This window comes from Cryptotermes secundus, unplaced genomic scaffold (assembly GCF_002891405.2).
Source record: "Cryptotermes secundus unplaced genomic scaffold, Csec_1.0 scaffold124, whole genome shotgun sequence".
Lineage (NCBI taxonomy): Eukaryota > Metazoa > Arthropoda > Insecta > Blattodea > Kalotermitidae > Cryptotermes > Cryptotermes secundus.
This window is the reverse complement of record NW_019735462.1, coordinates 119,982-192,070: the sequence shown is the minus strand read 5'-3', so window position 1 is coordinate 192,070 and position 72,089 is coordinate 119,982. Positions and strand designations below refer to the sequence as shown.

General features: G+C 39.8%; 3 protein-coding genes across 5 annotated transcripts in view; 1 reads left to right on the top strand and 2 right to left on the bottom strand.

The window, feature by feature from the left end:
* Nucleotides 1-17,957, bottom strand: part of LOC111869281 (tyrosine-protein phosphatase non-receptor type 23) — a 40,145-nt gene extending 22,188 nt beyond the window's left edge. For both annotated transcript variants that reach the window (XM_023860676.2, XM_023860677.2), the window contains exons 1-9: nucleotides 17,776-17,957; nucleotides 15,325-15,527; nucleotides 13,328-13,505; nucleotides 8,287-8,431; nucleotides 7,931-8,043; nucleotides 5,184-5,360; nucleotides 2,714-2,955; nucleotides 1,076-1,208; nucleotides 793-927 (exon numbers count right to left, since the gene is read on the bottom strand). In XM_023860676.2, coding sequence (XP_023716444.1) covers nucleotides 793-927; nucleotides 1,076-1,208; nucleotides 2,714-2,955; nucleotides 5,184-5,360; nucleotides 7,931-8,043; nucleotides 8,287-8,431; nucleotides 13,328-13,505; nucleotides 15,325-15,527; nucleotides 17,776-17,862 — 1,413 coding nt within the window. In that variant the 5' untranslated portion in view covers nucleotides 17,863-17,957. The remainder of the gene's footprint in view (nucleotides 1-792; nucleotides 928-1,075; nucleotides 1,209-2,713; nucleotides 2,956-5,183; nucleotides 5,361-7,930; nucleotides 8,044-8,286; nucleotides 8,432-13,327; nucleotides 13,506-15,324; nucleotides 15,528-17,775) is intronic.
* A 90-nt stretch (nucleotides 17,958-18,047) lies between these two features.
* Nucleotides 18,048-21,443, top strand: LOC111869298 (protein transport protein Sec61 subunit beta). The gene is made up of 4 exons (XM_023860700.2): nucleotides 18,048-18,243; nucleotides 18,350-18,447; nucleotides 20,120-20,221; nucleotides 21,269-21,443. The coding sequence occupies exons 1-4, from the start codon at nucleotides 18,241-18,243 to the stop codon at nucleotides 21,354-21,356; spliced, it is 291 nt and encodes a 96-aa protein (XP_023716468.1). The 5' UTR covers nucleotides 18,048-18,240; the 3' UTR covers nucleotides 21,357-21,443.
* Nucleotides 21,444-25,382: 3,939 nt separating this feature from the next.
* On the bottom strand, nucleotides 25,383-54,823 carry LOC111869291 (transcription factor Sp4). 2 transcript variants are annotated; one of them, XM_023860688.2, is made up of 10 exons: nucleotides 54,648-54,821; nucleotides 53,944-54,441; nucleotides 53,368-53,623; nucleotides 51,193-51,404; nucleotides 50,025-50,258; nucleotides 49,104-49,783; nucleotides 43,483-43,651; nucleotides 41,367-41,486; nucleotides 34,012-34,107; nucleotides 25,383-26,674 (listed from the first exon to the last, which is right to left on the bottom strand). In XM_023860688.2, exons 1-10 carry the CDS (start codon nucleotides 54,705-54,707, stop codon nucleotides 26,534-26,536), a joined length of 2,466 nt encoding a protein of 821 aa, XP_023716456.1. In that variant the 5' UTR covers nucleotides 54,708-54,821; the 3' UTR covers nucleotides 25,383-26,533. The 2 variants fall into 2 exon arrangements, with proteins under 2 accessions (XP_023716456.1, XP_023716457.1); XM_023860689.2 differs by lacking the exon at nucleotides 34,012-34,107 and having other exon boundaries at nucleotides 54,648-54,823.
* Between the last annotated feature and the right edge of the window lie 17,266 nt (nucleotides 54,824-72,089).

Genomic DNA, 72,089 nt, shown 5'->3' with positions numbered 1-72,089 from the left:
AATTTTAAAATACAGATTACAGTGCATGAAATGCATTTTCTTAGTTTGGTGGCAGAATTTGGGAGCTGGAATAGCGCAGATGGTATAGCTACTGCCATGGGCTGGATGACTGAAAGGTTGAAGTTTGAGTCCCGGTAGAATCAAGAATTTTCTGTTATCCATGTTGTCCAAAAAGGCTCTGGGACCCACCCAGCCCTAGCCTCTAACCAATGGGTCAGTCAGCTCTTTCCCTGGGGGTAAAGCAGCCAGGGTGTGAAGCTGACCACTCACCTCCAAAACAATGCCAAGGTTAAGAAAGTGTGGATCTGTATATCCACTCCCCTATGCATCTTCAGGGCACAGTGCTTAATTAGTTAAGCACAGGGACAACTTTCCCTTTAGTAGCAGAATTTATAATCCATAATCAAGGCAAATATTAGTCAGACAGAACAAAAAGAAATGGGGAGACAAAAGAACTTAATAATATAACATGCCATTTCTTCAGCTGGGTACTGTTGCTTTCCTTCTCGGTGTCACAATACAAAGTAGTTAATGCATTAAAAAAGGAATAATACTCACATGAGGAAACTGCAATTTTTCCCATGTAATTAAAAAATTAGGGATGAGAATTCAAATCATACACAAAAGCCTTACTGCAATACCTGCATGCCACTTCAACAACCATGGATACTGCACATACTGGCAAGAATATGAAATAAACTGTGTATTGTTGGCTATTTTCTGTGAGGTCTGTGATAGAAAGGGCAGAAAAGTTATATTTTTACATACAACAGATAAACAAACTGAATATACCTGAATTAATTCTTTAATGTCTTGCAGCATGCCCTCAACATCATGATATGTGTCTGCTAGTTTGTTCATAGAATCCACAAGATTCTGAATGGTATTTGGCTTGGCACTAAGAGCTGCACATCTGTCAACTAACTCCTGCAAAGGAAAGTGTGGTCTTAACAATACATTTACAGCCGCTAAAGAGAACGTTAAGACCAAAAGAGGTACCAGTATGCAAAATTGCATTTTTAAACTCAGTATACTTTAACAATTCCTGGAATCATGGTTTAGTTTATGGGATTACCTGTGGCAGCCTGTTTGGCTCTGAGTAAATATTTAGATGATCAAGCTGAAGGGAGGTCATAAATGTTACCAATTCCTGGTCCTTCTCATCTATCATACCACCAACTCTCCGCAGCAGCTTGGCTTTCTCTTCACTGCAACATAAATGTTAATACCATCATGAAAAGAACAATAAACCTGTGAGATCTGAAGTTCTGACAGCAAGAGCTATGAGGATTCCTGTCTTCTGGGATGTGATAGACTGTTATTCTCATAGAAGTTTATAGACATTTCAAAAGAGCATGTTACCTCCATCTTCCTCTGAAATACTGATGAACTTCCACCAGAATACATGGTGTCACATCAAACACAGTAATCTATAACAAAATTATGTAGGATCGACATATAATCCACCAAGTATTAAACTAAAGCTGTTCCTGTGCTTAATTAATTAAGTACCAGACTACAAAGACATATGAGGGTGTGAATGTACGGCTCCACCATTCTTGACCTTGGCAATAGGTGTTCAGTGGTCACCATAATGTTCCAACTGCTTTACTCCCCCGCCAAGGAAAGAGCCCCTAGTACCCACTGGATAGGAGGCTGGGTAGGCCCCAAAGCTGGTCTGGACACTGCAGATAAGACAGAAATCTCTTGCCCCTGCAAGGAACTGAATGCAAGCCATCCAGCTCATAGGTAAAACTGTGCTAAATGGAAGAGTTACAAAGAAATTACAGAAAGCACAAAATTAAAGGAAAACTTTACCATTTACTCTGAGATATACTAAAGATATGGGAACATCCAGACAAGAAAAATAATTCATTTAGAAATGACATTTAGAAATGTTTCAATATATGAAGCAGAAACATGGGAATGGATAGCTGAAGACATTAGTATACTTTATAGCATAAGATCTTTATGTGGTACAAAAATAAATGTTTGGGTGTATTTAAAAACAGAACAATGGAAGATTGATTAATAAATCAGAAAATAAGATGGCATGGGCACATTTTAAAAACATACAAAGAAAGAATCCAAAAGAAAATTCTGACGATGGAAATAACGAGAAAATGCTCAAGATCTGGATGGGCCCAACAGATTAGGAAAGATGTCAGAAGGAAGAACATGGGACAAAACTGAAGAGAAGGAACGTTAGAGAGACAAGAAATGGTTGGAGGGGCTTGGTTGTTGGACAACTAACATATAAGTTGAAATGTCAAAGCAAGAAGGCAGAGAACACCAAAATATAGTATTAATTTTTCACGTGAATTGCACGTTCGGTTCATTAACTGAAGATTTTTAAATTGAGGATATAGGTTTTGCGGTTCTCACACCAGTGGTTATGAAGAGTACTATCGTCTGGAATATAACACCATGTATTCTGTTGAAAGTCAACTGAAGTATCAGAGGAACACACAGCTCCATCTTCAGGGTCAAAGAATAAGCCGTGCAAGATACTAGCGAGAAAACTTGCTCTGTTTGCCACCTGCTTTCATGCTGGTATCTTGTTTAGCTTGATCTCTGACACTGAAGATGGAGGCAATATGCTCCTCTGACACACTGGTATACTTACAATGAACTGCACAGTGTTATGTCCTAGAATATAGTATCTTTGTAAACCGAGGAGTTTGTGTACATCTTTACTAGAAAAAAATCTCACCTATAGAGTGAAGAAGCTTCATGTGCCTTCATAGGAACTAGACGAGCAAAAATGTCTGGACCTGACACCTCTGGATCATTCACATTGAAAGGAATCCCTTTCACTAAAGACGCTCCTTTTACATCAGGAAGTGAGTCTTTATCTGGCACCTCTTCATGGTAGATAAACTCATTTTCATTTTTTGCTGCCTTCTTCTTTCCTTCCACAACATCCATTGTGAAGGTAAGTGATTCATTTATAGCCTGAAGGAAAGGCACAAAATGAGAGAATCAATATAAACCAAAGTTACGAAGAGTTCTCTTGCTGCATATCTCCTATTAAAAAACTTCCTTACCCTGAAATCAGCCAAGTGAGGGGTCAAGATGAAGCAGGAAACTTCAGAACGTGTGAAATGATAATGTGCTGCCTAGTCAGGACTGTTGCACACCTGAGGAGACAGTGATGGATGTGTATGGGGCAATGGTAGGATGGTATTTAGCAGGGGGCAGGGAAAAACTCAGGAAAAATACCTGTTCATGTCATTTCATCCACCATGAATCTAATATGAAGTCACCTGGGATTAAATCTGGGCTTCCATATTGAGACGACAGAGTCTAACCCAGTGTTCCGCACCGGTGTGCCGTGGCACACTGGTGTGCTGTCACAAGGTGAAAGGTGTGACGCAAACTTTTACCTATTGTAAGAAATTAACTGTTGAATTTTATTCGTTTTATTTTATCCCAATTACCGTGTTTCATATGCTTGTATTTTATTCTCAGCCACTGCACTGATTAAATAAGATGATGCTTGTTTATTCTTTATTACATGCTATGATTTTTTATGTACAGTAATGTTGTATTCTAAGAAATTAAATGTAAATTATTTAATCACAGTTGTTGTTAAATCATAGTTTTCATTATTGATTTATTTTTATTTTTCTCGCATCTATGCAGCTTCTTTGATATGTTTGCTGCATGTTCTGTGTACATGCTTTTCCCTAAAACTGCAGGGATTAGCATGGGTTTTCCTGTCTTTTATAACGCTGTTTTGGTATTTGTCCGTGTTTGTTAGAAATTAGAGCTTCTTCAACTTTATGACTTTCTTCCTGTAACGATGCACCCACCGATTGTTGGACTTCATTTAAAATTATAAATATTTAAAAAATAAGTCGGTATAGTGTCACTTCTTCCATTTGAAGAGTAGAGATCCCGCGTTTTACAACTGTTTCAGTTCTATCACAGCCGTGCTCTGAAGTAGTTCGCAAATTTTGGGTGCTAGTTAGAGAATTACAGATGGGTCGTTTGAGATGTCCCCGACTGTATGGCCACTTGCTGACGGCAATAAAGTGGTGATGGACACAATTAAAGAACATTTAGAAATGCTGCAGCAGAAATTCAGTAAGTATTTTGGAGAGAGTGTACAAGATTTTGACTGGGTTCATGATCCATTTGTTGTGAATTCAGAACATCTTCTGATTAATATGCAAGAGGAACTCGCAAATTTAAAAGCAGACAGAACATTGAAACTAAAACTTCTCGAAGTGCCTTTGGATACATGATGGTTGGCAATAAGGAGTGGATACCCGGCTATCTCCAAGATGGAAGTTAATGTGTTATTGCCATTTTCAACTACATATTTGTGCGAACTGGGCTTCTCGACATTAACTGAAATTAAGACATCAAAGAGGGAGCGGCTCAAATACATCGATGAAGAAATGAGACTTGCGCTGTCAACGATTCCACCACGGATCAGTCACCAGTGTGCAGCTACGCAGGCGCAAGTATCACACTGAAGGTATGAGTAGAATTATTGTATTTACTTTAATAGTAATTGAAGTGTATTTTCTACACTCTACAGTGAATTGCAGTTCATTAATTGTTAATAAACGCACGAGTCAATTTCTGTTTAATGATAATAAAATAAAAATATAATAATATTATAGTAAGAAGTTGATCACGTTACATATTTATATTAATTGTCTGATATAATGCGTTTTTGAGGGGAATAACATTTTGGTGTGCCGTGTTGAGTCACGAATACTTCGCCGTGAGTAGAAAAAGGTTGCAGAACACTGGTCTAACCCACCTTAGCTATGGCAAAGTATCCTATTATCACCTGTATTTTTCATTCTCTGACAGCTAAAAGTAATATTTCATTAATTACTGTCCAGATACAAAAATGTTTCAAACAAAAGTTGCATGTCTTAATGGGATTATATTTTATGTCATGTACTAATTTCTTCTACAATCAGCAAATTTGAGAAATATAACTGCATAATTTTAACTCCATATATAGTGAGCATCAAACTGGATGAATATATATACACAATGAAATCCACCTAACAGCTTACAATGTTGCAGTCAGAAAAACATGACCTCACTATTACACATCTATTTTCACATACCTTGTGCAAGTAACAAATAAAAACTGTGATACATATAAATTACAGAACATCTCACTTTAGTTATAAATAAGGCTGATTTTCAGGTACCTCAATGTTATCCATTCCTTTTGACAATTTCATTGCCTCTTCCAGTTTCTCTGATGCTGCCTGATAATATGCCACCCTCTCACCCATTTTCTGTTGTTCTTCTGCCTGCTGTCCTTGGTACAGAAGTGACACGCATGAGTGATATGCTATTTTGAACTTCACATACCTCTTCCACTTCTGTCAAACATAATGAAGAGAACACAGTAATTAATTTTAAAGCATAAAATACAAAGCATATATCAATATAATTTCAAAAGTAAAGTGAACATATTATGTTCTACCCAGTAAAGGTAAACATAAAATTATCCCTGTACTTATATGTATAATTAAGCATTATGCCATGAAGGGATACTGAGCAGTGGAGGTATAGCTCCAGCATTCCTATCCATGGCACTAGATGAAGGTGAGTGGTCAGCTTCATGCCCCTGCAGTTTTACCCCAGAGGTCAGATCCCTGGTATTCACTGGATAGGATGCTGTGTGGGCCCCAGAGACAGTCTACACAGTATGGAGAAGAGAAAAATCTCTTGTCCCTGCTGGGACTCAAACCCCAGTCATCCAGCCCATAGCCTAGTCACTATACCAACTGATCTATCCCAGCATTAAAAAAAAACTCCATGGCCTGTAGTCCGCAAGCAAACTATACCGACCTAGCAACTGCCTCATGTCAGTGAAGTTAGCGCCAACTTTTGTGGACAGAGGGTCAGCGCAACGCAGCGCAACAGATCCTCACGCCTGTTAATCTCAGTTTCCTAGACTGGAGCAGCAATTTCCTTGAAACAGCCCCTCAATTATCCTCATGAGGTGGAGTGGACCCCATTCCAGACCCACTACTTCTCAGAAAATCTGGTAGTGCCAGGAATGGAACCCGGGACCTCTGGATCTGTAGCCAGGAACTCTGACCACTAGACCACAGAGGCGGTCCCCAGCATCACACATAATTTATGAAAGTGACACATACAGTAATACACTAGTCAATCACACCAAGAGATTCAGTCTCTTTTGTCACTAGTAATCACTTACTCTACACACACAGTATGCACATCTACACAGTGATCAGCATCAACACTGCAACTCACACAACATGGTATTTAGCAGAACACATACTCTGCCTGAAAGAACAATACATATCTTTATGACAAAAGTCTCTCAGTTCATAAAACCAAAGGTCAAAGTGTCAACGTTCAAGATGATGCACACATTACAAGGTTCATTTACTCACCAAGATACATTTGCAGCAACTATACGCTGACTGTAAAATATGGTACTTGTAAACTCAGCACACAACTGTGGCATGCATTCGAATTAGCTATGCCTACAGATCCATACAAAGGTATTCATATTTTCAGGTTCCATAAGTGGCTCTACTGATAATCCTGAACAATCACTCTGTGCATACTGGGCAGGTTGTGTAGTAATAATGTTATAGATTTATATTTGAAAGGTACTTGGCTCAAATCCATTTAAGGATTTTTGTGGTTTCCTTTAGTTTCTCCAGACAAATGTCCCAATAATACCTTGAAGTATTCCACAACAAGCAAGTAACTGGTCTTAAACATGGAGAGCGTAAAAGGTCTGAGTATAAACCTCATAAGCTGCTACATCATTCTATGTTTAATGAAAAGACGGTGCTAGGAAGTGGGCAAAGACAGCACAAGTCAACTGGAAAGCAAAGCCCTCTGATGGCAGAGATCATCAAACTTAGTAGCTGGGTCTACCTGCTATGTTCATTCTCACACCTGCATTTCCTTTGCAGAATTACACATCTTTGAAAAACAATCTTCTTCTTCACTTCTCAGCAAATCTCACAAATTCACCACAGTAAGGTAAAAAGGTAAAGTTGTTCCTGTGCTCAATGAATTAAGCACTATGCCATGAAGATGTATGGGGGAATGGATGCACAGATCCACATTTTCTTGGCCTCAGCACTAGCTGGAGGAGAGTGGTCAGCTTCATGCCCCTGCCGCTTCACCCCTGGGGAAAAAGTCCCCGGTACCCACTGCATAGGAGGTTGGGTGGACCCCAGAGCCGGTCTGGAAAATTTGGAGAAGAGAAAATTCTTGACCCTACTGGGACTCAAATTCTGACCCCTCAGTTGTCCAGCCCATTGCCAGTTGATATACCAGCTACACTACTACAGCTCCTCACAAATTCACCATTTCCAAAGGAGTTCACAATGTGAGATAACTCTTGATACAGCTATTCAGAAATGCTCTTTCAACTGCAGATATGTTGTAATATCAACAAACATGGGAATAGAGTTATGAATGGCAAACAGGTAAAGATTTGGAAGGAGGACGCTGTGATACACTTCAAGGTACAATCCAAAATTTTGTCTTCAGAAACTTTAGAAAATCAGGAACCTGTCACAACTTAACATGAGGGACAAGGCAGGAAATTTTAAAGTTACTTGGGTCACTTGTCAATATACAAATACCATCCTGTCTGTATGTAATTTAAATTTATATTCAGCATTCTTGACTTTTTCACTCACCTAAAATAAATATTCAGAAGTAAGTTTTCTGGTCAAACATGTGCATTCAGTCCTCAGAACATTATCAAGTTTGTTGGAGACAATTATTAAATTTTATCTTTGGTAGCCAAGTATATTGCCTCACCTGATAATACACAATACTGGTTCTTTGAAAATGTAATGCTATTATACAAAACTGAGATAAGTTAGAGAATTCTGTGCTATGATAATTAATTGTATAACTCCTATTTTTGTGCTACTATATGAGAACTTACCTTATAAATCTTGGTGCCTAAAGTTTCAGGGAGTGAACAATCTTCACTGCCACCTTGGTCTAGTGTGTTGAGTGCCAGATTATAGTAATCTACAATCTGAACAGCAACCTTGGCTGGAAGAAAATAACAAACTTTAATGGCGATTCAAAGAGAATCAAAATAATTAATGTAGTTCTAGAGGTTTATGACAATAGCCTTGCACGCACACACGCACGCACGCGCACACACACACACACACACACACAAAACTTCCTTTGGACGTTCTTCAGTGTCTGGTTAAAATATAAATACACTAGACCTAGTATTAAGAACTGGCTGTACGTAATGCAACATTAACATTTAAAAGTGAAACTCACCAATGATTGTTGCCTTCCTGTTATCCATCATGCTTTTCTCCAAAATGCACTCTTGTGCTTGAGCCAAACTAAGATGATACATAAACTGCATAACATCTGGGGCTAAATCAACACCTGCAGGCTGTGGAAATGTGTCTTTCAAGTGCTGGAAGAAGAGAAAAGATGCAGGCATAAATATTAAATAATTCGTATTTAAACACTCTGGAGAAAACCTATGATTTAGTTAGGAGGGAAGTACTGTACGATATTCTCATAGAGTACCCATGAAACTAGTTAGGCTAATTAAAATGTGTTTGAATGAAACATAAAGTAATGTCTATATAGGAAAGCATTTGTCTGATAATTTCCCTATCCTGAATGGTCTAAAACAAGGAGATGCTTTATTGCCACTGCTTCAACTCTACTTTAGAATATGCTATTAACAAAGTCCAGGAAAACCAGGTGGGACTAAAATGAAATTGGACACATCAGCTGTTGGTCTATGCTGATGACGTGAATTCTGCTGGGTATTAATATAAATACCATAAAGACACATACAGACTTTAATTGACGCTAGTAAGGAGAAGTAAACAGAGAAAACTAAGTATGTGTTACCGTCTCATCACCAGAATGCAGAGGAAAATCATGACATAAAGAGAGCTAACAAATGTTCTGAAGATGTGGCACAGTTCAGATATTTGGGAAGGATAACAAACCAAAACCTGATTCAGGAGGAAATTAAAATGAGAATGAATGCAGGCAATGCTTCCTACCATTCGGTCCAGAACCTTGTCTTCTCATCTGTTGTCTAAAACATAAAAATAAGAATACACAAAACTACAATTTGGCCTGTGGTTCTGAATGGGTGNGAGGAAATTAAAATGAGAATGAATGCAGGCAATGCTTCCTACCATTTGGTCCAGAACCTTTTGTCTTCTCATCTGTTGTCTAAAAACATTAAAATAAGAATATACAAAACTACAATTTGGCCTGTGGTTCTGAATGGGTCTGAAACTTCGTCTCTGACGTTAAGGAAGGAACATAGACTGAGAACACACATTGTACACATTGTACAGAGTGTTCAGGAGAATATTTGGACTGAAGAGAGATGAAGTGACAAGAGGTTAGAGAAAACTACATACATAATAAGGAGCTTCATAACTTGTACACTTCACCAAGTATAATTAGAATGATCAAGTCAAGGAAAATGAGATGGGAAGGGCATGTAGCATGAATGGGAGAAGAGGAATGCATATAGAAAATTGGTGGGAAAGCCAGCAGGAAGGAGACCAATGGCATGACCAAGGCGTAGGTGGATGGACAATATTAAAATGGATCTTAGACAATAGGATGGTATGGATTGGATTGATGTGGCTCAGGATATGGACCAGTGGAGGGCTCTTGTGAACACGGTAATGAACCTTTGGGTTCCATAAAATGCTGGGAAGCTCTGGAGTGGCTGTGCAATTGGTGTCTTCTCAAGACAGGCTCAGCTCCATGAATGAGTGAGTGAGTCAGTCAGTGAAGATGAAAACACAGACTGAGGAACTAGATTGTGAGCTTCTAAGTTGTGACATCATGTGGACATGTTGTTGCTGTAATCCCAAAGACCACAACGTAAACTTTCACCACTCTATAAGACTTGTAGCTTAGAGACTGAGGGTGTTTGAAAGAAAGTGACAAGAACAGTATATGACATAACAGAGACCAAGGAACAGAGTAGTAGAAACCATGACACAACTCATGTGTGGTATTCTTAATGTATCAGTCAACACAACAATTCTATAATAAACTAATCACTACTACAGTATTAGTATTTATTTACTGTGTGCGGCTACATGTTTTGACTCTGTTGGGTCATCATGAGGAAATCATTATATGAATATATCACTCATTATTGGGTTGTTTACTGATATGGAACCGAATCAGTGATTTATAAATAAATTTTTCGTTCAGTTTGCATATAATTTCAACTGTTAAATTTATATTATAAAAATGTAATTTTGTTAAAAATAGGCTCATGTGGTTGGTAGCTTTCCACCAAGGAGGCCTGGGTTCAATTTCAGTGCTGTTCATATGGGATTTATAGTGGACACAGTGACAAATTTCCTCTCAGTACTTCAATTTTCTCTGCCAGTTATTATTAGGGCCAAGATTTTTTTAAAATGCATATGTGCATATGCGAATGCATATTTTGAGGGTTTTTGGTTGTTATTGCATATTCTAAATGTAAGAGCATATTTCTGCATCTGTGTTTGAAATTAAGGATAATTTCAATATTCTCTAACAAAATCGGTTTTTCCTATGTTTTGGACATCCCTTGCCAGCTGCTATTCTCAACTCTCTGAATAACAGCATTTTTACCACTTACAATGCAAGTAGGCAGCTTAGCTATTTGGAAAGGGAGGGTGTAGGATTTTCCTGCATTCCTTTGACCATAACAGCAGACAGTAGCATAAGAGGGTTGGTCTTGAGAGAAGTTTCTTCAGTTAATGCGTTAATTTTTTCTTTAACAGACTGCATCAAAAAAGTGTTTATGTACTGAAAATGCCTAAAGAAAAGTGCAGCCGTAGATATTTACAAAATCGGTGGGTGTCGGGTAACAGTGACTATTCAACAGATGGTGTCATCGTGTACTGTCAATGATTCTTTGCTACTATTATGGCCATCTGAAATTGAGAATAATTGTTTAAGGTGCTTGTATTACTCACAGATGGAGCTTCCTACATGTTGAAAGCAGCAAAGGCCTTACAAGTATTTTATCCAAATCTTATATATGTAACCTGTTTAGCACACGGATTACACCATATGGCAGGAAAAATACATGGACAGTTTCCAGCTGTTAACAATTTCATTGCAATTGGGAAAAAACTGTTTCTGAAAGCACCAGCTTCGTGTCCAGCTCTACAAAGATTGCCTAACTCAGGTTCCTCTGCCACGTGAACCTGTCCTAACTAGGTGGGGGACATGGTTATCCGCAGTTTCATTTTATCAGGAGAATTTCAATCAAGTAAAAGAAATGGTTACAAAACTTGAAGATGAGTATGCATGTGTCTGTGAATCAAAAGTGGTGTTTTGAGGTGATACTGTTTATCAAGATGTGAATTTTATCCATGCACATTTTTCTACAGTTTCAAAAGCCACTGAGAGCTTAGAGTCTTGTGGTGCACTCCTTCACAACTCACTTGAACTCGTTCAGAAAGCAACTTGTTCACTGACTTCTGCTCCAGGCGAAATTGGAGAGAAGATTAAATGCAAGTTAGAAATGGTGTTGAATTCGAACCCAGGACTAAAAAAGATTCAGTCAGTTAGTCAGTACTTGAGTGGAATTAGGGTATCTTAGCCACATGAATGTTCCGAACCTTCAGCGCCAGTGTATAAATACTGTCCAATCACGTCAGTTGATGTAGAAAGCTCATTATCAGCCTAAAAACTCATTTTGACAGACAACAGATGCAGTCTGTCTCCAGAAAACACTGAAAGACTTCTAGTTGCCTATTGTAATGCTACTTTCTGCAGCGAATGATACATGTAAATAGGCGAGTCTGAATAAAGTGACCTGTTTCTTAAGTGCATATTGTTTTATTTTGGTGCATATTTTCCCACTTCTTAGCACATATTTTAAGTGTCTTTAGTGCATAAAGATCTGGGCCCTAGTTATTATTCTACCAATGTTATATTCACTCCTCTGTCATATGAGGCTGGTACAATAGGACAACTAGTGGCATAAGTACAAAAAGGCTGTCTCACTCCCACACGAATAAATTAAATAATGAAAATAAAGGAGCCGAGAAAATTACTTAATGATGATGGTCAAAGTCATATAAATACCTAGGGAAAGAGAAAAGAAGATATGAGACAGAAATTCTAGAGAAAAAAGAATTGTAAGGTGGTACAAACATTGTTTCTTCAAGGAAGAGGGTTGTGAAATGGTGACAATTTGGGACAAACCCTCAAGGTGGTAATAAGACATACCGTTAGAAGAGAGGGACAAGTGGGAGAGTTGCTGCTTATTATTGCCACAGAATCTGTATATAGGACTCTGAATAATCCTGGAAGATCCCTCTCAAGCTTCAGAACAATAGAAACATGATGTCACACAAGACGCTTCATCAATTATGATCAATTTTTAGTGAATGCATCCTGTTGTGTATTATATATTTCTTTGTTGTAATCCATCTTTTCATCAGATTGGACACATACACATAAATGGAGGCGCATGGCAAATAGAAATCAAAATTAAATAAGAACGTACAATATAGCAATGGACCTCCGAGCACCATAACATCTGTGCATACAGCATGTCCGCATAAGCACCATATTATTACGATTGCAGCTACCTACTTTGAAATATAATTATATGTACAATTCTTAACTGTATTTTAATTATGTAACTAGTTAATTTTAAGACGTTTACTTTCATTGTAATTTTATTTTATTGTATACTATTTGAAAAATCTAATACTATATCATGTAATTAGGACACAATTCGATAGCTAAAGAAATTTTTAAGTGTATTTACCTGATGATGGTTTCTTGAAAGCTGAAACATGTAGTAAAGTACTACTTGAAACTACAAACATATATTTTTAATTGTTGTGTTGTGATGACTTTCAATAAAGAAATCATGATCAAAATTCAGAGTTTTACAATAAAATCAATGGATTTGTACAGATATTTTGTACACTGCACTTTGTCCAACAATAGCACTGAAGTTATTAAAATCGATCAATTACAAATACTAAAACTATATGCATGTGCATGTGTGTGAGAATATGATTATCTCATGGTTATAAGGGAGAATTATTTTCCAACTTAGTCTTTTCATCCAAATTTAATCCTAATTCAAGTCTTTTCACTTCTGTAGTGAAGAGGAATCATACTCCCACTTCAAAATTCAACAAAGATTCTGATGGAAAAAAGACATCTTACAGATATACATATTAAATATAAACTGATGAACTTGAAACTGATTAAACTTCCTGTCTTGTTTAGATATATGCAATGGTTATAATGACACCAACATTTCTTCATAAAAATAATAACCAACATAAAAGAATACCTGAAACGCCCAAGCAGCACACTGGAAATGTGTACAGGAAAGTTTCATGCCATCTGCAGTTACTCTGCTGTCTGAAGCACCCAGCTGTGAATGCAATGCTCCAATATTGTAGAGGATAGACACCATTTCAAAACGTATGTCTGCCACAGTACATGCCATATTCGCATAAGTGTCACGCCTGTGAAATTACAATAACTTATTTGTATTGTACAGCTGCAGAAATTCCTTCTGACTGCAAATCGCATCATGCTGCTCATGTAACATATATAATATTACTACTAAATATATAATCATATAAAGCAAACTAAAGCAACTTTGCTGATAACTGCATAAAGTACTAGTAAATAAATAAAATATAATTAAACTGTATCTAACAATGATAAGTGTAGTAAGAGGGAACTAAGAATGTGTGAGCATCTGTGAATAATACTGGAACAAGCACATTTTGTCTGATGTAGATGAACAACAGCAAAAGCATGATCAGTTGACTAGTTCTGAAAATCAGTTACAATACTACAAAATTCTGAATATGTAAACTGGAGGTCTGTGGACTACTGCCATTCCATAACTTAATTTATGAAGCTCCACAAATTCTAGTAAGCACTCTATATATATTTTACATCATATAGAAAAATTAATATTCCATGGTCAGAGACTTTTTCAATTTTCCATTTCCTTCTCACACCTACATGGTTTGTGTTTACATTTCTCCATTATTGCATCTTCCTTCTCTCATTTGAGGCACTTATTGCTGTGACCAGAGAAGTATCAAAGAAGAGGACAGAGAACTTTGAGGCTGTCACAAATGAGGGGGTGGGGGGGAGTACAGAGATTTTTTAAAGATGGCTATATCAGACAATTTAAATTAGTTCATACTGCATACATTTCAACAGTAAAAGCTGAAGGGTGATTATGATGATTACAGTGATTTTAATATTACAAGTAAGTGTTAATTACTGTATAATAAATAAACATGTTTAGTCACATATGGGGGTACGGGTGGAGCTGCATTACAAATACCAGATTTTTGGAAGATGCCTATATCAGAAGACTTAAATTATTTCATATACCCTCTTGAAATAAATTTTAATTGTGAACAATGAATAAGGGTGGTCATTATGATTACGATAACTTTAATACTACATGAAGGTATTAATTATTAAAAAATAAATGCACATGTATAGACACATTAGTAACAATTAAATTTGTTAACTATAATTTTTACTGTACAATGTAAGACAGGTGAACCCACTACTGTTTAATCATCTGGGAAAGAACCACTGCCCTGAGGAACTGAAGAAAAAAAATTCCCATGACTCAGATTCAAATATAGGACCTTCCACATATGAAGAAAATGCTCACTGCCACACTGCAACCCATCACAGTTGGTTTACAAATTAGATATTCATTCATTCATTCATTCATCAATGGGTCTACAGCCCTTTGTTGGACCTTGGCCTCTTCTTCAGTTTTGTAATCTTTTTTACACAGTCGGTAGGACTACTTGGATGGGGGATCGGCCCATCGCAAATCCGCTACCTACACACAGGACAACAGAAACACAAAATAAACACACACACAGACATCTGTACCTTGAGAGGGATCTGAACCCACGATCCCAGCATTCGAGTGCAAGAATACATTTCATGCCTAACGTAGGCTGCACACCGGCATGTATCAAGACATGTAACAGTCAAGACACGATATCTGCGGCATGACGCAAAGAAAGGAGAAAAGTTGGAACAAATGAGATCATGAAAACCGCCACACACCAGTCTGAGTCATGATGCTGATGTCAGCTTCATTCTGACAAATTATGAATGAAGCAAGACTGCATCTTCTGTCTCATGTCTTCATGCTTGTCTTGATGCAGGTGGTGTGTGGTCACCCTTACACTGCGCAGCTACCATGATCAGCACAAATTAGTCATAATTACAGTAATTTTGGCTATAACATACTATAAATATTGTCTCATAGGATACTGAAAGAAAAATTACCACGTAAAAGGAACTGCAGCAGCTCCATCCTTGCCCATTGGAAATCTGCTCTGCAAGAAATGAAGCTGACAATAGTAACGCTTCAGTGCTGAGCACCCTGTAACGTCACGCACTGCACATGTAGCTGCCACACGTAAACCCTCAAGAGTGTGAATTTCATTGGAATACATTTCTGGATCTTCATGATAAGCATCTCGAATATACTGTAACACATAATTTTCCACGTTGATTACATAATGTACATTTCTCTTACAGTTAATTATAATCATACAAGTCAATACTTTCCATTATTGTAATACTGATGCAGTACTTTTAAAATCTTACAATCTTTCCACATCATGACTGGCATATTAGAATGATCTGTATGGGCCAGTACTGCTTAGTATAACTGAAGTGTGACAACTGTTGGATGCAGTTGGAGTCTGTACACAAACAGATGGATCAAGGAATTGAGACAATGAAAGGGTCAAGAAGGAAGAAGGCGAGTGACATTAATAAAATTCTGCAGTTTTCAAACATAACCTAACCAATTTGACTTGGTTTATCCTGGTCCAGCACACTAGCAATATTATAATAGGTTATCAACTCCACCCAGTGTGATTGATAATTTTTTTTTTTTCATTTTTCAAGATTAAGAAGGAAAAAACATTTATCAATCACACTGGACAGAGTTGATAACATTTTATATTAACCTAACCAAACTTAACCTACAGTTTCATGTCACCTAACTCTCTTTTTCAACTCTGCCTATGCAGATAATGGTACAGGTCTGTATAAACTAACTGAAGATAACCCAGCTTCACCCAATCACATAAAATCATGCCTAACTTAAACTAACCTAGCCAGGCTGTTTGTTTCTTGTTTCTTAGCTTACTGAACGCTTTCTCAAACTCATAAGTTACATACAAGTATCATTGAACTGAAGGTTGACCTGGAATGACAGGCATTTTCCAGGAGACACTATGGAAAACCATAAAATATCTGTCAGGACAGCAAGTCTTTATACGAAGGAATGAAGCCGGGACTGTCCAAACATGAAGCAAGTGTAATATCCACTCAACCACTATGTTTGGTAATCTACACTAAAAAGAGAACTTGGCTGTGACTGCAAACTGACCTGGAAGAGAAAGGTGAAGAATCTGTACCATAACTGCACTTTAAACAGGCTTAAACTTGAAAGCCAAATATTACATTTAAGCATCCCGTTGCACTGAGGCATGATCCTTATTATCAAAGTATCTGTCAATAATGCGACAATTTAAAAGACATCAGGAATATGTTTCACACTAAAAATGTATTTCAATACTTTCTGATGGTGTTAAAATCATTACATGTCAATAGGACATTAAAAGCATATTCTATACATTAAAAGTGATTATCCAATTTTCTAAAATGTCTTTAGTCACATATTCCTTCCAGTTTATGACATGTTTCGGCCATATGGGCCATCATCAGTTAATTTCTTTTCTTTTGGGGAGACCACTGCACTGTATACTTATTAACTGTGCTTCCATGCATGTCAATATTTTGTTTCTACCTCACGATCAGAGTTCTGTCTTTGCGCTCTATTGCGGCTGTCATACTGCAATGTATAATGTGTATTAGTATAACTAGCACAAACACTTCCATGATTTTTTATCATGTTATCATATAACAAATGTTGTGATTCTGTACTTATGTTTTTGTGTCGTATGTATCACTAGTGCAGTCTACCTGTGTACTAAACATAGTGTATCTGTTCTTTCTTATATATCTTTCTAGGTAGCGTGTTTAATGCTATCTATCGTAAAGTTCATGTACTGTCTGAAATATTGGGTTGTGTGTTTCGATGTTATTGGAATTGACTTAAAGGTTAAAAGTTTTAGTAACAAAATAATTTTGATAAGATCATGTTTCCCTACATCTCAGAAAACATTCTGAAATTCTGTTTAAACACTGTAGTTAGGAACCTTGATGGTCACAGGCATTCCATTTACAAACGAAAACTGCAGCAGAATGAAAAATTTAACAAACTTACTATTAAAGAAGTAAATGTGCTGATGTCAAGAAAATGTGGATCTATACATCCACTCATCCATACGCCTTCATGGCAGGGTGCTTAATTAGTTAAACACAGGTAAAATTGCACCTTATAAAAATAAAAAGATTAAGCTGGGCTGGACATACTATGTATGGAAAACAGCAGGACAGCCAAAAAGGTGTCTGATAACCAGACCTGAAGGGACTAGGGAGACTGGAAGACCGAAAGTGAGATGGGAGATGGTGTGATCCAGGATATAAGGGCCCTGGAAATGAAGAATTCTAGGAACGTGGCTATGAATAGAGAATTCTGTCTGAAGCTTCAGAAGGCCAGGATTCACTTTTACATTAACTCCGGGCACTGCTCTAAGAAATTTACAAACGTGCAATTTGTCTGGTGGAACATACATACTTAAACAGTGGTTTAGTTACCTGTTTCAATTTCGGCCCAAAGGATGTACTTTCTGGACTCACTTTCATGTCAAAGCTTAGCATCGGCAACCTAGGTACCGCTTCCATTATTCTGTTAATTGAAATTCCACTCGAAGACGACCAAAATTGTAAAACACAATTACTTATTCAGTGCTGCGGTCGACATAATTCAGCGCATTCTGTCATAGAGTTTGCCGCTTTATCACACGATAGCGCAACGAGCTGGTTTCTATTTTGCATTGCATTGTTGGTAATCTCGGTGATGACGGTGATGACATTTCATTTGTTCGTGACGTGTCGGTAAATTTCAGACGTGGAAGCGGTAGAGATAGAAGTAGGTTAGCTGTTGGGTGTCGTTTTTCTTGTTTATCTGGTGTGCTAGAGTGTGTGTGTGGTTTGTTGCTGAGCGATAAAAGTTAAGCAGTGCTTGTTCCTGTGGTATAGGGTGAAGCAAATTATTGTAAAATGGTAATAATATGTTAAGCATATTTGCTGTTTTTGGAGATATTCACATAATTATTTCTTGGACATGCCAAAATTCGTCTTCGGAATTATAATTTTCTTGAATTTTCAGCCCGCAGCACCAAGTTCAACATCTGTGGGTGCTGGAAGCAGATCCCCTACCAAAGCTGTAGCTCCAAGAGCAGCGAGTGGTGGTACTGTTAGACAGAGGTGAGAAGTAACAAAATTATTTTACTGAGAAGAGAAAAGAGAAACATCCACCAGAAATGCCATAAGGCCATACGAATTAAAATGTTGAAGATTAGCAGTCTGTCTTGGGAAATTGATCAGTATAAGCTTGGCACTTCATACTATACAGTATAGGATTTTTTAGAGCTGTTGGTAGTTATTCTGATGACCAAGAAAATCTCTGCTTGTGTCAAAGAATGATGCCTTTTGTGGCAATTCATAATGTACCATCTATCCATCCCCACCCAAGCTGGAAGGCCATCCCTTGTTGGATCTCCACAATTCGAGGATGTGCTCTGTCATGGTTAGAGGAGATCTGCTCAGATTTGTTGTTATAGTCCCATAAAATAATGCAGATATCCTGCAGAGATTGTACTCTTGTAAACCATACCTTTGTACTTGGAAGGGTGACACTTCTGAGAGGGTTGACATGATGGACCCTCATAAATATTTAATGAAATATGTATTATTATTTTCCCCCTTCAAAGCATTCACATATCCACTTAAAATTTCTGTCATTACATAACCCTTTGGGAGGCAAGGATGTGCATAAAGCACAGAAAGAAAACTATCTTTGCAAGATGATGTTGCTGGTATAGCAGTAAGGCAGACTAAGGCAGATCATGATATAGTGCATGTCTGAATGAGTTGGAAGACTGTATGTAAATACACACTGGAAAAAATTATTATTGGTAGCGCAGCCATCACTCACTCACTCAAGAATAGCTGAGCTATTCTTGAGAAACTGCCAATTGTGCAGCTACACTCAAGAATTTCCCAGCATTTTATTTAACCCGAAGATTCATTGCCATGTTCACAAGAGCCCACCACTGGTCCCTATTCTGGGCCAGGTCAATCCATCTCATCGTATCTCTCTAAGATCCATTTTAATATTGTCCACCCACTTACGTCTTGATCTTCCCAGTGGTCTCTTTCCTTCTGGCTTTCCTACCGATCACCAATATCCATTCCTCTTCAAGCCCTGCCCATCTCATCCTTAATTTGATCATTCTAATTATACTTGGAGAAGAGTACAAGTATAATTAGAATGATAGCCATGAATAATTAGACCACACATTTGAATATATGTAGAGAGATGAATCCTGTGTATCAAACATTAACCAGGGTTTTGATCAGTTGCATTTCTTTTTGTATATTGTTGATTCTGAATACCATATATCACGTTTATCAGATGTCTGGATGTGTTCTTTCTTACATGTAGCTTAAATTACACTTACCTGTGTATAAAAAGAAATGTCAAAAGTGATATTTTATGGAAGTGATGCCTTAAAATATGCCATGGCCACTTCCCTATATATAAAACCTCTGCCACTAAGAAAGGAATTTTAAACAAAATAAATTCACTTTTAACTTAACCATACTTCAGATGAGAGAGGCCTACTAGCTCAGTTGGTGTAATGCCTAGGCTGCAGACTAGTTTAATAAGGTATTGGGGTTCCATTCCTGCCAGAGGTAAATTATTTTCCTCTTCTGCACAGCACTCAGACAAACATTGGGATCCACCCAATCTATCTTACCATAATCTAATTCCAAGGTTAAGAATGCATGGAGCTATACCTTTGCTCCCTATATGTTGTCTTGGAATGAAAATTAATTAAGAACAGGAGAGTTTTTACTTTATTTAACTTTATAGGAAAGCAACACCATCAACTGCAGCAGCCAGGAACCGAACCACTGGAGCAGGGAGTGGTGGCATGTGGAGGTTCTATACTGATGATTCTCCTGGCATTAAAGTGTAAGTATACTATCAGGTGAGATATGTTTACTAAATATGATATCTAAGCAATGTTGTTGCTTGGTTTTCTTGAGTATATAGGTTACAGTTTAATGTTTTCATAAGATTTTAGTAATGTAAGCTTAAAAATCTTATTGTTGTGCTGGTTATAGTCTGATTTGGTGGTGCTATATGCACTGCACTTTCTTTAAATATTGAAAATTTCTTCCTGAATCAAAATTTCATTGCTGTGTTTCGAACACTGGCTGCCACCCACTGCACAAGAACCCTAGGTCAAAGTTTGGATAAGCTAATATTTAGCTATTTCAGAATTACTAAACATGCATAGTTTGTATGCCCATAATATAAAAATAGCCCTTTTGGTCAGAAAAAACAGGTGCTAGCTACAAAAGTTTGGGTGCGAGTAAGTGCTGCCCCCTTATAACACTCCAAACATGCTAGGAGATACAGATCTACCTCTCTGCCTGTAATGCACCCCTGAAACAAAAACAAAACAGTTCCAAAAAATAAAACCTTGTACAGTTAATGTCTAAAACATTTGGCCTATTTTATATAAATCACATGACAATACTTTCATCCTTGTACAGAGTTGCATAATATTTAACAGTGTTTCTTGACTAGTGTTCCATGACAACAGTGTATCAGCATATGAGTCTGTGCCACAACATTTTTAATTTGAATGCATTTTTGCCAGTTTCACACAGCATGTGTAGTAGCAGTGAATCTTCTCCTTCCCTGTTCTGTCATCAGCTGTAGTGTGGTTCTTTGTGTCACTGTTGCTGCCTCAATATTTTTCACATTTCGTTACAGGCTACAGATTTACAGAATCCATACTTTTAATCTTATCTTAACAGGCTGTAATGTGTACTACAAAAAGTATTACTAAAAAGGGACAGTGAAATATGAAAGACAATATGAATATTGTTTCTGGTGTGATTTGGTATGCTGTTAGATGTAAAAGTATGTTCTAATGTGCCATCATATGGAAAAGGCTGAAAAATGCTTAATCCATAACATTAAGAGTAACATGTCGTATTTAAATTCCAGGGGTCCAGTTCCTGTTCTGGTGATGTCACTGCTGTTTATTGCTTCCGTCTTCATGCTGCACATCTGGGGAAAATACACTCGTTCATAAGTCATAAATCATTCCAACATGGGACATTAATATTTGTTTAAGTAATTAAATGTTATATAATAAAATCTATTTACCTTGTGATTCTCATTTATTCTTCTGAATTTTATACTGAAATGAGTGCATGCATGTGTGAGAGAGAGAAAGCGAGAGAAACTGAATACTCCAGAGACAGTTCTGATTCTTTTATATTGCCCTCATCATCAGGTTTTTATATACACATAGATAAAAGGATAACACATAAATATACATTTAAGTACAAAAATATTTCTCCAAGTAGTTCAACACTACATTAATGTGCTTCTATAAGTGTTTTAAAAATATTATTGTAAAAATTATAAAGTTAGTTACACTGGACTACTGAGACCATAATTCCAAGCTTTTCATTAAAACATTTTATAAAGTGTGTCTCGTTCACTACCATCCTATAAAAGTCTTACATTTGCATGAAGGTTGCATAGGGATACAGTGACAAGGGGCATCAATATAGTTCCTAATTTAGTTTTTTAAATGATATAGAATTTTAATTAAATATTTAAAAGTTTGATAAACTCTAATTTTTAAATCCCCTGTAACCTTCAAAGTTATATAACATAATTATATTCATTAACGATTTTGAACAGGAAAAATAATTATTTTAAATCCTTATATGAGGTGACAACTTGCAGGAAAGGTACATGGTAAATATTCTTTACATTATTTAAACATATGCAGTTGGATAACAGTGTTGCACATTTAAGAGTGATTAAAATATCTCAAAATATCAGTTTTCTTGGAATACAGAAGATAATTTTATGGTGACATAGATTAGTACTTTGGAGTAAAAGAAATGGTTCTATATGCTATGTATCATATTTCTTCAAAGCATGATACATGATGAATGCAAATGACTGAGCCATTTCCTACCCCATTTCAAATTACCATATCAGTTCCAACATGTTTCTGAAGTTGCTAGGTTAATGGAACAATGTCTTCCTGTAAGTTCATGGTCACTTAGCTGCTCAAGCAATTTCATACTTTAGTAGAACCTGAGATTCATCACATTGTTTAAAGAACTGACACTGGGCCCTATCCTAAGCCTGCATAATTCAGTAAGTCCAGGTCTCCCAAGTGGTCACTATCCAGCCAACATTTTGTATGCATGTTCCCCATACCAACTTGTTCACTTCATCCTTCATTTAATTAACCTAATTAAACCTAATTAAACTTTAGGTGAATAATGCAAATTATGAAGCATCTCAAGTCATTTTTTCCAGTCTTCTACATCATGTCTTGATGTACTGCTACACCATGTTTCGGCGATCACACTGACTTTAATGTTCAGCTGACAGGTTCAAAATCTTGGCCCAGTGACTGGCAAAACTGACTGGTTTTTATGGTTCCTCCATGGAGCATCTACAGAAGTATCTTAAGATAAGCACTGACTCCTTCCATATCCTTCCCAATTCACTGTTCTTTACTGTCCTGTATACAACCTATGCCAGATTACATGGTGTAACATCCCAGAAGATAGTAAAAAAAGTAAATTAAAGCTATCCCTGTAACAGCCCGTGAAGGCCCATAGGGTTGTGAGACATTGAGGCTCCCACATTATCTAGACAATCAGCTCAAAGATGGCGGTAAGGCTGTCAGCCTTATGTGCCAGCCGCGCTTTACTCCCCAGGAAAATTATTTAATTCATTCCTGGTACTCATTTCTTTTAGAGTCTGAGGCGACCCCAGGGCCATAGTGCAGCTGGAAGGATTAAGTCAATTGAAAAAATCCAATGACCTCATCGGGACTTGAACCCGTGAACTCCCAGCTTGAGCACAGTGCCTCAACCAACTACGCTACCGCGTGCCCCCTCCCAGATGATAGCACTCAATTATATTCCCCACTCTCATGCTCCTTCTACAGAAGCTGCCAATTGTGCAGCTACTCAAGAACTTCTCAGCATTTTATGGGACCCAAAGGTTCATTACCATGTTCTCAGGAGCCCTCCACTGGTCCCTATCTTGAGCCAGATCAATCCAATCCATACCACCCCTTCCTGTCTCTCTAAGATCCATTTTAATATTGTCCACCCACCTACATCTTGGTCTTCCCAGTGGTCCCCTTCCTTCTGCTTTCCCACCATTAGCATATATGCATTCCTCCTCTTCCACTCATGCTACATGCCTTGCCCATCTCATCCTCCTTGACTTGATCATTCTAATTATACTTGGAGAAGAGTGCAAGTTATGAAGCTCCTCATTATGCAGTTTTCTCCAACCTCCCATCACCTCATCTCTCTTTGGTTCAAATATTCTCCTCAGCACCCTCTTCTCAAACACCTCAGTCTATGTTCTCCCTTAAAGTCAGAGACCAAGTTTCACACCCATACAGAACCACAAGCAAAATTATAGTTTTGTATATTCTAATTTTTATGTTTTTAGACAGCAGACAAGAAGACAAAAGGTTCTAGACTGAATGGTAGCAAGCATTGCCTGAGTTCAGTCTCCTCCTGAATCAGATTTTGATTTGTTATAGTTGTTCCCAATACTCCCCACTCTAAGAACTTAAACTCTTGATGTTCAATGTGTTTTATACATGACAAAACACATATAAAACGTGCATTGTCAGTTAATATTTGTAACAGCAAAGCCAAAGAGACTGGTTCGATACAATTAATGAAGCTTGCGAGTTTAACAGTATATAATTCCAAATGTTCCCTCTTAATAAATTGGAACATAATGAGAACTATGTAACGGTGATCTTTTCCCAGTGCCTAATTACCAACCATGCCATGAAGACATGAAGGAGTGAGGTATAGTTCCACATATTCTTAACCTTTGCACTGAATCAATATATTAAAAATATGTACACAGCCAAAAATTTCTCACAAAATACCAGATTGTTATGAACTGGTGAACTACTTTACTGATATTGCATCATTCAAATACTGACCAGAATTCAACATCAACACTGCATTCTAGTAGTCAGAGATACTTTCATGTAGTCATTTTTTCTGGCCGTACACAGCAATATGCATGATGCCCCCCCCCCAAAGAGCACTGCTTACATATCATTCTGAAAGAACTCTACTTTTTCTAAAGTTGGATCTACATAACTGCTGTTAACACTTTGCCTATAATGTATAGGTAAAGGTGAAGTTATCCCTGGGCTTAATTAAGCACCATGCCATGAACATACATGGAGGAGTGGAGGTATAGCTCTGCTCCATCCTTAACTGTGACATTAAATGGAGGTGAGTGGTCACCTTCACACTGTACCCACTGCACAATGCCTACCTACAAACTCCTTTTTGTCACTCTTAATAGTGCAACACAGGGACACATACATTAACCAAAACTATAATCTACAGCAGATGTGGGCAAGCTTTTCAGTGGATGACTACAGGAAAGATTATAAATTAGTTCATAGACTGGCTACATCAGAATTAAATCTCTTGATGGTTCAATAGATTGTACAGTATATAGTGGCAGTGTTCCTTTCACATGGTTTCTCAATTTCCAAATTATGCATATGAAGATATAATAACACTGAAATATGAGGGTTATTTAAATGAAAGCTGTTTGGGGATTCTTCTGGGCAAAGGACTAGTCCCCATGTGCACTGATGCACCAGCTGATGGAACCTCTCCACAAGAACTCTGCGTCTGCTGCCGGAACCATCATATCACTATGGCCTTGCTGTCTTCGTCAAACTTGAATCTGCAAACAGGGTTCACTTGAACAACCCTCAACATTTGTTTAAAAAAATAATAAAAAGAGGTAAAGCTATCCCTGTAACAGGCTGTGGAGGTGCATAGGGTTGTGAGATGTCAAGGCTCCCACATTTTCTAGACAGTAGGCTCACAAATGGCAGTGAGGTTGTCAGCCTTACCCGCTAGTCGCACTTTACCCCCAGGAAGATTCCTAGTACTCAATTCCATTAGGGGCTGAGTCAACCCCAGGGCAATAGTGCGGCTGGAAGGATTAGATCAACTGAAAAACCCAACAACCTCATCAGGCATCGAACCTGCCACCTTCTGGCTTGTATCATAGTGCCTCAATCAATTATGCAATTGCGTCAATATTTGTATAAAAAGTGGGATTACAGTCAATCTTTCTTCACTCCCAGTATATTTAACAGCTGTCAACAGCTTTGATTATATGTCACTGAATGAACTGGAATGGTTATGGAAGAAGTGGTTGATGCCTAATTTGAGGTATTATCCTGGATTTCCATAGAGGGATTAACAATAATCATGAAAATTTCAGTCAGGATATCTTTTCTCCAGGTCAAGATTTGAACCTGGTGTTATGATGTGAACAAACAACTGAGTGTGTGTCTGTTTCCTACAGTTCTGACCAGTATATGATAAAACAGGAAACAGAAGGATACCAGGATTCCTTGAGTTGACAGTATGGAATCACCTGACTACAGAGAAGAGCCCACAGTGTACTCTGTGGAACATTTTCTGATCAATATTTTCAGCTGGTCTGTACTACAATGAAGTAATTCTGGATGTAAGATAAGTATTTCATGTACAAATATTATTTTGGACATTGTCTATTGTTTAGGGTATATTTCCCATAAATAACATTTCAGAAATTTCTGTGACAGTATTATCACAAACCTTTGGAAAATCAAAAGTATTTACTCTTCTGCTGAAGCAGCACTGAGGTATTACTTTAACTAAAGTAAGATGTTTCTTTTTTATCACTGCATAAGTTTGATTCATTTGCTTGGAGGATTGGAAATGTTTTGAGCGATCAAATAACCTGGTACCCAAACACAAGTCAAATGTTCATATCTGTTAATAATTTCTCTTACTGTACTGGGACCTCCAAAATATGAAGCAGAAATGCTACCTACTCGAGCATGATACTTGGTGCCACCTATGCAAATATGATCAGAGGATTTTCAACCACTTTCTAACACTGTTGCTATTAACTTTCAATCATGTCATGGGATAAATACAATGACCTAGGTCATGACATCTGACACACAAACCATAAACTGTCCACACCTTCTCTTCACAAGGAATAGTTTCATGTGTTTCTGTAAGAACAAAATTGATATATGCATCTTAAATATCTCAATTCGGAGATCGTGAGTGAACTTCCCTGGTGCAAGATGAGGAACCCACAAGTACATGAACATGTGTTGAGTTTGCAAGAAAGGCAATGATATGGACATATTCCTAAAGTGAGATTCTAGTTGGATACTGATGATTCCAGAGTATCATTGATGGCTAAGTCTGATTGATCAGCTTCAGTCTGTATTGTTATCATCATTTTTTCTTCATTCGAAGAACTTCCATCTGATGATACAGACTGTGTTGATGTGGCTGCTTCCTGCAATAACAATGAAAATTATGTAGTATATCATGCTGATATGAAGAACATCAATACATAATTCAATGTACTGACAAAAAAAAAAGACAAAAGCAGCTTCTATAGTTTAAACATTTCCTGTGACTCCCTATACATGATAATATCACAGAACTGCCAAAATCACTGTTACCAGAAACACAGCATTCTAAATCTGAAATACATAATACTGGTGCTTCCATGACAACAGAGGGATAGGCAAAATCTTGAACATGGAGACAGTGATGATTTCCATGATGATGGTACTACAACCTACATCTACTACAGTGTGTCATCAGTCAAAATCATCATCCACATTAACATGGAAACGTAAATTCCCGAAATATTCTATAACTTATGACTTATTAAAATTATAACATAAAGCTCAGACGTTTTCATTCTTACTGTCATCATCAGACATTCATTAGGAAACTGCCTAAAACAAATGTAGTAAAGTCTCTTACAAAGAACACATTATATATTATAATATATTTAACCATATATACACAGTTCACAAATATCTCTCCATCTATTTGTTCCATTCTGTACCTCAGAAACTAGTAACACTAGCATAAATACATAAGTTCTTTGTTTTAGAAAAGAAAACTCAGAAGAATTGCTAATTTTGCTTGTACATGCATGGGTTCAAGGCCAAATCAATTTCTTCACCCATTCATTCCAAGGTAACAAAAGCACTGGGGACTGTGACAACAATGAACACTATTGTAACCACTAAGAAACCATTCAGCCACACGTTAATTTAACACAGGCTCTCTTATCCCGATCTAATGTACAGCAGTATGGTTATGAAAGAGGGAATTGCACTGCTTAACACTGCCATATGAGCTTCTGTGAAGATGAAGACAAGATGATGAATGACTACGAAGCAATGCTAGAATGATACAGAGTCATAAAGGCATAAGCTATCCTATTTACTGAGGAAATAAAAAGAAGCACAACACTCTGCTCCAAACAAATAGTCTGTTACTGGTATCACAGAATACATAACTTTCATACATGGTAACAAAATAATTTACTCAACATTCTCCAAAACAAATGTGGTCTGAACTTTACAAAAATGAAATGTGGGAGTCCAAGAACTTAAATGTAAGTAATAATTACAAACAACAAAAGTTGTTCCTCCAATTGCAGTGCAGATTTTTCACACATGCCGATATTAATTATAGCCAATCACAGTGGCTGCATGATCTAAGGCATGAACTCACTTCACTTGCATGAACACTGGGATCATGGGTTCAAATCCCACTCAAGGCATGGACGTTTTTCTGCGTTTATTCTGTTTGTGTTGTCCTGTGTAGGTAGTGGCCTTGTGATGGGCTGATCCTTCATCCAAGGAGTCCTACCGACTGTCTTAGAATTAAGAAACTGACGTGAAACAAAGCGTTTCACGGATACCCTATGCTCCAAAGTGCGAGCAACAGGAAAAAGAGAGAGAGAGGGAGTAAGACGGAATATTACTTATTATGAACCATGAAAAGTGTGTATTTGAACATTTATGGGGTGTATTAAAACAAAATTTAATCTAATTTTTGACATTTTAATAGCTGGATATATTGCTAATGTCTGTCACACAGTGCATGATTCACTACAAAGATATACTATTCAGATCCAAAACTGCATTAAAAAAAGAAAGCACACATTTAAAATTCTGCTAGTTACAGATGATTTGTGAAGAAGAGACATAATCCATAGTTTTGAGTCTAGAACTGATGGTGAGCAGTAGTTCTTTTACATCACTGTTTATAGAATATATTTCATAGAAAAATCCACCCTCGCAGTTGTCATCAGCCACTGTCAATTTATTTGCTTGCCAGAGGTCTAAACAAAACAGTAGGGCAATGTTTGGAATAATGTTCTTTATTTGCAAATATTATTAATTTGCAGTTTTGACAGGCACAGAAGCAGTATCAAATAATGCGTACTTGTGTCCGAGGTCTCTAGAATTCTCTCCAACAAGGAAGTGAAATATCTGCTGTATGGTGGGTCTACTATATTACTGCTATACCAGTTCAGACAGGAATACTGTGAAAGTCCTTACTGTAGATCAGGGGTCTCCAAACTTTTCAAAACGTGGGCCACATTAGGTAATTCAGCACTTTCAACGGGCCGGATAAAATGAGAAATTAATAACTCTAGGTATATGAGTTTTATTTCATAAACTAAATACAAAGTACGTGAGAATAAATTATCGTATATTAATGACAACAGACAGTAGCAGCAAATGCTTATATTTTCATCACAAATTTTAATAAAACAATTAATGTGAATGATGGAACTCTTTTTGCATTCTTAAAATCTGATTACATTGAGGTGATGATGATCTGTTACAATTACACTGCACCACTGCAAGAAGTCTTGTGCACAAGACGGCTAGTAACGAACTGCTCGCGCTACCTACATTGCCACGAAGTGACACTGCCGATTGAGGACGAACAAGCATGAAGAAATACCATGAAGTACACGGTCCAGAATTAGTAAAATTGTGAATAATATTAATATTAACATAATATGGAATATCAATATATTTTAAATGCAATATTAATTAATGAATTTGAAATCTATGAACAAGTATTTTTTTTACCAGTACTCATTGGAAAATTAGTTCATTTGGCGCATTTCTGCACAATTCTTTCGCGGGCCATAGTTTGGAGACCCTTGCTGTAGACAACACACATAAGTAAAAAGTGTGGGAAATCTTGAACCCCTTTTTCAATTATACAGCTGATCCATACACACATCCAAACCCACATATGCATATGTGCACACACAATTGCCTGCCCACCCCTGCCCCACACAGACACACACACACACACACACATATATATATACTAAAGTTGGAGCATCCAGTATATACAGCTTATAAAATAAATCTAATAAATCAACTCTGAAATAAAATTATTACTTTGGCAATTTTTAGCCTACTTCTCTAATATTATAAGATGGCTAACGCTTATAGCATAATTATGCTGAGTGTCTGTGTTGGTCCACCCTCTAATAACTTATGAATCAACTGACAGATTTGTATGAAAGTTCGTGCCATTAGATTGCACCTGATCTATGTCCTTTTTAATTTCTTACCATCCATATTAATAACATTGCAGCCATAAGAATATGCAATATAGGAATAACAATAGTGTCTGTACTTGCACAGGATCCTGAAAACATGTGTGGTAAGGTTAACCAAATATAGAATTTTGTTAAAGACCTTTCTTTTGGTGCAGGGTAAAACAAACATGTGAAATCTATATTCAACTCTTTGTCTGATGATGACAGCAAGTCACTGGAGCCTGGCATGTGAAATTTTGTATACAGATTCTACAAATTTTATATCAGACATTCTTTCTTATATTAAGGAGTGCAGCCATAGTAGCCATGCAAACTTCCAGATTCTGACAAATTTAATGTAGTGAAAATGTGAACCACTGGATATAATCACAGAAAAGGATCACTTAATTTTATAAATACAGTTTATAGTTCTTGGTAGCCATATCACACAGCCCTAAACTTCTGAAGGAAAGCAAACAACATTAAGTCCTACACAGAACTTCCCACTGTTCTCAGATAAATTCACGATCATTAATTTTATTCTTCAGCTTGTCTCATATTCAAAAACTGGTACTTTTACAAGCACAAAATTAACATACTGGTTGCAAGCAGTTTTGCCAAAGGAATATAATCCAGTGAACAGGACCTGAGCTTTCACTTTATACTTTTCTTCTTAAGAAACTGTAAGTACCAAATTAATATCAGTGGAAATTTATACTCCAGGCTGAAGTACTGAATCTTTTACAAATACGTTACTTTTATATAGGGAATTGCTCTTGATGTTAATTTATTGAAAACACAAATCTACCATTGCAAAACTACTCATACTATATTGTCACATGTTGGGTATGTGTCATGCGACAAATAACTTCACACCCTCTTGGATCTAGCGAATTTATTCCACATTCGCTCTTATGCTTACACAAGTCACAATCTCACAACTACTGCCATCTGCAGTATCACAATTACTTCCCTTGCTGTAGTCACTGCCATTCACTCGACACGACTCAATAACAATGGACTTCAACTCATACTGAATACTCCATCCTCAATACTAGTATCTCTCTCTCGAGTTCAACACTGATGAATACTTTTCATTATGTAGCATCTGCACTGACAACACAGAAAACAGTTATGTGATAGCTACCACTGTTGTGTGACACCGTGTTTACCAAATGCCTAGCAATAGTCTCTGCACGGAGTCTCCTGTTGCGTGATGTCACAGCCTAGCGGGAAGAGGTGTTTACCGAGTGTTGCATAGTTATGGGATGAGTGGGGTATGTGATGTCACTCACACGTCCTGTTGCACAATCCAAGCATGCACAGAGTTGTTGTCTAGCAATGCGCCGATACAATCCACAACTCTCACGTTGTGCACGTGCCCTGACGCCTCTGTGGCTCAACAGTTCCTGAATAGAGCTAATATGCCACATTGCTCCCTTCTTAAGGCTGTTCATCCCAAATAGCCTAACGGTGCATCCCCGTTCCTTCTCTTTCAAGGCTGCACTTGCTACGTCTTCTTTTGGTCCATCTACTCCTCTTGCAGCGACTATTCTCCGGCCATTACATCCACTTCCTTCTTAAGATTGTTCATCCCGAGCAATTCCATGGTCCAGTGTTCATCAATCCATTGTTTCACATTCGCTCCTCATTCATGCCGGGGAGGCCGGTGTTTCTACATTACCGGTTCCTCCTCTGCTTACAGTCTCTTTTTCTGTTTTGGAGGGGGTCAGCCCCTCCACAATGTCCAATCCATGATTCTCCGCATCCTGCTGGAAGCCTTGGGTATTCATTTAGTGCTTTTCAGACCGTAGGTCTCATATAAGAGTTTCACTAGTGTTCCTCCACTTCCCAGAAGTGATTGCTCTCTTGGGCTCCACTTATGGATGCCATCTGTGGTTGTCCCCTTCTTCCTCCCGTGTAGCAGCTGCTTGCCACATCAATCTTTTGTTCCTTTATGGTGTGCCTGTAAATTCTTCTTGAGCAGCCCTACTCTCTGGATTGCTCGCTCAATCATGGCCCTGGTGGGGTTTCTCCGAACGACATCTTCCTTCTTGCCATGCCACTTTCTCACAGCGGGTTGTTACTCTGCAGGCGATGGCCAATTTCTTTTGGGAAACATGATTTTCCCATGTTGCCTCCATGCGGGCAACAGCCAACTTCTTTCGGCACCAAACATTGCCCTGGGATCATTCCTTCATTTTTCACTGGTTTCGGTTCTTATGCCTTTTCTTCTTCAGTTCTCCAACTAGCGTTACTTCGGCGTCTTCTTTAGAGACATCTCCTTGTTGTGCCGCCTCAGGTTTCCTGTTCACTGAGGTTGGCTCATTTTCTAGACGTGTCTCCGTCGTTTCTCGGCAGGCCATCGTCTTTACGTCTTTTCCGGGTTCAATTTCGGCCACCATCTCCTTGTGGCTGGTTTCCATCTTTTCTCATGTGGCAGCCATCTCTTCTTGTATGGCTTTTGTCCTTGCCTGACTGGCTCTCATTTCTGCTCGGATGGCCTCTGTTTTTGCGTCCATCTTTTCTCGCCATGTGGCAATCTCTTCTTGCCAGTTTTTTCTACTGGCCTCCATTTCTTCTTTGTTGGTTTTTTATCAGCCCTCATTTCATTCAGCAGGAATTCCATCATCTGCTGTATCTCCATTTTGTGGCAGTATAATACTTGATGCACAATAATTTGTTCTACTTTCTGACATGTTTAAGTTTGTAGACACTTCTGTCACCAAACTGTCATGTGTTGGGTATGCATCACACAACAAATAACTTCACGCCATCTTGGATCTAGCGAATTTATTCCACATTCGCTCTTACACTTACACAATTTACAATTTCACAACTACTGCCATCTGCAGTATCACAATTACTTCCCTTGCTGTAGTCACTGCCATTCACTCGACACGACTCAATAACAATGGACTTCAACTCATACTGAATACTCCATCCTCAATACTAGTATCTCTCTCTCTCTAGTTCAACACTGAGAAATACTCCTCATTATGAAGCTTCCCCACTGACAACACAGAAAACAGTTACGTGATAGCTACCACTGTTGTGTGACGTCATGTTTACCGATTGCCTAGCTATAGTCTCTCCATGGACTCGCCTGTTGTGTGACGTCACAGCCTAGTGGGGAGGGGTGTTTACCGAGCGTTGCATAGTTATGGGATGAGTGGGGTATGTGATGGCACTCGTACTTCCTGTTGGGCAATCCAAGCGTTCACAGAGTTGTCGCCTAGCAACGCAACGATACAATCCGAAACTCTCACGCTGTGCGCATGCTCCGAGGCCTCTGTTGCTCAACACTTCCTGAATAGAGCCAATATGCCACAATGCACTGAAGTGCCAAAAGTCATGGGATAGGTACCTAGTATTGTCTAAGGACCCCTCAAGCCCTGCGAAGTGCAGCAACTCGACGTGGCATCGATTCCACAAGTGGACGGAAGACCTCTGGAGAGATATTGAGTACTACTGATGGTCATCACATTGTATAGAGACATAAATTATTCTGACTTGTATTTCTTACATAAACAGAGTATATAAATACATTTAAAATCAAAGTTATAGATCTTATGTGATCCATATTTTGTGTAATTGGTTTATTTTTGACAAAACTGATAAAATTTCGTTATATGTACTGGACAAACAAAGATCAACATAAAATCTTGCTAACACTTTTAGTGTAGACCCTCAACATCATGCTTTATCATTATCTGTGTACTATCATAGATAAGATATGCAGGTGGATAACAAGATAGATCTATCGTTTGTATATAGCCTCCATCCTGGAAGATTATTAAAGATGGACAAACATGACTTCCCTGTTGTATGTTGCCTTTGTGTACTTCGTGCAAGCAACACATAATAACAGGTATTTTGCACACATCTAATCTTAACATATATATATATATGTTTGTCTAGTGTTTCCATTTGTAGCCCTTGTTCACATTTGTGATCTCTAACCACCTAGGCAAAAGTGTATAATTCATTTCTGGGTGTGTGCACTTGTGTGTCCACACAGTAACTTGCATAAATGGTCTTAGTGAGAACCATTTGGTAATAATGTAGCACAAAATGTAATTCAATTACCATGTAAATAATTGACTGAAGAATCAGTAACACAACAAAACACTGCTGCTGGAAATAAACTACAATTTCATAGTTTCATACCATCTGCTATGAATAGATGGAAGGTTCAAGCAATATCTAAATACTGTGAAATGTATTATATGTAAATAATTGATTGGCAAGTATACCTGAGAAAAATGAATTTGTTTCAAAGAATACATCCCACTAGGTGCACCATCAGATATCCAAACTTCTTTCTCACTGCTCTCGTTCTCATCAAATTCCTCAAAAAGAAAAAAAAAATTGTTCAAGTGCAATGATTGGATCTACCGTATTTGCCCGAATTTAATGCGCCAAAACATTTCTTTCATACAGATATGGATACCTTCTAAATATAGGAAACAACTACCACTACAGTACAGATTTTTAAAAGTCTTTCACTGGCTTTTTAATAGAAAATAAAATAAACTAATTTAAAAAAAATAAAAAGTTCCATTGATATCTTCCAGTAAGATGCTTCACTGAATTGCATATATGTGAATGTAATGTGCAAATATATTTCTGAGGAGGTATTCTGAAGAAAAAGCATGCAATGTATTTGGGCAAGTACGGTAAAAGCCACAATGATACATGATAATAATACAATTTTGTGTATTGTGCCATCAAGTATGTGGGCACAGATTATAAAGTAGGGCATTAATTAGAGAAAAGAAGAAAGATAGTCAATATTACCATCCATCCCTTCCTACCAAGACACAAGAACCAACAGTGACTACTGAATCACCTTCCACCTATTCTAATGAGACCTACCAAAGGATACAAGATAGAGACACAGATGTCATAGCATCTTGATCATCAAATGAAATGTAAAAAATAATAAATAGATAGAATAAAAGAAAAGGAAGAAAATAAATAAAGTGTAATAAAAAGACGACTTCATGGTTATTAAAAACATTTTGATTGAGCTCTTAATTAAACTGCTCCCAAGCCTCCAGAAATATCACTGTGCTAGTACTAAAAGATTATTTATGTCTCTCACTGAATATGGAAAATACTTCTCTGCAGCATACAAATATCTAAATTCAAAAATCTGTCCACATTTCTTCTTCTAACTTTTCTTATATTTTGAATTTATTTGTAGAATACAGAACCAAGCATTAAGGAATATCACATACACAGACATTTTTAAGCAAAGCTTTCATTTCTCTTCCACTGTTCTCATTATACGTTTCATAGTTTACTTAATGACAATTTCTCAACTGGATTCGCTATATAGCATCAAATGGGAGAATGATCATGAATGAAGAGTTCTGAAGGATTCAGACTGTGGTCTGGGTTGTGATACCATAGTCTTGTAGGCAAATACAGTGGAACCTCACTTAACGAGCACCTCTCATAACGAGCAAAACTGTAAAAAAATGACTCACTTAACGGGCGACGTTTCGCATAACAAGTGACAAGAGGGGAAGTCCCGGATTGTGCGCTAGCTACATCAGTCTGTGTTTAGCACTCGTTCCGCTAGCATCTTAGTGTCGTTTGTGATCACACATTTTTCCAAACTTGTGTTGAGACATACTATTTGTGATTTTGCAAAAATGTCCCCAAAGGAAAAGCTGCAAAAAGACAGCCATAAGATAATAAAAATAACTGTAGAAATGAAACATAAAATCATTGAAAAGCGAGAATGAGGTGTGAGCATGGCTGATCTAGCACGCACATACAATCGGTCTACATCAACGATTTGCATTATCCTCAAGAAGGACAAAATTAAGGACATAGATGCTTCAAAGGGAGTGACAAGAATATCTACACAACGGTTACGTATTCTCGATGATGTTGAAAGGTTGCGCCTCATGTGGATAAATGAAAAGCAATTGCAAGGCGACATTATTAATGAGAACATCATTTGTGAGAAGGCGAAAGTGATTTTCGCCGACCTCGTTAAGAAGACGCCAGGATCATCAACAGCCAAAGAAGAAGCATTGAGAAGCATCACCCTAATAAGGCAGTGGCTATGCATGCTACAAATTTATTTAATGATAATGCTATGTCGCATTTTCACCAAATTTTGAAGCGTCGGCAAAAACAAATGTCTCTAGACAGCTTTCTAGTAAAAAAGAATTAGATATGTATCATAAATAATAAACTAATTATATCGATTTTTTTGTTTTCTGCAAATCAAATTCGCATTCCGGGTTGGTTCATTCCGCATAGAAGAAAAGATGAAGATGATTCACGTTCCTTAACAAGGTATATATAATTTTCTTTGAATAAACGTTATACATAAAATTTTTTGATAATTTTTTCGGCATTGAATGCATTATTGTATTTTACATTAATTCATAGGGGAAACATTGTTTCGCTTAACGAGTGTTTCGCATTATGGGTAAGATTCTGGAACGAATTATGCTCGTTAAGCGAGGTTCCACTGTACCAGTGTTCTGGAGGAACACTGTGCCTGTATCTTCATGGAAGTGTATTGAGCGAGGAATTAGTTTGGTTATATATGCAGGTTGAAGGAAGGTGATTACTCAGACCCATGGAAGAGGAAGAGGAGAAGCCCTTCATGCTAATATCTGACTACAAGATCACATGGTGCCTTAACCCAGATGGCCATGATCTTAATAATCATCTCTGTAAAAACCTAAAAACCTACAATTTTGAAGGATACCAAAGGAAGTAACTGTGACTTATTTTCAGGTATTATCCTATGGATTTTTCCACTTCATCAGACTGTCTCTGCAGTCCACCCAGTCTTCTGTCAAATGGGTAGTTGAGACTCTTCCTCTGAGGGTAAAGCAGCCAAAGCATGAAGCTGACCAGTTACTTCATCCATTTAACTAACCAGTCTCAAATATTAGAATATGAATGTGCAATAATGCTGATAAAAAAAAAGAACCTTCCACTGAACCCAATCCTGAGATAATTCAGTCCAATCCACATTACAAAAATCTATTTTTCTACAGATATTTTCTTTTAATATCACCCTCAAATTTACTTCTTGGTCTGCCACATGACCAATCTCCAAGAGATTTCCCAACCAAAATTTTGTTTCCTGTTTATTCTACCTTAACTATGTGTACTGCCCACACTATTCTCCTTGATCTACTATCCAAAAAATTCTACAAGAGCATAAATGACCCCCTGAGCATTATGCTCTTCGTTCATGTGAGAAACCATCTAACAATGGGCACATAACTATTTTCCATGTCTTATCTTTAATGATATGGAAAACTGAAATGATAGCTCCAGTTTCATAAGAGCACTATTTCTGACTCCTAAGCGAATCACTGGCTTTTATGAACTCCATTCCAAAACTTCTTAGTGGGTCTAATAACATAATGACGGTAAACTCCTGGTCATACAATATCCAAACATTTGGAATTCTCATCCAACTGACAACAATTTAAAAGAAAATTTACCACTTTTATAAATTTATTCAAAAACAAATTTTAAATTCGCATGTGTTCACCCAGTAGTTTTCCTGGCCACCACTAGCAATACTACCCATCTTCTTCCCTGAGGAAAGTGCCATTACAATAGATGCTAAATGAATTTGTGATTACATTGCAGTATATGTATCCAGAATCTTTCACCTATCAATGTGCTGTGTCACCTAAGAAGACTCCAATGCAAGAACTAAAGTTCTGACTCTGTATTGAGTATATAATATAAAAGGTGTGTTCAAAAAGTATCGAACCTTTGGTCGGCAGAAATACATTTATTGATTTGGAGGTACAAAACCCTAATCCCCTTCAAAGTAGTCTCCTTGGTAATGCACACACTTCTCCCAGCACTTTCACCATTGTTGGAAACACTTCTAGAACGCGTCTTTTGGAATGGTGATCAGCTGGGCCGTCACATTCCGCATGATGTCTTCTTTTGACTCAAATCAGGTTCCTTTCAGCGGCATTTTCAGCTTGGGAAATAGCCAAAAGTCACATGGAGCCATGTCGGGGGAGTAGGGAGCCTGACAAACCACAGGGATGTTGTGTTTGGCGGTGAAAGTCTGAATCAGATGCGCAGAATGGGTGGGTGCGTTATCATGATGGAGCTGCCAAGTTTTTGCTGCCCACAGATCCGGTTGTTTGTGCTGCACAGCATCACGAAGGCGATGAAGCACCTCCTGGTAGTATTCCTTTGTGATGGTTTGGCCTTGTGGTGCGTACTCATGATGCACAACCCTATGGGAGTCGAAGAAAACGGCCAACATGGCCTTGACATTGCTGCGGACCTGCCGTGCTTTTCTTGGCCTCGGGGATGTCGGATGTTTCCACTGTGACGACTGCATCTTGGTTTCCGGGTCGTACCCATAAACCCACGACTCATCGCCTGTGATCATGGTGTTCAGAAAGTTGGGGTTACTGTTTGCATAGTCCGGCATGTCCTGTGTGATTTCCAGACGGTGTTGCTTCTGCTCCACTGTTAGCAGTTTCGGTACGAATTTCGCGGACAATCTCCTCATGCCCAAATCCTCGGTCAAAATTGAATGTACCAATCCAATGCTTACCCCCATCTCATTCGCAAGTTCTCGGACTGTGATACGACAGTCCTCCATGACCGAAGTCCACACTTGCTCAATGACATTCTCATTTCGGCTTGTTGAGGGTCTGCCTGAATGCGGTTCGCTGTCCACTGATGTGCAGCCATCTTTGAAGCAGTTGTACCACTCCTTTATCTGTGAGTTGCTCATGGCATCGTCCCCGAAAGCCTGTTGAATCTTGCGAATGGTTTCCACTTGGGTATCACCAAGCTTTTGGCAAAATTTGATGCAATAGCGCTGCTCATGTTGTTCCGTCATTTTACACCTTACTGGAATCCAACGAGCACTCACTACACATCCTCACTCATAGGCCGACTGCCAGCGACTAATGCTTTCTGCGGGCGGGAAAATATTCACGACTGCACACGAATGTCCCCTCCACATCTCCACCAAAGGGAGCCTTCCACGCTTCATTGGTTTACACAGGAAAAAAGAAGGTTCGATACTTTTTGAACACACCATGTATTCTGACAGATTCACACAACTGGCACACTCCATTCCCCATACATGCTGGATAACAGGGCATTTACTGTATTTTGATATTCATTCAATAACTTATAGACATTCAAATACAAGAAATGCCATGTGAATAGAAGAGCATATTTCAACCATCAAAAAATGACAATGGGTTAATATCCAAAGTATTACTTGTGCAATTTCTCTTTATATTTTGAATACTGGTAATCCCAAATGCACAAGATGTTACTTATTTATACTTCTACTGCCAATATCTAATGTCTACTGAATATAATTTAGTTACAGAGTCTTCTGAATCTTGACTCACATGAAACTTCTTTACCTGAATCACCAAAGGTTCAACAAATATCTTTATACCATTTTCTTGCACTTATGCAATGACCACAAACTTACTATAGAGAAATTGCACTGGACAACTACTATAGCACAGAACTCACTACATGAGGATTCATTTCAATATCATAAAATTTTGCTACTGAATGCAAAAACACGTGCAACATGCGAAACACATAAACTAGTACCATAAAGGACCCTTCAATCTGCATCTGAAATGAAGGAAATACTGAAAGAGCATGCAATTATTCACTACACATTTGTAAGTAATTAAAAAAAAATAATACATTTTAGGAATGTGTTAATTTCACTATATTAAGTACTAAATTCATTTACTGTCAGTTTCCCATTTTTATCAGTGCTTACTAAACTGCACCATGACACAACACTATAACATTATATACAATTTGAAATCTTCTACTATGCGAAGTACTTTAAAAATTTAAATATACATTATTCAGTGCAAAATAAACAATGCCTAATTCTAAGAATTGAATATGTAACACTGGATAGCATACAAAATAACAGGGTATATGTACATCTGAACAGATCTGGCAAATAAATATAAATTTGGTAGTTTTTGGTCTCCCTCTTATAAATGCACATTTATGGACCTCCACTTGAAATAGCCCACATGATTAGCACACACCAACTTTAAAAAATTATACAAACAGCAGTCCTAGCTGTAAACCATTTTAGTTACAGTGAAATTTCTACTCAGTCTGTGGGGAATAAATTTTCTCACACTAAATCAAGGATTATGCAAAATTACATTAAGGCTCTAACTATCTTCTTATAAGACTTACGGTAGACAATTATGGTCAAATAATATCTACACATAATAGTTAAAAGAAACTGTTTGTACACAAATAAATAATATTATGTAATCAACAATATCTGATTAATTTCTAATAAAATGTATAACATATAAAATAAATACTGAAAGGCACAAACTGTTTCCACACAAATAAATACAAACAAAATAATACCAGATTCTAAAACAATGACAGAAAAAATAAACAGAATGGCTGTGCAGAAACAGTTCAGGCTGATGGAAAACATGCATCAGATGTTCTAACCGCAAACACAGTAAGTTGAGGTGCGAGTTCTAGAAGGTAAGAAATTTCTTACCCAATAACTGAGGGTTATTTTCTCAACAGAAATTCCCCTATACGGAAAATAATACAGTGGCTTCGTTTGATTTTGGTTGGAACCAGAGAAAATATTCACTTAACATGTAATTTTATTAAATGGAAGGAACATTAAATAAGGATTTCACTGTATGAACACTCTTCGTATTGCCTTTGCAGCCTCTGTCACTTGACAAGGGTGAAGTAATATACTTCCCAGGTATGGGTGCTGGTACATTAGGATTCTAGGTATACCAAATGTTGCTCTGACAAATAAGATGACGGCTGGCAGAGGGCACCTACAGCTGAATGGTAAGGGCATGGTATTTCCTATATCCATGACGTTGTCACTCTTCAGATGCAAGAGAAAAGAGGAAAATAAGTCTGCATTAGACTCTGAACCATAGTTGGGGCCTGGTATTATTCACATGCACAAAGTTTCACTCTGTCAGAAGCAATTTACGAGTAAGATATAAGTTGTGAAAAATTCTCAATGGACTCCACTGTGTGATGTAGACCTGGTATTCACAGAGTTCTGGCCTACTTCGGGTTAAGGGCCTTAACAGAAAAATTCTCATTAGATGTGGACAATCTCAAACCTGAGACCATTAAAGAATTCAATGACAAACCACAGAAATACTGGACCCCTAAGCAGAAGTAGGTAAAGACAAATGGGAGAGTGAAAGTATACCTCCACATATTTTTAACAGTGGCACTAGATAGAGGTGAGTGGTAAACTTCATGCCCCAGCCACTTCACCCCAGGGAAGGCATCCTCAGTATCTGATGGACAGGAGGCTGAGTGAGACCCAGAGCCAGTGTGGGCACTGTGAAGAAGATAAAAATCTCTTGGACCTGCCAGGAATCAATTCTTGATTCCTCAGTCATCCACCCCTATAGTCCAATCTCGATGTAGAAAGGGGTACCTCAGCTCTGACTAGATCCCCAAAGTTATAAATTAAAATATTAAATAAACATAAATGACAAAAGAACATTATCCTTGCATAAAATACTGTTACTATAATAAACACGAACCGAAGGGAAATTATTAAGTTACATACTGTTATCCTCTGCTTGGTATGTGTTTTGATATGTTTAGAGAGGTGGTCACTTCTCATGAACTTCTTACTGCACTCTGGGCATTGAAATCTTTTTTCACCTGTGTGTGTCCGCCGATGCCTCTGCAATGAAAAGAGCCACATCTGCATTTTGGGTTTGTCCTGGGGACAAGCATTACCAGAGGTACACAACAAGGAGCCCCACAGTTTATACTTCTCATCTAAAGTCATTAACACTCATCTCTTCATAATCATTACAACCCTGACCCCACAAATTTTTCAAACTCTTTTTCAGGATGCAACAATGGTTTATTTAATGATGCTGTGAGGAGAACAGACTATATAGCACCAAATGGCAGGAACTAGTGAATGAAGAATTGGAAGAGATGTAGAAAGATGTGGTCATGGCCTATTTTGAGGTACTACGAAGGGCGTTCCATATATAATGCCTCCTATTTTTTTGTGTTAATATGTAACATCTGAGCTGGATGTTGGTGGTGTTGTAGTAACGGTTGAACCTTCCCGCCAATGTACTGTTAGTTTGGTTGTCATTTGACAGAGAGCGACAGCAGATCAATCTACCAAAATGGCGTCTGACATAGAAGTGTGTACGGAACAGAGATGTGTTACTGAAATTCTCACTGCCGAACAAACTGCAGCCATTGACATCCATCGACGCTTGCTAAAGGTGTATGGAGATGATACAGTGGATGTCAGCACAGTGAGGCGGTGGGTAGTGCATTTCAATAGTGGAAAAGTGAAGTGCACGACAAACCACGCCCTGGGCGTTCCTGCTCAGCTGCCACTCCTCACAATGAACAGCACCTCGATCAGCTCATCCGTACAGATCACTGGATAATGACCAGGGAACTGTGTGCATGGCTTAATATCGGCTGTAATGCATTGGAAACGATGTTGGGGAAGCTGGATTATCGCAAAGTTTGTTCCAGGTGGGTACCATGGATGCCTGCACAGGACCACAAAACTCATCGAATGGAAGTCTGTCAGGGCCTGTTGCATCAGTTTGAGGCTAAAGGTGACAAGTTTCTGGAAAGCATCATCACCGGAGATGAGACGTGGTGTCACTACTACGAGCTGGAATCCAAAAGACAGTCCATGGAGTGGTGACATCCAGATTCCCCAAGAAAAAAGAAGTTCAACACATAGCCATTGGCAGGGAAAGGAATGTGCATGGTCTTTTGGGATAGGTGGGGTGTGATTTTGTTGGATTTCCTGGAGCCTGGTGAGACTGTCAATTCTGAATGCTACAAGACGATGTTGACTAAGCTGAAAGCCCGCATTTCCCGAGTCAGGCCAGAGAAGCAGACAACCTTTCACTTGCGACACAATAACGCTAGAACCCATACCAGTTTGGCAACCACCGCGCACATTGCAAAGTTTGGCTGGACTGTCCTACCACATCCACCTTATAGCCCCAATTTAGCAAATTCAGACTTCCATCTCTTTTGGCCTATGAAAGATGGACTATGTGGGCTACATTTTCCGGACAACAATGCTGTCATTGCAGTTGTAAGAAAGTGGCTAGCCTCTGCTGGCTCAGACTTTTACAGACACAGCATACAGGCTCTTGTTCATCGCTGGCAAAAGTGCATAACAAATGGTGGTGATTATGTGGAAAAATAACTGTAAGTAGCTGAAATCTTGCTCTATTTAACTGCATTATTATGCTTTCTGTATCTGTTGTAGTTTTCATTAAAAAAATAGGAGGCATTATATACGGAACTCTCCTCGTATGATCACCAACGAAATACAAGTCACAAGAGCTCCCCATTTGTCAATTTTTCTTTGTCTCACTGCATGTGGAGGGCCACAGATGATGTGTAACTGAAGAAGTTGTTCCTGTCACCCAGTTCTCATAATCTATTCAGCCATGAATAAAAACAAAGTGAGATATTCATGCTTTTAGAAGAAAATAAATCAGAGGTATGCAGAAAGACAGATATAATTTTGTTCGAAGACTATTAAATCACAGAGGTAAACATACATGAGACAAATAGCATTTATGTAAATAAAAACTGCATATAATGTTCAGTACTAGCACAACTGTAAACAATAGAGACACAGAACTTTGTATCTACTGACAATTTAATTTCCGTACCTGCAGTTCATCTGAGCGTGTGAACCGTTTCCCACAAAATATCCAACTGCATATAAAAGGCCTCTCTCCTGTATGCCATCGCAGATGGGCTCGAAGATGTGAAGTCTTCCCATACACTTTATTACATCCTGGAATATGACATATGTGCTGTTTCTTGCGGTCACCACTCCTGAAAATAAATGACATGTTTCAGTTTTAAGTTTAGAGGTTAACTATATACAATTCACAGTAACATGCCCGTGCTTCACTCTAATTTAAATTACTAGTGGATATACCTCTCTTCTTTCCATTTATCACTCATGTTTACCTTGCTCCCCTATTTTTCCAGTTAAATAGTCAATTAGATCATACTTTTACCCTTCAGAATGTGCAGTTTTGAACACAGAGATACCACATGTGTGACATACAAGTAAGCTATTACAGTGTGAGAATGACACAGCACACATAGCCTGATAACATATACAGTCAACTCTCGATTATCCGGGCTAATGGTGGGGATGGAAGTCACGGTTAATCGAAAACCCGGTTAAGCCAAATTTTATTATATGGGCTGGATGACTGTGAAGGGTCGGAGTTCGAGTCCCGGTAGGGTCAAGAATTTTAACTTCTCCAAATCGTCCAGACCGGCTCTGGGGTCCATCCAACCTCCTATCCAATGGGTACCGGGGGCTCTTTCCCCGGGGGTAAAGCGGCCGGGGCGTGAAGCTGACCACTCACCTCCAACTAGTGCCGAGGTCAAGAAAATTTGGATCTATACATCCACTCCCCCACACGCCTTAATGGCGTAGGGCTTAATTCGTTGAGCAGAGGAACAACTTTACCTTTTACCTTTTAATACCTTCATAATACTATAGACCTACCTGTATTTAAATTTATTCATCCTCATTTCTATGTCATCTCATGGCCTATTTAATACTTTCTTTACATTACACTCAGTATGAATTAGTTATTTCAATCACTGTTCAACAACATCCAGCACTTTTTACGGTCACACTTAACACTTAAAATAATTTAATACTGTCTTTTGCTTTTTCGCGGCATTTTCCTTTTTACGGATATCCGTACGAAGCCTACGTAATATTAGCTTGTCACTTAATAAACTGTCCTCTTCACTCTCAAGATAGTCTAGTAAGGATTCCAAATGATTAAGCGCAGCACCATGTGATACTTTCTTACTGGCAACACTGTCCACCTCTTCCTCATTCTCACTTTCTTCCCGCTCTTCTGGCTGCACCCCCATTGAAGTTACGATTTCGTCACTGCTTAACATTTCGAAGCCCGGTTCACACGAGTCACAGTTAAACCACTCTCTTATATTTTCCTCGTTGACTTCTTCACCACCATGAACTTGGTTAGCCACTTTTGTCAATTTTATGGCTATCTCATTTTCACTGAATCCAGTGAATCCATGGATTTCGTCATCTTCATTAGTGATGAAAGGCATCAGTTTCTTCCATGAATTTTTCAATACAGATGGCTTTACTGTATCCCACGCTGTTGAAATCTCGTATATGGCATCTAATACTGAAAAGGACTTCCAGAAACACGTCAGATCATTGCCTTCATCGATGTACTTTTGTAGCAAATTTGATCTGTAGATTCTCTTCATACTTGAGATAACTCCTTGATCCATTGGTTGGATAAGTGCGGTAACATTAGCGGGAAAATATTTCACAAAAATATTTCCATCATCTGACCTCAGGAGACTTTCGTTAGGATGTGAGGGCGCATTGTCAATGAGGAGCACAGCTTTCTCAGGTAGGCCTTGGGATTTTAGATGGTCACGAACTTGAGGCACGAATTTAAAATCAAACCATTCTTTAAATATCGCTCTATTCATCCAAGCTACTTTCTGGTTAAAATAATGGATAGGCAGACTTGAAGCTACTGTTCCTTTAAAAGAGCGTGGTCTTTTCGCTTTGCCGATAACTACTGGTATTAGTTTGTGTGTTCCTGATGCATTAGAACAGCACAAGACTGTCAATCTCTCCTTACTGGATTTGTGACCTGGAGCCTGTCTTTCATTTTGAAATGCCAATGTTCTGGTTGGCAAGCATTTCCAATAAAGACCCGTTTCATCGGCATTATAGATTTGTTCTGGCAGCAGATTTTCACTTTTCACAAAACTATCAAAATTGGTGCAAAATTGATCTGATGCTGACAAGTCCCCTGACAATTTCTCACCTTGAATACTGATTTCTCGTATTCCATGACGCTGCTTGAAACGTGTTAGCCAACCGGAAGAAGCGTCAAAACTCCCTTCTAGTTCAAGTGCTTCGAAAAAATATTTAGCTTGTTTAGCACAAACTGGTCCTGTTATTGTTGTTCCCTGTGCCCTTAGTTGATTAAACCAGGTCAGCATCGCTTTGTCGAGATCATCGTATGTTGATTTCTTCATGGTTTTTCTCTTCTTCATTCCGCTTGAATTAGAAGACGAAGCAAAGGAAATTAACTCATTCTTTTGTTTTTTCAAATCACGAACAGTTTGTTCTCCAATACCGTATTGCATTGCTAATTGTTTAACTACAGCTCCTTTTTCCAGCTGATTGATAATTTCAAGTTTCTGTTGAATACTTAACACAACACGCTTCCTTTTAAACCCCGACATTTTGCTAACGCACTTGAAGATCTATATTAAGAAACTGATACTTACTTTCACAATGCACTCTCACACTGAGATGGTACCGTTAAATAACCTGGGGCGGTGTATTTGTCCTTGAAACTTTCCAAAAATTCTTGCATTCTTTCACCCCCACCCTAGAACATTGTGTTCGCATAACGGGACGAAATAATGCAGAGCTCGGTTCACACTAGTGCGAAAATAGTGTTAAACTCACCATGTGAAACAAAAGTGAATGAATATTAAACAACATATAAACTTAAAAAAAAAAAGCCCCGGTTAAGCCGCAAACCGGTTAATCCGCCCCCGGATAATCGAGAGTTGACTGTATAGTCACAAACAATCTCCTACTATATATGATGCTTATTCAGATGAAACTTGTTCAAGGTTTAGCACATTTTGAGGGGGCTGAATATACGGGAGTCACAGAGTGAAATATCCAGGCTGTATGAGAGATGGACATCTTCCAGGACATGACATGCATAGTAACCTGCATAGCTTAAACCATATGGACATGGGCATTGCTACACAACATGATGACACCTCTCACGAGCATGTCAGGACACTTTCTCATGATGCTGGTAAGGTCTCAAAATTGTCAGGGTCCTTGAATGCCAGTATTTACTAGGACACACTTCTTCTGTTTGGTCTAACACCCATTCTGTTGCACAGCTCATGGTTGACGACTGGTCTGTCATGCATATAGCCACATACTTACCTGTAACCAGCTGTATCACCAGCAGCATTGCAAGCAGGTCTCATCTGAACAACCCTCATATATAAATTATCTCTAGTATCTTGCCACATATTAAGCTTAATATTGTACCATACATCTAGACATATACTTCTCCAACTAATATCAACAATTATGCTCTTACACATTTTTCTAGCCAACTACTATAATTCTAAGGAGCACAATTGTTCTCCAAAATGTAATAATCACTCATCCAGTCAAGCTATTCCCCACCCTTTATAAAACCAAAAGGTTCAATATCACATTCACGAGAGCCTGCCAATGCGTTCTATCCAGCATCCAGTCCATAATGTCACATCCATTTTTGAAAATTAATTTTAACACTTTGCAGACCGAGCACGCATTAATACGTTTTTCGCTTTTAAACGTGGCAGACCGGTCGCGTATTAATACGTTTTTAGAACATGATAAGTTGCAACACAATATACATCGCTCTGACGCCACCCAGCTTGCACGTAGCTGCCTGCAGCTGCGTGATAAGCCTCTGGAATGTTTGCTGACTAATCAGTTACGTGACCTCGCTGTAACTGTATGCCCCTGCAAAGGAAAATAAATGCCTTTATTTCGGCAAGCTGTACATAGCAAGCTGTCAGTGAGTAGTGCAATATGCGAACATATAATCCTGGGAAACTTACAAAGTATGGCCTACTTGTTCGTGTAGTTACTGAAAGCACTTCAGGCTATATTGGAAATTTAGAATTTTATTCTGGTGAAGGAAAGAAATTACAAGAAACTATTCTTTCTGTTTTGGAACCCTATCTTGATCAAAATTACGATGTCTATCAAGACAATTATTATAACAGTGTGGCAACTGCAGAACACCTACTTTCGAGAAAAGTACGTGCTTGTGGAACAATTAGGGTGAACAGAGGCCTTCCTCCAGATCTGAAAGAGGAATGTAAATCCCTGAAACATGGTGAAACCACATTCAGGAGGAAGGGGGATATTCTTCTTCAGTCCTGGAGGGATACTCATGTTGTGAATATGATTTCCACAATTCACAATTCAAGCATGGTTGGTGTTCAAAGGAGACATGGACAGGTAAAGAATCCTGTTTATATTTCCAAGTATGATATGCTCATGAAGGGAGTTGATAGAGCCGATCAGTAGTTGGCCTCTTATTCTCTTCCTCGGAAAACAGTAAAGTGGACAAAGAAAGTTGCCTTGTGGCTTATAAATTGTGCCATTTTCAATTCATTTTTGGTTTTCAAAAATCTAAACCCTCATTCAAAACTGAAATACAGGACATTTATGCTGAATGTGGCAAAAGCCTGGGCTACAGACCACATGGTGGCAGCAGACACAGTCTTAGTGCGACTGGGCCCGTCTACTCCCATCCCACGCAGGCCTCATGTGGACCCCCCTGAGTGACTCTTGGGTGATATGTGGAAACATATCGTCGTGAAAATTGTGAAGAGTGAACATTCCAATGGGCAGCATCCTAGACAATGCCGTGTTTGCACAGTTCACAAAAAAAGGACTATGACTGTCTACATTTGCAAGTGTGTATCACAAAGGGGAATGTTTCCAGAAATATCGCACTCTCAAGCACTTCTAGGAGCACTGGTAAGTGTTCTCCATAAATTTTAGTTCACAAAATTAATTAGGAGATTTTATATTAATTTTTAAAGTGAACAGTGCACAAGTTAGAGTAGTAGGTGTAAAAATGCCGGTCCCCAGGGTGATTTAAATATTTAAATCGCCGGTCTGCAAAGTGTTAATAATGTTCTCACAACACTATTTATTCCCGGATGTTAAATAACCAGCTTCTATAAAGATCATCCTATCTCTGTCTAGGTCTCCTGCCTTTTTTGCCTCTCCTACACATGCTGCATACCCCCACACATGCCTTGGTGATCATCAACTGACTGGAGAACAACAGTTGTTTGGGTATTTAGAAATACTGTGGAAGCGCTGATGGATCAAACTGTCAGTTGGCAGAAAATTAATGTATCCATGGTGAATCTTGGTGGTAGTAAATTGTTATTTTTTCATTTTTCATCAGGTGTTGATTTTTCCAGAAATAATCCCAGCCCCAACATATTACCTTGTATCTGGAAGCCTCAACTCAAACTGGTTAACCAAGGTTCTCGTATTTCCCTCACTTTCATCGTTACTTCCCATTCTTAAGTAGCAACCAGTGCATATGATGCATTGCAACTTTTAGGGACATTTTCAAGGGAAACAAAATGTACATATCTTATATACCTTGAAAATGGTACCACAAAATTGTGCAGGGTCACCTACCTGTCTCCGTCACTGCAGTTAGGGCACGTACAAGCCACTCGGCGGATCCTGGTTTTGGGAGCACCCTCTACTGTTGATTCACTACTGACAGCTGATGATACTGTCCCCTGACTATTAGCGGGGATATTTGGCTGCTGTATCTGTGGATTACCATGACTTGTAGTTGTTATGACTTGCCACTTGTTTGGATCATTTGGATCTTGCTGAATGTGTTGTCCAGCAGCTATGATCTGTGTACCGGGTGGCAGGCTTGGAACTGCAGATATAGTTGATGACGGAGGGCCATGCTGGGGCACAGATGCACCAGATGGTGATAACCCTAGTTGGCTCTGAGCTCCAACAGAAAGTGCACTTGCTGGTATCAATTGCACATTACCTAGTCCAGGGATATTTTGTAAGGGAATTGCCTGAATATTACTCAAGTTAGGAACCTGAATTATGTTGCTGCCTGCTCGCATGGCTGCTACACTCCCAGCTTGCGCAAGATTCGCAAGACTTGTGGCTGGTATCACAGTTACTTGCTGACCTTGAGAACCTGCTAATGTTATTTGCTGGGGCTGAGAATGTCCCAGTATTACACTTTGTCCTGCAGCTGGCTGTTGACTCTGAACTGTAACCTGATGGCTGTTAGTTGTGTCTGTGCCTGCTGAACTGCTCACAAGGCTCGGAGCTGCAACAGTCTGGAATGAGTGCCTCATAAGACTCACTAATTCTTAGGCTAATTCAGCAGCCTCTCTTTCAGCTGAAGAGGCTATACAGTGAGGAATAAGATGAGCAGAAATAGTGTGGAAAATTTTGAAGTTTACTATTCAAAGCATTCCAGGCTGAACACCAGCTGACTACATGTTCAACAAAACTGTGGGGTAATGAATCAGTCATTGATGTGAACCTTTAGAGAAACCAGGAAGCCAACATTCTCACCTGTACAGTCACACTGGGGGTGGTAACTGTTGTGGTACTCCACGTGCTGGAAGTTACTGCATTCGAGTTTGCGGCTGCTGCTGCAGCTGCCTGCACCATCATATTTTGATTTGCTTGAGCCTGAGCTTGTGCTTGTGCCTGAGCTAAGCTTCCAAGCTGAGCAACTGAAGCCAGCTGTACCTGTTGAATCTGGCCAGATGGGGTGATAATCTGAGCCACTTGCTGTGTTGGTACCTATGAGTAATTGAAGTATATTACATTATGAAATTCTTACTTATTGATGATGTCTGAATATGAACTGCTGTGGAGAATACTGGACCAACAAAAGAGGAAATAATAGAAGGATGGAGAATATTACACTACATGGCACTTCACAATTTACATTCTCGGTCTAACATAGCACAATTAATTAAATTTAGGAGAATATGATGGGTAAAACACATAGCACTTATATGGAATGGGAAATATATATAAAGGATAGATTAGGTGTTTAAATATACAACAGATTAACCAAATGAATGATGGGCTTTTTTGAATATAGTGATTAATTTTTGAGTCCCAGAAAAGCAGAAAATTTCCTGAGTGAGTAACTAATAGAATTTAAACCTGCTATCATCAAATTTTTTGAGCTAACTGAGATTTACTTTCATTCTTATTACTTGCATGGATTGGGCCACAATTCAGGCAGTTCTGGCTCATTTACTTATCACATTTTCGTTATAGTGATTTTGTCTCAGGCATGGCTTTGTCCATCCTAAGTTCTACCTGCTTGGTAGGGGTAAAGACAGGAATTCACATTTCAGACATGAGCTCTGTAAGAATTTCCACCTCGCACCCCATGTTAGGATGACAGTTGGGAGGGGACATACAGCTTAATGTCAGACCAAAAATATGATGGGGCCTGATACATCACATATTCAAAGAAGTCCAAATGCCAATATTTCCATTTTAACAATACTCATTACCCACTACAATTTTTTTGCAAAAAATTCTTTAGCTAAAATGTCATCAACATAATCATGCTTAACTCTCCTTCGTAAGATACCTCTTAAAGAAAACTAAAACACTGTTATGATTAGGTGTGACACTATTTTAGTCTGCCGTGAACTGGAAGTGTGTCCAGTAAATGTTATCTACAGACATCTGATACACACACATTCTAACCTACCTGACCCAGCTGTGGTATCATCTGCATTTGACTGCCTGATGCTTGAATGATATTAGGAATCGCTGTTGCGAATGCCTGGACAGGGAAGTGTATGGTCTGGTACAGTGTTTGCCCATTTGCTGTTGAGATGGGAACCTGCACTGGTATAGTTTGTTGCACTGGAAACTGAACAACCTGCGGCATACTTGCTGGTCGAACTGCAACATTTTGGCCTGAAACAAAATATACCCCTAATTTCATTTGCATTTAATTAAAATTAATGATTCAGCAGCATGCCAGATATTAGTGAATGATACATCCTGGATCCTACTGCAGGAGAGATCTGTGCCAAAAAATCTTTTGTATAAACTTTTCTATAAATGTTCTCATTTCTCTTCCTGGTGTAGGTGCTAAGCAGTCACTCATAAGCAGTTTCTGATGGCGAAAATGCATTCTACCTGCATCGATGTTTTATTTCTAGGTATATTACATTTGTTGTCTTCTTCTGTTTTGACACTACAACTCATGTATAGTTTTGGTCTTCTCAGCCACTCCTTTCCACTTAGTCCTGACCTGGACTGTTATATCCCAATTTGGTACCTTCGTCTTCATAATGTCAGTTTAACATCTTTCTCCCATCGTATTTTCGGTCTGCCCACTGGTCTTGTACAGGCTTTTAACTGATCTGTTAGTTGGCATTCACTCTACGTGACCAAGCCACGAGATTCTTTGTGACTGCATTTGTAGTACTATAAATAAACTATAGTGCAATCATCACAGAGCTTTCAGAAAATTGCTGAGTTTCTTAGTGCATGGTGCTCCTCTTCTCTAGCCTGGCTGCGGATATGTATGGAACGCTACTGATAAGCCTACTGCCCAACAAATTACATATTAAAGGTATCCAGATTACAGCAGATGCTGTTGTTATGCACACATCCCCCCTCCCCAACTCCAGTACTGATAAAACTGATGTTGTGTGGTAACATTATGTGGGAAAAAGAGGTTTATATAAAATCTCTCCATATTGTAAAGATATAAATAAACAGGAATGTGGCAGATTATTTAAGAACCTAATGCAAACTGTTCAGCTGGTACAGTGAACGAGACATAACCTTCTTGCATCAACTCATTCTATGCATGTTCAGACCCACAGCATAATCAACAAGTCAGAAACTAAGGCAACCCAGATCAGAACTGATGCTGGAAATTGTCCTTGTTGTTATGCATGCATTCCTCGCACCTCATTAAAAAGTTCACAATCCTCTTTGGCTGACAGAGCAAATCTGAAACTTAAAACTTTATAAAGATCATTCCTTGTAACTGGCCATATTATCACAATTCATTCACAAATTCATTGTGACTAGTCAGTCATCATCATTGTCACTTGGTTTACAGACCAAAATGCATTTGTGGGTGCATTTATATAGAAATTGTTGTGATAAGTGTAGATACTCAAATACAGAAATAATTTTGATAATACAGACCAGAGACAGGAATTCAATTAAAATCGGGGAAACTTTAAAATCCTGGTGTCCTGTACAAAGCATCTAATGGATTTTCAAGTAGAATGGTCAAGCTTAGCACCGATTTCATCCAATCCATTATCTTCAGCAAGCACTCAGAACTTTGATTTGGTTCTTTTCTGTACAAGAACAATATTATAAAATCGAAATTTATTTACAATTTCATGAATAATTTCTTCTTCTATTTGGAACTTCAAATTAATGCACAATCTTCTCCTTATTTTCTACACACACATCATACAAGAACACTCATTTCAATGTGTAACTCATAAGCAGCGTTTCAACACAAGTCATACTACAGTAGCTGGGGTTCTGGGTTAGAGTCAGCAGACTCATAACACAAACTCACTTCATGGCAGCTGCTTAAAGATTTAAGGGGACAATACTGTAAAGAAACTATAACGCATATAAGCCGTGGGCCTGCTGACTTTGCCTCAAGTCCAACATGCATGGTGTAAGTGGATGCTTGTGGTGTGTGTTCCTCCAACTGCAACGGCCAAACAGTATAGAGTGACCTCTCTGATAATTTCCCATTTCTATTTACTCCCCCTCACTGGGACAAGCCCACTAACAAAATTCATTGATTAAACACCAACACAACTGAAACTGGCCAGACAAGAAACACGAGGCCCTGTGACTTACAACTGACCCTGCTTCTATTCACTATTCATACCATTGGCCATTTGTACTGTTTGTCCACCGATGTTCTGCAGGAGGCTGGCCGGATAAACACCTGGTGCCCGAATAATTTGTCCTGTGGGTGTAATGAGAGCTTGACCACCTGCCAGTTGTACTGCCTGGTGTTGTCCCGCTGGCATTGCTGGTATAAACAATGCCTCCTGACCATCCACTGTCACCGTCTGCATTGGCTGGACAACATTGTATGCCAGGTTTTGCCCACCTGCAGTTACTAATTGGGCTCCCTGCTGCTGTTTTGGAAGTATACAGAATGTCACATTAAATCTAACTTCACTCAGTCACTAAAATGACAATACCAAAACCATTTACTTATTAGAAGTTACTACTTTAATTATACTTTAATAACTAATTTGTGATGGAAACAGGATATATGATAGTATGTCAACTATTCTTTTCCAAAAGTAAATATTATGTATAAAATTACACATGGAAAAAAACTATTTCATTTTTTAAATAAACTACCACCACATGAAATTTGAAACAGTATTAGACTACAACTAACGCCACGTGAATGACGTACACATTGTCTCTGAAAATTATCCCAACTCACCTGCAAAAATTGGCCAGAAACTCCTTGTAACGAAACAACGGTTGGGTTGACAGCAGCAGCAGACGACACAAAAGTCTTCACCCCAGGTGCTCCCTGTGTCGCCTGCTGATTGTGTTGCGTGCTTTCTGTCGACGCCACGGTTGTCACGTGATGCTGACCCGATTGATGGTGGATGGGTAGGAAGTTCTGTAATTGTGACAGCGTGATGACTTGGGGTTGATGTGGCTGCTGCACCGTTGCTGGGCTGGGGATGCCAAGAGTATCTCTCGTGACTTGAGCTTGATTACCCGCCACGATTGTAGCACCGCCCTCGGCTTGCTGCTGTGCTTGCAGCTGCTGGAGAACGGCTGCGTTCAAAACTCTTATTTGAGATGCCTGTTGCTGCAAGGCTAGCTGGTGAGGAACACCTCCTTCTTGGGGTTGCTGTTCGTGAGACGAAGATGTACCGATCTTGCTGCACGTTGCAGCGAGAAGAGCAAGGGGGGACGGCTGAATCTCCTAAATGAGGCGGAGCCACGAACAAAATGGGATGTCAGCAGGTGCGTATGAACCAACAAGCAAGGCTTTGGGTAGCCCTGGAACAAAGTCGTTACGCGCGCGCCTTGCGTTTTGCGGAGAAGCACACAAGGAACTCCCACTTTCCCACCCCGCCCCAAATGGACCACACACACACGAACATGCACACAGACGCTTGGTCACCTTACCTGAGATGTGGTGTTAGGCAAGATGTATTCCGTCTTGATCTTGGTGGCTGCAGAGGACATTATTTGCTGTCTTCACAAACAGAAAAATTATTGTTTCCCCCGGCCCACACACATATAATAAGCCCTCAGCTCATGGCGGACACGTACTGACGACAAATGACCAGAAATATTTTCATCTCATGTATTCATACGCGGATCAATAACATGGAATATACATTTAAGCTGTTTCATGCGAATACAAGAAATATAATCTTATCTTCAATGTCCTTTAACTTCAAATCTTTTTCTGATAAATGTTCTAGTTATATGAGTTCGCTAATAGAGTTCTATATCGAAGGAACTATTTGGGGCGTCAACATCGGAAGCGTACATCAGTGATGCGGTATGGCGGTGCGGCCCGCTGGGTTCCACGGAAATAGCTGATTGGCAGTTGCTTACAATGCCCTACCCTGAGCCGAGTAAATTTGTTAGGGCTGATGGAACCGACTCGTTGCCTCCTCCCACCTCCTTTGCGCGACGCCAACCGCCTGTTTATGACAAAGGGAAAGGGTCGAACTCCCCATGGCCCGAGGGAGGGGACGTAAGATATGATCAAGGGGCTGGACAGGGATGGGACCTAGCGCCCCTACGGCCAGCACAAAATCACGAAAACCGCCCCTCTGCGTGGCCTGCTGTGCAAGGAGGCGACTACATTAAGGAAGGGGAAATCTGTTTGGGTTGCTAAAAATAAAACATCAGCTGATTCCTTTATGACCTTTCCATTACGTTGCGTGGAAGTACTACACTCCATCCCAAAAGGTACGAAGCTGTGAAAACATGGAATTTACAATTTTAAAAAATTGCTAACAAGATTTAATATGCACTCTGTGAGAGCGAATTGGCGCTGTATAATATCAAGTTCCGCTGTCCAACTATTATAACTGTATCTTCAGTCTGGTTACAACCGTATTAATGAACTGACTGTCCTTGAAGAGCTTTCTTACATGCCTCTGTTCTTGCTGACATCAAAAGAAACCCTAACCTTGCTACGTGATTGACGTTTTGAATTGTAACCGAGAAATTGTGAGCTATTGAGGAACTCTTAAAGGTCATGCATTCAATAGTGCTATAAGGAAGGCTATTTTGTATTGTGTGTGTTCAGCTTTAAGGAGTTCCAACTAAAAGAGAGCAACAGAAATAATATCTTGGAACTCTGCATTTTTAAAACATAGTATCAATTCTGGATTTACAGATTAGGGCATCACACTATGCTGGCCCTAAAAAATACAAACAAAATCCCTATACATTTACCATACGTGTATATACTCTACTTATTGCGCTGCTGGTCTTTGCTGATGATGTGAATCTATTGGGTAGTGATAAGTAAAAAGTAAAGGTATCCCTGTAGCAGGCCGTGGAGGCCTATAGGGTTGTGACATATTGAGGTTTCCACATTTTCCAGATAATTGGCTCACAGATGGCAGCAAGGTTGTCAGCCTTATGCGCCGGCCGCCCTTTACCCCCAAGAATATTCCTGATACTCATTTCTGTTAGTGCCTGAGTCGACCCCAGGGCCATATTGGGCTGGAAAGATTAGGTAAATTGGAAAAATCCACCTCATCGAGATTCAATCCCGCGACCTTCCGGCTTGTAGCATAGTGCCTCAACCAACTACGTTACCGCGTACCCCCACTGGGTGGTGATACCATAAAGAAAAGCATACAAATTTTAATTGATCCTAGTAAGGAGAAGTATACACAGAGAAAACTAAGTATATGTTGCTGTCTCGTCACCAAAATGCAGGGCAAAATCATTACATGAAAATAGGTAACAGAAGTTTTGAAAATGTGGCACAGTTAAGATATTATGAAACGACGATAACAAATCAAAACCTGGTTCAGGAGGAAATTAAGAGGAGGTTGAATTCGGGTAATGCTTGCTACCAGCTCAGAACCTTTTGTTTTCTCGTCTTGTGTCTAAAAACATAAAAATTAGAATATGCAAATTATAATTTTGCTTATGGTTCTGTATGGGTGTGAAACTTGGCCTCTGACATTAAGGGAGGAACATAGACTGAGGGTGTTTGAGAACAAGGTGTTCAGAATATTTGGACTGAAGAGAGATGAAGTGATGGAAGGTTGGAGGAAACTGCATAATGAGGAGCTTCATAACTTGTACACTTCTCCAAGTATAATTAGAATGATCAAGTGAAGGAGGATGAGATGGACAGGGCATGTAGCATGAATGGAGAGAAGAGGAATGCAATGGGATATTGGTGGGAAAGTCAGAAGGGAAGAGACCACTAGGAAGACAAATATGTAGGTGGGTGGATAAAATTAAAATGGATCTTGGAGAGATAGGATGGAATGGTATGGACTGGATTGATGTGGCTCAAGATAGGGACCAGTGGAGGGCTCTTGCGAACACGGTAATGAAACTTCGGGTTCCATAAAATTCTGGGAAATTCTTGAGTAGCTGCATAATTGGCAGCTCCTCAAGAAGGGCTCAGCTCCATGAGTAAATATGTATCGTGTCTGTTACGTGAGTACTGAAAATATTTTGATATGCATATGTGAAATGTGCCTACACTATGTAAAGGGGGCGGTTACAATTGACTATTTGTGCGTGTTATACTTGGAAGATGACATTAACGTCGGCTTCAACGCATCGTTCGATAACATGTAAGACTGGAAAAGAATATGAGTGGAAGGCACGGAGAGTAAATTGTACGAAAGTTTATATAACAAATGATGGAACTTGCCGTTGCATTCTTAACGGTTCAATTTAAATTCTATTACTTTCAACCATTAATTATTCGCGTTGTGGTAAAATAAAATCAGATATAATTCTAGCAGTAGGCCTACTGTGTAGGATTTGGGGTTCTCGCAGAATTCATTATTAAGAAATCTCATAAGATTAGTAAACCTACGGGCGTTTCATTAAATAAGCAGCATTATTGGTTATTATTAGTTATATTGCTGGCTATTATTTGAAGCCCTTAATTACTGGAGTTGACAGCGCAGTCGGTATAGCGACCGGCTACGAGCTGGACGACCGATGGGTCGGAGTTCGAGTCCCCGTAGGCTAAAGAAGTTTCTCTTCTCTAAATCGTCCAGATCGGCTCTGAGGTCAACCCAATCTCCTATGCAGTGGGTACCGGGGGCTCTTTCCCCGGGTGTAAAGCGGCTGGGGCGTGAAGCTGGCCACTCACCTCCAGCTAGTGCCGTGGACAAGAAAATGTGAATCTATACATCCACCCCCCATACGCCTCCATGGAGTAGTGCTTAATTAGTTAAGTACAGGTACAACTTTACGTTTTACAGTAAGAAAAATATCAGATGGGTAGCGGGGGCTCTTTCCCCGTTGGTAAAACTGCCGGAGCGTGAAGCTGACCACTCACCTCCAACTAGTGCGGAGATGAAGAAAATTTGGATCTATACATCCACTGCCCCATACGCCTTCATGGCGTAATGCTTAATTAGTTAAGTACAGGAACAACTTTACTTTTACAGTAAAATAAAGTACAGAATTCAAGTACTGCATCTAGTGACGTGTCTTGTAGTGTCAGTACCGTCAGTTTTGACATCAGTTTCTCGCTGCAGCTCAGCCAGTGATAATACACAAGATAAGGGCAATATTCCTTCTATTTACAAAACTGTAATTACTGTATTTATTACGGAGTCTTCGAACATGCCGCAGCGTAAAGCACCAGCGCGTCAAAATTACGGCCCTGCTTTGTGTACAATCGTGGAATCGTACTTCCTGGAACTTTATACACTTCAACACGAACATGTACATTGCGTGCAAATGCAGGACTAACATTACCAGTACTTCACCTCTCAATCTTTATATTCTATCACGAGTATCAGTATTAACAAATGTTAAAGATACATGTAAGTATCCATTATTTGGAAAGCGACTTCCCACTTAAGTAAAAACTTTTATTTGTGTTTTAAGTTCTTTAACAATACTATGTCAATTGCAGTAGTTATGTAGCTTAAAACGAGTGTAACGTTATGTATTATCACACGCCAATTACAACATATTTACATTGGCTATTCACCTGACATGTTTCGACATCTACAGTGTCATCTTCAGGGGTATGTTTTTATGCTACAAACTAGACATTAGCTCAGCATTTCAGGTGCTTACAAATTTCTTTTTGGAGAGAATCTCCTTATAAATAATTACATTATACACTAAAAATGTGGTTGTACGTGTTTTAACCTTCTATGTTTTAAGAGTTGTACATAACTTGTCATGCATATGTAAAACACTATCATACGTTTCATCACGTAATACCTCGCTTGCCGTATGCGATGCAACGATAATATCGGAGCATAAACTGCTTCTGGCGTGCTGACTGAACGCTAAAGATGTCCATGATTTTTTTAAATACAAATCAGATACATAAGATGAGACAATAACCTTGAGTTAATGTTTAGTTTGTAGCATAAGAACACCTCTGAAAATGACACTGTACTTGTCGAAACATATCGGGTAAACATTCAACCTAAATATGTTGTAATTGACGATAAATGATAATGGACTTATGGACTACAACGGTAGTCAACTCAACCTTAAAATAAATAAACAAAAAGAGTGTCTCAAATGACTACTGTGTTACGACGAATGTCAAAGGAAGAGGTCTGAGGTATTGCCCTAGTATATTCCCCAAACATGAAGCTTAATAAGAGACATGAGGCACCCCAGCCGAGGTACAAGTACCTCGTCACAAATCCAGTCTGTTGCGTCACATTCAATCGATAACTTCTCGTACCGAAGTGCTCATGAGGTTCGTGAGAGCGTGCTCGAGGCTGGAACCCATGTGCTGTACCGGGCGTGGTTGACGTGGACCTCGCCTCTCGGCACAGGCACGCAGGCATCCCGCGGACTCTCTGCATCTAGTGGGATGAATTCTGGGGGCGGGACCGATAGCCAAGCGGGAAGAAGATAACCTTCGGCTTCCTCCAATTTCCCAGCTGTTCACTTCGGGTATATTCGTATGTTCGGCGGGAAAGTAGCGTGTGAAGGGGGCAAAAAAAAAAAAAAGCTCAAAAGGAAAACAAGAACAAAGGAATGATATTGCTTCCACCTGAAGCTCCGAGTTATTTAGGACTAAATAACGACACTGTTTCAACTGCACAAGATAATTCCTGTCTAATTAGACGGCATATGTTTATCTACATTTACCTGGAAGGGCTGTGGAAAATCCACCTGACTCTGCAACCGAGAATGAAACTGGGTAGACCTGTTTGTCGAATCATCAGGTGATTAAACCTCCTTAGTTTGCTAAGTGACCCCTTTTCTGATAAACGGGAGGACCTATATAGGCCTCGGTTTCTCACTGAAAAGAGTCCTTTTTGGGTAGCTGATAGTCAAGAAATTCCGAAGGCTCATTGTCGTGTTTACAGGACTCCTCCGCTGAAAGATGTCTTAAGTGAGATCCTCACATCATATTTCAAGTTCCATTTTAATATTATCCTCACACCTAAGCATACGTCTTAAAAGTGGAATCTTCCTTTCAGATGTCAATTGCATTTATTTCCGTTATGGCAGCTTGCGTACAGTTTCACGATACGTGAACCATGTACTGTATGCTTCGGCCTGTCGGCCATCATCAGGTATACACATGCATTGCTTAGCCCTTACACTGGCAAATGTTTACAGATGTTATATTTTGTGTTGCTGGTTTGATATACTGGGGTGTAATGCTACTATATACATCCTGCACAACTGATTTCATGGAACTGACTCCCTCTTCAGAAGCTACACAAGAATTACCCAACATTTTATGGAACCTGAAGTTTTCATTACCGTGTTCACAAGAGCCCTCTGATGGTCCCTATCCTGAGCCAGATCAATCCACTCCATGCCACTCCATCCTATTCTTCTAATATCCATTTTAATATTATCCACCCATCTACGTCTTGGTCTCCCTAGTGCGCTCTATCCTTCTGACATTCCCACCAATATCCTATATGCATTCCTTTTGTTGAAACGTTAAATTTTAAAAATCGTTAAACTGTTAAAATTTGTTGAATTCCGAAGTCATTTTAATATAAAAGTTTTGTTCTTTCCGTAGATATATTTATTTTATTTTGGGTTATTTTGGCGTTTTGTACATGCAGATGTTTTTCACAGACGGATTGTATGTACTTAGCATGCCATGGTGCAGACTTTCAGGTTTTCCAACTAAAATCTGTATGCATTTCCTATGTCCTCCATGCGTGCTAGTGTACGTGCCCCGCCAATTTCATACTCCTGTCTATAATAACATGAAGACCAGGGCCTATACGATTGTGCAGCTCCTCATATGTTACTTCCTCCATTTTTGGTCTTCTATACGACGTCCAGACCGGCAATGGGGCCCACCCAGCCTCCTATCCAATGGGTACCGGGGGCTCTTTCCCCGATGGTAAAGCGGCCGGGGCGTGAATCTGACCAGTCCCCTCGAGCTAATGCCTAGGTCAAGAAAATTTGGATCTATACATCCACTCCCCCATACGCCTTCATGACGTTTTACTTAATTAGTTAAGCACAGGGACAACTTAACCTTTTTACCCTGATCTTAATCTTTACTCTATGAGGAGGATTATCTTCTGGATATGACGTTATACAGTCCGGCAGAAAGTACTGCCTCCATTTTCAGGGTAGTTGTGTAAGCCAAGCAAGCGACCAGCAAGATATATGCCGCAAGCAGAGCCCTCCTAGGCCTATGTAGCGTCCAATCTGACCGGGGGGGGGGAAGTGGACGGATAGTCCTGAAACGTTAACTGGAAGTCGGATCCTTTCAAGGAGAGAATGAGAAAAATATTGGTCAACATAAGAAATAATAAACTGAAGCTAGTACATACGGTAAAGTTGCGTCTGTACTTAAGCATCATGCCGTGAAGGTGTATAGAGGGAGCACTCATGCTTCCTCAGTACTAGATTGAGAGGAGCAGTGTGTGATTTTAAATGCTCATCAAGTTAACACATAAACCAGATTTAAATTTGCGTTGTATATAATGAAATGGTTTCGCAACGTCTATGTTTCAGATTACAGCAACAAGAGCAGGGAGATTCTGAAACCATATGTTTCTAATGTTTATAAGCATGTAGTGAGGAGCCACCTATGAACGAGTGAATGAAATACAAGTGCCTATGCAACTAAAGGTAGTCATAAAACTGTAAGGTCATACCAATGTTAGGGACTGGAGTCCGTCATAAAAGTACAATGAGCACCCACAGAATAGAACGCCGTTCCGACATGGCGGAAAAGAGACAAAATCTCAACATCCGAAGGAAATCGAAAACCTACAGACTAAATCACAGGCAGTCACTTTACTGTCTTGTCAAAAGCTATCCCTGTAACAGGCAGTGGAGGCCCAGAAGGTTGCGAGACGCCGAGCCGAAGCTCTCATTATCTAAAAGGTTTGACAATCCTGCCTTATAAACCTATAACGTACACGCATATATTTTGAAACGAGTCGTTATACAGTGTGCCCAGGAGGAAAGGTCAATATTCTGGGAGGTCACAGTATCGGTCACTCTGAGCAAAGATGTGTATATGTACTTGTGTCCCATTCCGAGCGGTTTCCGAGGTAGAGATATTTCACTGTACATTTGAGTTCATAAGAAAGAGATATGACGTACTGCTTCTAATACCGGTATTTATTGTTTAAGTGACAAAGTTGGTACGGTTTACCTAGTGTAATACGTTTTCGAAAATTCCACCGTCAACTTCAATGCACTTTGCATGGACATGGCGTGTTGCTCGTCTGTACAGTGTAGTAGCGGAATCTAGGAAACCGTTCGGAAGAGGACGCATGTATGTATACACTTTCTTCCTTAGAATGACCGATACTATGACCTCCCGGAATAGTGACCTTTCCTCCTGGGACATTCTGTATAAACTAACTTGCAATATCTTTCAGATGAATGTTATTATGTAATGAAATAAAGAAAGCAGTCTTCTGGGATTTGGCACCGTGTATATGTGGTGTTAACCGACGTTTCGGAGGAACGTATCGCCTCCATCTTCAGGGTAGAAGAAAAAATATAAGAAATCTGCCAGCGAAGAGACCGTGAGAACCGGTAAAAGCAGACTGTGCACGGTCTCTTCGCTGGCAGATTTCTTATATTTTTTCTTCTACCCTGAAGATGGAGGCGAAACGTTCCTCCGAAACGTCGGTTAACACCACAGATACACGGTGCCAAATCCCAGAAGACTGCTTTCTTCATAGTCACCGCCGTGAAAGCCTCAAATCTTACATGTAATGAAATGTTTGCATTATTTCTGTTTCTGTGTTCATGCCATAAAAGTCTTCGTTACGATCCAACCAGCCGATTTCCAAGAAGTCCCGAGGATAATGGAGGAATGATCGTGCGATGATCTGCAAGGAAAACCCCTGCTCCAGTGCCAATTACTAGTCTAATATGAATGTCACATGAGGTCACCCGAGACTCCGCGGTGAGAATCCAACGCTTGACCGCCTGAGCTATCACGAAGCTCCGCGCCGATTCAAAATACTAAATACAATTATAGACCAAATTACATAGATATCTAAGAGATGGGCAGGGCATGTAGCACGAATGGGGGAGAAGATGAATGCATATAGGATATTGGTGGGAAAGCCAGAAGAAAGTAGACCACCGGGAAGACCAAGACGTAGGTTGGTGGACAATATTAAAATGGATCTTAGAGAAATAGGATGGGATGGATCGGATTGATCTGACTCAGGATAGGGACCAGTGGAGGGCTCTTATGAACACGATAATGAACCTTTGGGTTCCATAAAATGCTGGGAAGTTCTTGAGTAGCTGCATAACTGGCGGCTTCTTGAGAAGGGCTTAGCTCCATGAGTGAGTGAGTGAGGTGAGCATCTAACACGAAAGAAGATGAGAAGATGAATTCAACAGCGTTAATCTCTCTTCGACCTCGCTTTGTTCCTGACTGGATTTCAAGACTTCACTGTGGTAAAAATTACGGATTGTGGTCTTCTGGGCCATGATACCATGTACTCTCGCAGGTGGTTACCAAGCTTTCGGATGAACCTGCTGTCTACATCTTCAGGTTGGAAGTGAAGATGAATGTAGCAAGTTCCTCCTAAACGTCGGTAACCACCAACGAAACTACACTGTGTCATGGGCCACAAGACCACAATCCTCACAAAATTCTTAGTAGGCGTTCTTTACAGAGTAAAAATTAACGTCTTATGTGGAGGTTATAACCCTCTGGTCTGATATCTGCGCCAAAATCGTTAGAATTTTTCTCAGTTCAGTTTTTCAGCCTTATTGGTCCAGAACAAAGCCTACTTTAGGGGGCATGCCTTAGTGTAGTGGGTTTAGGCACTATGCCACAAGCCTGACGGTCGTGGGTTAGATTCCCGGTATGGACACTGATTTTTCAATTGACCTAATCATTCCAGCCGCACTATGGCCCCTGCTCGACTCGGTCTCTAACAGAAATGAGTACCAGGAATCTTCCTGGGGGTAAAGGGCGGCCGGTGCGTAAGGCTGACAACCTCACCGTCATCTGTGAGCTGATTTTCTAGAAAATGTGGGAACATCGACTTCTCGCAACCTTATGGGCCTCCACGGCCTGTTGCAGGGATAACTTTACAAAGCCTACTTTATTTACGGTTACAAATGAACTTTTCCTTGTAGACCCTATATCGTAAACAATTAGACACATTTGGGCGAAATTTGACATCTCTGAATAACGCTAAGTGGCCATTTTGGTTTTATGTCGTACTAACAGAATATAAAAGTCTACTTTACGTAAGACAAAACGGAACCGTTAATAAAATTTTAGTGGAATCTGATATGATAGACCTCTACATAACCTAATTCGGCTACTCTCATAGCCACGAGGACAAAATACAAAACCTAGCATACATAGAGCCAAAAACCGTTTACAAATTGTGATGAAATTCGGTATTTTACATTATCACGCTGTTAAAATAAGAAATATAATTTTATGTTTTGCTGAAATACCATTTATATGTATATCGGCCACAAATAAGCTTAACAAACTGCAAAGAATGGCATTTGGATTTTTGTAAGTACTGCATTATGGGCTAGGTGTGTACCCTTTCTAATATTTTCATGCCTTTGGCTGTGAACACCCTCTTTGCATAATCACTCACTCATGCAGCTGAGCCCTTTTTGAGAAGCCGCCAATTGTGCAGCTACTCAAGAACTTCCCAGAATTTTACGGAACCCGAAAGTTCATTACAGTGTTCACTGGTCCCTATCCTGAGCCAGATCAATCCAATCATATCATCGCATTCTATCTCTCTGAGACCCATTTTCATTTTGTCTACCTACCTACGTCTTGGTCTTCCCAGTAGTCTCTTTCCTTCTGACTTTCCCACCAATGTCCTATATCACTGCATAGCCGGAACCAAACAAATTCATGCAGTGGCCTACTAAGAAAATGATAAATGGCGTGCCGTATACTTCCTGCCGGATACTTACTTGTCTTGCTCTTCAACACTGAAGATGGGGGCAATATGTTCCTCCGAACCGTCAGTGAACTTCTATGAAGAACATGGTATATATCATAGTCGTCGCTGTGAGAACCTCAAATCTAAGAATTAATGTTGCTTTTCCATTATAAAATCTTCATCGGCCTCTTATTAATCGCGTCCACATAATGAACCTTGTACGGTTAGGTCGTTAAGGTCCAGTTTCATGGATCTCAAGGTGGTCTTGGTCTTTCCATCGTCATTTTGATCTTACTAAGCCTCGTTGTCCCTTAGGTCGATAATTTACGAGACCAAATTTCACACCCATACAAAACAGCAAGTACGTAAAACTATAATCTTAGAGGTGTAGGCCTATATGTTATTTAAATTTTTAGTGAGGAGAGAGTAACTGAACAGAAGAGAATGGTAAACATTCGCAAAAACTGTAAAATGTTCGTAAAACATTTTACATCACGTACCATCGTAAAATGGAGTCGGTATAGTTACTGGGCTAGGGTCTGGAGATCGAGGAATCGTGATTCGATTTCTGGCAGAACAAAATGTTTTCTCTTGTCTCCACAGCGTGCAGACTGCATCTGGGGCCCACCTAACTTCCAATATGATGGGTACCAGACGCTTCCCCCCCCCTCCGAGACTAAAGCGGCAGGGGCGTGAAGCTCACCACTCACCTTCATCTACTACCGAGGGTGAGAATGGTGGAGCTATACCTCCACTATCCCATGTGTGTTCATGGCGTAGTTAGTCAATTAAGTATAGAAATAACATTTACATGTGAGCCGGGATAGCTCAGTCGGTATAGCAACTGCCTACGGGCTGGACGACTGAGGGGTCGCAGTTCGAGTCCCGGTAGGGTCAGAATTTTCTCTTCTCCATATTGTCCAGACCGCCTCTGGGGCCCACCCAGCCTCCTATCCAATGGGTACCGTGGTCTCTTTCCCCGGGAGTAAAGCGGCAGGGGCGTGAAGCTGACCACTCACCTCCAGCTAGTGCTGAGGTCAAGAAAATGTGGATCAATACGCCGCGCAGTCCGTTGAAAATCAACCAACGTTTCGGAAGAACATTTCGCCTCTATCTTCAAGGTCGAAGAATAAGCCAAGTAAGCAACTGGCGTAAAGGCTGTGTTTGCCACCTGCTTCTTACCAGTTTCTTGCTCGGCTTATTCTTCGAGCGTGAAGATGAAGGCGACATGTTCTTCCGAAACGTCGGTTGACTTTCAACGGACAACATTGCGTTATATTCCAGAAGATAGAAACGTTCTTACTCATGAGATGTGGGCAGAAATAGAGAGTGATTCTACATTATTGTCGGGGTTTCCGTATATAGGCCACGGAAACTCGGGCAATAATTTAGAATCACTCGTACACGTAGGTCTCCGTGTAAACTATTCGGTACGCTTGCCTGATTTTGAACAGAAAATTGAATTTTACTGGAAAATTTTATCGAAACTCCCCCAAAACAAAATTTCGTGAATATCCATTCAGCGGCTGTTGAATTGTTTTATACCCACAGACGGGCGGCTGGACAGTAAACACGTATGGTGAAGCTGGTGGGCTCTTTCCTTGCAAATGCGCGAAAAACTGTTTGAAGATCATTTTATACTGACGTGTCCCAGTGCAGGTGTTTCCAAGTCATTATGGGTGAACATCTGGTACTGTCCCTAATCATAATACAGTTCTCTGCAGGCTGCATGAATGGAGTTCCCCCCCTCCCATACAACCTCTGACGAGGGGGGGACTGCACGAACAAAAGCTAGAGCGGGAGTACTGCGACAGCCCACTAACCATTGTACTATCCTATCAGCTGAAATGAAACAGAGAAATTGTCCAGCGCATGAAAATGTCTCTATCTATTTATCCTTGTGTTAAGCCTAGGGGCCGAGCAGAGTGGCCGCGCGGTCTAAAGAATGAAATGTCTTCGCTCACTTGAACACTGGGATCGTGGGTTCGAATCCCACTCGAGGCATGGATGTCTGCGTTTATTGTGTTTGTGTTGTACTGTGTAGGTAGCGGCCTTGCGACTGGCTGATCCCCCGTTCAAGGAGTCCTACCGACTAAGACTAAGAAACTGAAGTGAAATTAAGCGTTTCACGGATGCCCTACGCTCCAAGTGGCAGCAACAGGGATAGATAGATAGAACGTCGATAGACTTTCAACGGGATACACGGCGTCATATGCCAGAAGGTAGAACTAATCATACCACTGCTGTGGGAACCTCAAATCCTACATTATTAGGACAATCAAATCAAGAAGACTGAGATGGGACGTGCATGTAGCACGCATGAAAGAGGAAGAGAAATGCACTCGTCACGGCGTGCAAACTCACGGTCATTGTACTCCCATGTTGCAGAAGTGCAACAAAACAGTTTAATTGTCCCGTCTCTGAACACAGAGGAGTGTGAGGAGGAATAATTTAATCGGCTTAGAGAATAGGCTATGGGCTGGATGCGCGAGGAGTCGGATGTCGATTTCTCTTCTCCGCAGCGTCCATACCGGCTCTGCGGTCCAAGCCATGTCCTATCCAATGGTTACCAGCAGGCTTCTTCCCAAGGGATAAAGCGGCTGGGGCGTAAAGCTGACCACTCACCGCCAATGCTTGGAGCTATACACCCACTCCCCCATATGTCTTACTGACATGGCGCTTAATTAAGAGCAGGAGCACCTTTATCTCTTACCCAAACAAACAACAGCTGGGCATGAAAGCAAAGACAAAAAACAAAGTCAACTCTGCAATGCCACCTGAAACCATCATTTTCTAGACCGAAACAACACACAACTACGCACAGTGGACGGGTGGTACACGGAGCTGTTTATACCTACCGGTAAGGTAAAGGTAAAATTGCCCGTGTGCTTAACTAATTAAGCTATACGTCATGAAGACGTATGGGGAAGTGGAAGTATAGATCCATATTTTCTTGGCCTCGGCACTAGCTGGAGGCGAGTGGTCAGCTTCATGCCCCGGCCACTTTACGCCCGGTACGCATTCAATAGAAAGTTGGGTGGAATCCAGAGCCGGTCTGGACGATATGAAGAGAAAATTCTTGACCCTCCCGGGACTCGATCTGCGACCCCTCGGTCGTCCAGCCCGTAGCCAGTCGCTATACCCACGGGCACTAAAGAAATCAACAACCAGGAATATTTAACGGCGCTTGTAAAGGCTCCACTTTCAAAGTGCTTGGAGTTAACGTATTTCTGCACGTCAGCTGAAGCAGACTGAGTGCTTGGTGGTGTGGGCAAAAATATGGAGACTATAAGCTCAAGACAGAGAAGAATGGACGATAATTCCATAGGAGGCTAATTGCTAAACTAAGCGGGCCGTAAAGCCAGAGGAACAAGAGGAAAAGACAATAAACTTTCTTTGCGGACAACGCAGCTTCGCTGGTTGCTGAGAATGAAGCAAAATGAAGCTCTCTGAGGGCGAACGAAACACGACAGAGCGCGCTGAAGTCAATCAGCTGATCGCTCTGAAGCGCTCGGAAGTAAACGGGAGAGAGGCAGACGACTCATCAGTCACGAACAAGTCATATCTGTCTCTGGTGTTTCCAGGTTACGTCACCGCAAACGTCTGGCCATCTATTGCAGTGGTTTACAACCCGTGGGCAGTGAGTTAATTTCTCAGATAAACAAACAAGTTCTGAGAAGAACTAATCGCATACTTTCATTTGATACGGCATGGACCAAACAGAAAATGACGCGTCCCAACAATTCTATTGCTGCGTGTATTCGTTGCCGCGGAAGCGTGTTTATCGAACCCTTGCCTAGCAACGTTGAGGAGGAAGGGATACAGACACACAAACTGATGGGAGGGGTTTATGAAGTATATCTTTAGAGACAGAGTAAGTCAGTTTACGACTGGCAGTTTACCGCCAATCAGTTCGTCTTGGCACAAGTCCCTTGAGACTCACGACCAGATCTGTATGACTCATGTGCCATATATACGAAGTTTCATAACAATTGGTTCAGGCATTAAAAAGTTAATTGGAGGGGGGAGACAGAATAAGGTGACCTCATAAGGATAATTTTATTTTCCTCGAAATAAGGAAAGCAGGCTAAAAACTATATACCTATACAGTACATTAATATTAACAGACAGTTCGAACTCTGACGGACTGCCTGATATTCTCACTAAGATTTGTCGTGGGTGTCCTCGGTGTCCCCAGGCAAATGATGGAATAGTAGGGCATACATTGAAACCGGCCACGGTCGCAACCTTCCAAATTCTTACCTACTATTTTGAATTGTTTCATTTTGGTCCGTTACACTATCAATCACTAATTGTCAATAGATTTTCCGTCAAGTGCAACAATGTATATTTTGATCACTTAATTATCTCATCTGCCTTACATGTTTCGGTTCCAAGGAACCATCTTCAGAGGCACTTATAACAAACCATGAAAACACTGGCACAGCTCAACATTCACAATATGTAATTATTCATGGAAACTATTACATATAACGGAGTGTAAAGCACAACACTTCCCAGTACCTACTCATTACCTTAAAACGATGCATATAGGCCCACTGAGCCGATCACGGTGGCCTGCGGTCTAAGTCATGAACTGTCTTCCCTCGCTCGAACGCTGGCATCGTGGGTTCAAATCAAATTTAAGGCATGGACGTTTGTGTGCGCATTTATTCTGTTTGTGTTGTTCTGCGTGTAGGTAGCGGCCTTGCGACGGGCTGATCCCCAATCCAAGTAGTCCTACCGTCTGTGTAAAAAGATTACGAAACTGACGAAGAGGCCAGGGCCCAACAAAGGGCTGAGGAGCCATTGATGAACGAATGAAAAATGAAAATAGGTCCACTGAGGGTAAGAAAAAATCTGAGGAGCATATGTGTATTTTATCTCTGTAAGAAGAAAGTAACAACAGGATAGAGGAAATTACCTGAAAAAGAGCTTCATATTTTGTGGACACTGTTTACGAAATAGGTCTATTAGTAGTGTGATCAAATTAATAAGGTTAGAAAGGGGGAACGTGTTGAACGCATGGGAGATGAGAATCGCACACAAAATTTTTATCACAAATCCTAATCGTGACCTAGTCTTAGATTGGAGAATAATATTAAAATTAATCTGAAATAAACAAGGTGTGAGGTTATGGACTGGATGTACCTGGCTCTGGATAGAGCCCAGTGACGAAATCTAGTGAACACGAACGGTTGAGCTTAATAAGTGGTTAGGAATTCTTGATTATCTGAGCAACTATCAGCTTCTCAGGGATACTGCAAAGCGTATGGCTGGGCTCCTGACAGTAATCCGACTGCGCCAGCCTTACGAATGTTATTTTACGAGTGTTTTGCCTGCGACCATCGAGGTGGAAATCGATAACTCGCAGGGCTAGTACGTGTGTCGACAATAGGCTAGAGCGGGGAACTCCTGGAATGTCAACAAAATCCTGTGGTGAGACAGGTGTTACGAATCTGCTTAACACATATGCCCTGGGACTAGTGTGACAAGAGTACTAAACTGAAAACGGCCCTAGCTGTTGTCAAGCTCATGTATGGTAGGTGTTGATAAGCCCACCCCATCTACGATTGATCTCAGACCGCTCGATATGGAGTTCAATCCTATTCAGGCAAAGGTAATAAAAAAGGTAAAAGTTAAAGTTGTCCCTGTACTTAACTAATTAAGCACTATGCCATGAAGGCGAATGGGGGAGTGGATGTATAGATCCATATTTTTTTGACCTCTGCACTAGTTGGTGAGTGGTCAGCTTCACGTCCCAGCCGCTTTACTCCCGGGGAAAAAGCCCCCTGTACTCATTGAATAAGAGGTTGGGTGGGCACCAGAGCCGGTCTGAACGACGTGAAAAAGAGAGAATTCTTGACCATACCGGGACTCGAACTCCGACTCCTGCCCGTAGGCAGTCGCCTCCTATTCGGGGAAAAGAACATATTGCATTTGCATTTGCGTTCATTACACAAAATACATAAAAATAAATGTATAATATGTTGGTCGTAATGGTCCATCCTACATGTTTCATATTCGAAACTATTACTCTAATATAGTCTCGAAGACAGTGTCGTTAAATAAATAAAAAAGTACTGAGCAGATTCAAACAAACGTTAGTACAGTACAGAAGATTTCTTATCTATGGGTCTAAATGTTATCTGCCGAATTCAATTGTGGTCTATACTGATCCAATATAATCTGTTGCTTTATACGAAGCTCAAATCGAAATTTTCGAGCTTCGATTCCAGGCTGAAAAAGGGACGCCCATATAAGAGATGGAGAGAACATTTTAGAATTTAACAATTCTAATTTTAAATCTACAGCTGGTACAGACCTTCAGATGAGCCTGAACCATACTACTTATGATGATGACGATGATACGGAGGAGGAAAGAAGTTCTTCTCTTCTCCACAGCCCACCCTACCTCCAATTCAATGGATATGTGCGCTTCTTCTCCGGGGTAAAGTTACCAGCGCCTGAAGCTGGCCACTAACCTCCATCTAGTGTCGAGGTTAAGAATACATGGGGCTATGATACCGGAGCCGGGATAGCGCAGTCAGTATAGCGACTGGACGTGAGGAGTCGGGAGAGCGCAGTCAGTATAGCGACTGGCTACGGGCTGGACGTGAGGAGCCGGGATAGCGCAGTCAGTATAGCGACTGGCTACGGGCTGGACGTGAGGAGCCGGGATAGCGCAGTCAGTATAGCGACTGGCTACGGGCTGGACGTGAGGAGCCGGGATAGCGCAGTCAGTATAGCGACTGGCTACGGGCTGGACGTGAGGAGCCGGGATAGCGCAGTCAGTATAGCGGCTGGACGTGAGGAGTCTGGATAGCGCAGTCAGTATAGCGACTGGCTACGGGCTGGACGATTGAGGGGTCGGAGTTTGAGTTCCTTTGGGGGCAAGAATATTTTCCTCTCCAAAACGTCCAGACTAGCCCTGGGGCCCACCCAACCTGCTATCCAATGGGTACCGGGGGCTTTCACCGGGGGTAAAGCAACAGGAGCGTGAAACTGACCACTCACCTCCAACGAGTGC

Coding starts and splice junctions, on each gene's coding strand:
- LOC111869298 (XM_023860700.2), top strand. Junction 18,448..20,119: donor GGTGGTACTGTTAGACAGAG/GTGAGAAGTAAC, acceptor TTAACTTTATAG/GAAAGCAACACCATCAACTG. Junction 20,222..21,268: donor GATTCTCCTGGCATTAAAGT/GTAAGTATACTA, acceptor TTTAAATTCCAG/GGGTCCAGTTCCTGTTCTGG.
- LOC111869291 (XM_023860688.2), bottom strand. CDS start 54,707: ATGTCCTCTGCAGCCACCAAGATCAAGACGGAATACATCTTGCCTAAC. Junction 53,624..53,943: donor TTTCTGGCCAATTTTTGCAG/GTGAGTTGGGAT, acceptor CTTCCAAAACAG/CAGCAGGGAGCCCAATTAGT. Junction 41,487..43,482: donor CACGCTCAGATGAACTGCAG/GTACGGAAATTA, acceptor TTTTCATTGCAG/AGGCATCGGCGGACACACAC.